Genomic DNA, 72,089 nt, shown 5'->3' with positions numbered 1-72,089 from the left:
TGGTTGAGCACATAATTCACTCCACGGTCAATTTAGAAACTCCTTTGAAGAATCAACATTGGGAAGACGAGCATGAAACCGATGTCACTTCCAACCACGAGGAAGTTTCCCTTGGATATGTGAACCAAGGAGAATCTAATCCAGAAGCCCGTAACACGGAAGCTTTGCCATTTCATTAGATTAGGGGATGATTACCATCATCCTATGCAGGAAATGCGACATCGGGTGCAAGAATTGAAATGCCACCATTTGAAACTAAAACGGCGGTTGGTTGAACACTTGTTATCTAGGCAATCACGCTCCCGGAGTCATCTAGCTAGGGAACATGATGAGCGTAACCCTGGAAACTCTTAACAAGGGCGGGATCTAATTGGTGGGAATCATGTTCACCACAACGTCAAAGGGAAGAAAGGAGGTCACTTCGACGACGTGGCGATTCTCGGAACAGATAGGTGGGCAAGAAAAAAGTCACGATTTGCCCAGTCTAAAAGACGGCAGATTCCACAGAGGAGTCCAAGTCCTAAAAGGCATAGAAAAATCCGAGAATACGTGATAATGTGGCAAACGCCATTTGCTTCTCATGTCCTTCAGGTACGGTTGCCAAAATATTTTGACAAGCCTACCAACTTGAAGTATGATGAAAAGACAGATCCTTAGGAGCACATTGATGCTTTGAGGCAAGAATGAATTTAGAAGGAGTCGGTGACACGATCCGATGTAAAGCCTTCTCAGTGACCTTGTCAGGACCAGCCACGGCGTGGTTTAATACACTACTTTCCGGATCAATCTCCTCCTTTGTCAACATTAAAGTTAAATTCTTAGCTCATTTTAGTAATAGGAGAACTTAGGCTAAGCACCCAATTTCTTTGCTGGGGATGGAGCAAAGGGTAGGGGATAGCATACGAGATTATCTAGACTGCTTTAATAAAGCACTCCTAGAAGTAAGCACGCGAACCCCAACGGTCGTGTGCTTGTGGTTGATTGCTGACTTGTTGGAAGAGACTTCAGAAGGTATTTAACTTTCAAGAATGTGAAGTTAATGGAGAAAATTCATCAGATCTCTTGAATACATGCGAGATGAAGACGTTTCAAAGGTAGTCTTAATGAAAAGAAAAAACCTGGCACCGTCACCTAACAAAGCCGGGAGTTCAGGACAAACCTCATCCCTAAATCCACCAACTTCACGAGTTGGGAAGTTTTCCTCTTACACACCTTTGGTGGCCTCACTTACCGTGGTATATCAACAAGTCTCTCATCGAGGCATACTCCCAAAAGCAAGGCGGATTAGACCTAGAGCCTTGTTAAACAAGTCTCAATATTATGATTACCACAAGTCCTATGGTCACAAGACCGAGGAATGTATTGATTTGAAGGATGCCTTAAAACAAGCGATCCAGGATGGTAAGTGATGAGCGGATAATTTATACGCTTTTTGGCATTGTTTTTAGTATGTTTTTAGTATAATCTAGTTAGTTTTTAGTATATTTTTATTAGTTTTTAGTTAAAATTCACTTTTCTGGACTTTACTATGAGTTTGTGTGTTTTTCTGTGATTTCAGGTATTTTCTGGCTGAAATTGAGGGTCCTGAGCAAAAATCTGATTCAGAGACTGAAAAGGACTGCAGATGCTGTTGGATTCTGACCTCTCTGCACTCGAAGTGGATTTTCTGGAGCTACAGAAGCCCAATTGGCGCGCTCTCAATGGCATTGGAAAGTAGACATCCTGGGCTTTCCAGCAATGTATAATAGTCCATACTTTGCCCGAGATTTGATGGCTCAAACCGGCGTGGCAAATCAGCCTCAGAAATTCCAGCGTTTAACGCTGGAACTGGCATAAAACTTGGAGTTAAATGCCCAAACTGGCATAAAAGCTGGCGTTTAACTCCAGAAAAGGTCTCTACACGAAAATGCTTCATTGCTCAGCCCAAGCACACACTAAGTGGACCCAGAAGTGGATTTTTACGTCATTTACTCATTTCTGTATACCCTAGGTTACTAGTTTACTATTAATAGGATCTTTTGACATTGTATCTGTACCTCATGACACTTTACACGTTTCTTTGTGTACCTTCCACAGCATGAGTCTCTAAACCCCATGGTTGGGGGTGAGGAGCTCTGTTGTGTCTTGATGGATTAATGCAATTACTACTGTTTCTTATTCAATCATGCTTGCTTCCATTCTAAGATATTACTTGTGCTTAAACCGGATGAATGTGATGATCCGTGACACTCATCATATTCTCAACTATGAACGTGTGCCTGACAACCACCTCCGTTCTATCTTAGATTAAGTAGATATCTCTTGGATTCTTTGACCGGAATCTTCGTGGTATAAGCTAGAACTGATGGCGGCATTCAAGAGAATCCGGAAGGTCTAAACCTTGTCTGTGGTATTCTGAGTAGGATTCAATGATTGAATGACTGTGACGAGCTTCAAACTCCTGAAGGCGGGGCGTTAGTGACAGACGCAAAAGAATCACTGGATTCTATTCCGGCCTGATTGAGAACCGACAGATGGATAGCCGTGCCGTGACAGGGTGCGTTGAACATTTCCACTGAGAGGATGGGAGGTAGCCACTGACAACGGTGAAACCCTTGCATACAGCTTGCCATGGAAGGAGCCTCGCGTGCTTGAAGAAGAAGACAGTAGGAAAGCAGAGATTCAGAAGATGGAGCATCTCCAAAACCTCAACCTATTCTCTATCACTGCAAAACAAGTACTTATTTCATGTTCTTTTACTTTTCACAATCAATCCTGATAATTTCTGATATCCTGACTAAGATTTACAAGATAACCATAGCTTGCTTCAAGCCGACAATCTCCGTGGGATCGACCCTTACTCACGTAAGGTATTACTTGGACGACCCAGTGCACTTGCTGGTTAGTTGTGCGGGGTTGCAAAAGTGTGATTGCAATTTCGTGCACCAAGTTTTTGGCGCCGTTGCCGGGGATTGTTCGAGTTTGGACAACTGACGGCTTATCTTGTTGCTTAGATTAGGACTGTTTTATTTTTTTATTGGTTTAGAGTCTTTTAAGTTGAGTCTAGTTTTATATTTTAAGTTTGGTGTCAATTGCATGCTTTTGTTTGTTTTTCTTTTAATTTTCGAATTTGCATGTCTTTAGTCCCTTTTTGATTTGTAAAAAATTCTAAGTTTGGTGTCCTCTTTGTGTTTTTCCCTTAAAATTTTCGAAAAATTAGTGTTTGATTTTCTAAAAATTTTAAGTTTGGTGTCATTTTGTTGTTTTTCTCTTTCCTCATTTCAGAAATCAAATCTTTTTCATAAAATTTTTCAATCATATCTTTCTAATTGCTAATCTCAAAATCTTTTTAATTAACTAATTGATTCAGTTTGATTTGATCTTATTTTCTTTTAATTTTCGAAATTTTCTTCTTTATTTCCTTTTTTTATTTTATTTTTCGGTTAATTCAAAAAAAAAAAAAATAATTTGCTTGTGAATTCATATCATATTCCCTTTCTCCATAATGGACCTAAGTGGAATTGAGCAGTCCAGAAGGACTCTGAGGTCATATGCTAACCCCATTATAGCTGCATATGGGAGTAGCATCTGTACACCTCCCATCAAAGCAAGCAGCTTTGAGCTAAATCCTCAACTCATTATCATAGTGCAGCAAAATTGCCAGTATTCCGGTCTTCCACAGGAAGAGCCTACTGAATTTCTGGCACAGTTCTTACAAATTGCTGATACAGTACATGATAAAGAGGTGGATCAGGATGTCTACAGACTATTACTGTTTCCATTTGCTGTAAAAGATCAAGCTAAGAGGTGGTTGAATAACCAACCTACAGCAAGCATAAAGACATGGAAACAGTTATCAGACAAATTCCTGAATCACTTTTACCCTCCAAAGAGGATGACACAGCTAAGGCTGGACATCCAAGGCTTTAAACAAGAGGATAATGAATCCCTTTATAATGCCTGGGAGAGGTATAGAGGTATGCTAAGAAAATGCCCCTCTGAAATGTTTTCAGAGTGGGTGCAGTTAGACATCTTCTACTATGGGCTTACAGAAAAAGCTCAGATGTCTTTAGACCACTCAGCTGGTGGATCTATACACATGAGGAAGACAATTGAAGAGGCTCAAGAGCTCATAGACACTGTTGCTAGAAACCAATATTTATACTCTAGCAATGAGTTCTCTCAAAAAGGGGAAGTCATGGCAGTAGCCACTGATCCTAATCCCCAAGAACAGATGATTGAGCTTAATCAACAATTGCTCCTGATGACAGAACAGTTAGCAGAATTTAAAGAGATGCTCCATGAAACTAAAGTTGCTAACAAGAACATAGAACTGCAGTTAAATCAAGCAAAACAGCAAATATCTAAACAGATAACAGAGGAATGTCAAGCAGTTCAACTGAGGAGTGGGAAGACACTGAATAACACTGCTCAAAAGAGCAAAAAGCCAAATAAGGAACAAGTGACAGAGGATAACCAAACCACTGTTCAAAATCCCTCTGAGGACAGTAAGAGCCCAGAGAGGAACACTTTTGGCGTTCAAACGCCAGAAAAGGGGGGAAAGCTGGCGTTAAACGCCCATTCCCTGCCCAGTTCTGGCGTTCAAACGCCAGAAAAGGGGGAAAAGTTGGCGTTAAACGCCCATTTTCCACCCATTCCTGGCGTTCAGACGCCAAGGGAGGATCAGACACTTGAGAGTGCTGACAGTAATCCCCCTAACAAGGCTTCTTCAACCACTTCTGTAAGGAATAAACCTGCAGCATCTAAGGTTGAAGAATATAAAGCCAAGATGCCTTATCCTCAGAAACTCCGCCAAGCGGAACAGGATAAGCAATTTGCCCGCTTTGCAGACTATCTAAGGACTCTTGAAATAAAGATTCCGTTTGCAGAGGCACTTGAGCAAATACCTTCTTATGCTAAGTTCATGAAAGAAATCTTAAGTCATAAGAAGGATTGGAGAGAAACTGAAAAGTGTTTCTCACTGAAGAATGCAGTGCAGTCATTCTAAAAAGCTTACCAGAAAAGCTTCAAGATCCAGGAAGCTTTATGATACCATGCACATTAGAAGGTGCTTGTACCAAGACAACCCTATGTGATCTTGGAGCAAGTATCAATCTAATACCTGCATCCACTATCAGAAAGCTTGGGTTGACTGAAGAAGTCAAACCAACCCGGATATGCCTCCAACTTGCTGATGGCTCCATTAAATATCCATCAGGCATAATAGAGGACATGATTGTCAAGGTTGGGCCGTTCGCTTTTCCAACTGACTTTGTGGTGCTGGAAATGGAGGAGCACAAGAGTGCAACTCTCATTCTAGGAAGACCCTTCCTAGCAACTGGACGAACTCTCATTGATGTACAAAAAGGGGAAGTAACCCTGAGAGTCAATGAGGATGAGTTCAAGTTGAATGCTGTAAAAGCTATGCAGCATCCAGACACACCAAATGACTGCATGGGCACTGACATTATTGACTTTCTGGTAGAAGAGATCAATATGATTGAAAGCCTAGAATCAGAGCTTGAGGACATCTTCAAGGATGCTCAACCTGATCAAGAAGAATCAGTGGAAACAAAGGAATTTTCGAAAATTCCTCAGGAGGAGGATAAGCCTCCCAAACCTGAACTCAAACCACTACCACCATCCCTGAAGTATGCATTTCTGGGAGAGGGTGACACTTTTCCAGTGATTATAAGCTCTGCTTTAAATCCACAGGAAGAGGAAGCACTAATTCAAGTGCTAAGGACACACAAGACAACTCTTGGGTGGTCCATAAGTGATCTTAAGGGCATTAGCCCAGCTAGATGCATGCACAAGATCCTGTTGGAGGATAATGCCAAACCAGTGGTTCAACCACAAAGGAGGCTAAATCCAGCCATGAAGGAGGTGGTGCAGAAAGAGGTCACTAAATTACTAGAGGCTGGGATTATTTATTCTATTTCTGATAGCCCCTGGGTGAGCCCTGTCCAAGTTGTCCCCAAAAAAGGAGGCATGACAGTGGTTCATAATGAAAAAAATGAACTGGTTCCTACAAGAACAGTCACAGGGTGGCGTATGTGTATTGACTACAGAAGGCTCAATACAGCCACCAGAAAGGATCATTTTCCTTTACCATTCATAGACCAAATGCTAGAAAGACTAGCTGGTCATGATTATTACTGCTTTTTGGATGGCTATTCAGGCTACAACCAAATTGCAGTGGATCCTCAGGACCAAGAGAAAATAGCATTTACTTGCCCTTCTGGCGTGTTTGCCTACAGGAGGATGCCTTTTGGACTGTGTAATGCACCTGCAACCTTTCAGAGGTGCATGCTCTCTATCTTCTCAGATATGGTAGAGAAATTTCTGGAAGTCTTCATGGATGACTTCTCAGTATATGGAGACTCATTCAGCTCCTGTCTTAATCACCTAGTGATGACAAGTCATCATATACCCATTTTTCAAGCTAATTTCACTTGTTTTGTTAGCATTTATGCACTTTCTTGTATCCTAAGTAAGTGATTTGGAGTGAAAATGCATAACTTCTTTAAATCAAGCAACCACCATGAAATTAATGTTAATCCATGAGGTTTAAGCTAATTTTAATTGAATTTTAATTGATTTATAAGCCTCTTGAATTTAGTGATACTTGGAGTGGTTGTTTTGGTTTATTATAGGTGAAGAAAAGAAAAGAAAAGGAAAAGCGTGGCCTAAGAAGTGTGGCCTAAGGAAAGGAAAGCGTGGCCAAGGAGAGAAGAAGCGTGCCGCATGCTAAAGGGGAGGTAACATTGCCCTCCACAAGAGCAGACTGCCCTCTAGGAGGGCAACATAAGGAAACCAAACAATGAAGGCAACTCTGCCCTGCCCACTACAAGGGCAGAGCACAAAATGGTGCCTTGGGACCAAGAGGAAGAGAACCTTGCCCTGCCCTTGTGGAGGGCAGAATCGGGCTCTCCAAGGAAAGAAATTCAAGGGAAAATGTCACCCATGCATGCTACAAGGTTCGAACAAGGAACCATGAGGAAGCCAAGACTTAAGGATGAGTGCCGTGCCAAGAAACCAAGGAAATTAATGAAATTTGTGCCCAAGCCATGTTTCGAACACGGGGCGTGCAAGGAGAGAACTCTGCCCTGCCCTTGGCGCGGGCAGGGCAGCATTTTGTGTGTGGCGCACCAAGAAGCAAAACTGGCGCACCATGGGACGTTCCTGGCAGCATCTGGCGCACCATGGGACGTTCCTGGCAGCATCTGGCGCACCACGACCCCTCCTGGCAGCACCACAACTTTCTGCCCTGCCCTTGGCGCGGGCAGGGCAGCGTTTTGCATTCCTGGCGCACCACGCTCGTCCCTGGCGCACCAATTCCCATCCCTGGCAGCACCAACACGCGCAACGTTCGTCCCTGGCAGCACCAACTTTTCCTGCCCTGCCCTTGGCGCGGGCAGGGCAGCATCTCACGCATCAGGGCGCGCCAGACTCGCACCACGCCGCACCAACTCGCACCAACTCGCACCAACCGTCCGCACCATGCATCAATTTTCTGCCCTGCCCTCCACAAGGGCAGGGCAGCCTCCTGGGAGTGATTTTCATGGGCCGAAAATCCAAATTAAATTCCCATTTTAATTCATTTCTTCACCAAATCAAAAGCCCATCCAAATCCCAAAATCCAAGAATAGAAAGTGTATATATAGAAGCTAGTTTGATGTAATTAGGGGATCTTTTTTTGAACCTTTTTACCTTCTTTTGAATTTTTACCTTTTGACTTACTTTTGGCTATTCTCTGCACTTTTCTTTGAGCTTTCTTGAGAGACTTGTCCGAGCACCAAGAGGATCAAGGGAGAATTGACTGATCTCCTTCCTCATTCTTACTTGGGCAATTCTAATCTTCTGTTTTTGAGTTTTGGGTGTGTGAAATTGAGGAAATTCTGTCTCAATTCCCATTCAAACTCTCTTCAATTTGTTTTCTGCATAATTCAATTTCAATTCTGTTCTTCTATTGCTTCTTCTTTAAATTTTCAGTCAATTGCTTTGTGAACTTGGATCTAAGAAGGCAAATAGAGATCTAGGCTCTGCTACCTAGTCTCTTGAGACCTGAGACCCAATTTTACTTTCGGTTCTTCTGTGAACCTCTGCTGCATTTTATTTTCTTTCTGTTTGAATGATATTTGCTTCTGATTTAATTTCTGCTCAATCAATTGCTACAATTTACTTCTTCTTTGTTTAGATCTTACAATCCCATTCCTCAATTCCCTTTTATATTCAAGCCATTTATCTTTCTTGCCATTTAAGTTACTGCAATTTAAGTTTCTTGCACTTTAAGTTTCAGTCATTTACTTCTTTGCTCTTTAAGATTCTGCAAATTTACAATTCTGTTCTTCAATTTACTGCACTTCTCCCTTCCCCTTTTACATTTACTGTCATTTACTTCCTGTTAAACACAAATCACTCAACCAAAACTTGATTCGCTTGACTAAATCACCCACTAAACTAAAATTGCTCAATCCTTCAATCCCTGTGGGATCGACCTCACTCACATGAGTTATTATTACTTGATGCGACCCGGTACACTTGCCGGTGAGTTTTGTGTTGGATCGTTTTCCACACATCAAGTTTTTGGCGCCGTTGCTGGGGATTGAAATAGATTGACAATGATTAAGTGAAGTGGAGGTCTAGATTAAGCATTTTTTTTCTTTTCTGTTATTCTAATTCATACTAACACACTAACTGTTTGAGAAATTGCCTCTATTAACTCACTAACAATTTATCTCAAATAACTGCACTTAATTCTCAAGCGTGTTGTTGTTTGGTCATCCTGATTGTTTGCATATCACAGGAAATCAAGTTTCTACAGACAAAAGGTATCATGACATGAAGCCACCACTCATTACACTCATCAAGAACAATTGTTCTTATGACGGAAATCCATCGGAAGATCCTCAGCAGCACATATCCACTTTTCTAAAGACTTGTAATGCAGTCAAAACCGATGGTTCAGATCATGACACTTATAAGATCCTGTTATTCCCTTTCTCATTAAAGGGTGAAGCTGCACAATGGTTTGAAACTTTTCCTCAAGGAAGTATCACTAGTTGGGATGATTTGGTTACCAAATTTCTGGCCAAATTCTCCTCATCTAGACAAATCATCCAGCTGAAAAAGGAGGAACATCTATTCACACAAGGGGACGAAGAACCACTCTTCAAGGCCTGGGAAAGATACAAGAAAGCAACTGATAAAGTGGGCTTCCGAGCTTTCTATGAAGGATTGACCCCAGAAACAAGAAAAGCAGTGGACTACTTTTCAGATGGTCTACTCAAAGCAACAACAAATGCCCAAGGAATTACAGACTTCAATGACAAAGGAGTCAACAACCAACATCCATCTGAGAAACCACAGAATGCAATCCCAGAAAAAGAAGTGGCAAATATTGAAGGGGTGAATGCATTCAAGGACCAAAACAAACAAATGCACCATCAACCACAGCAAAACATGGAGTTGTCTGCTGCAGTGAATGCCAAATTTCCACCATGGAGACCTCATTCTTATCTGAGAATGAGGGAGCCTCAACATCAAGAACACGGAAGTTTCCACCAGGACAATTCCATGACCACAACCAATCAATATCCCCCACCCACTAATACCACCCAAAACCAATACTCACAACACAGACACTCCCAAACCCACCTCAACTGGAGAAGGAGTGAATACCAAAATCACAGACCAAGGGAATTCCATTATAACAACCCGAACTTCATAAACCATCAAAAACACCATTACAGCAATAACAACCACTACATGCCGCCACCACACCCACCCTTCCTACCTTCAACATGTCATAACCAACCAACCTCACAAGACTCTCAGAGAATCACAAACTTGGAGATCCTAATGGAGAGAATGATGAAACATCAAGAGGAAACAACAAGGAACCAAGAGATGTTAATGAGAGGAATTGAGGAGCAGATAGTTCAACTGGCAAAGTACTTTGCAGAAATGGGTGAGAAGAAACCAGATATTTTATTCAAAACCATTGAAGACAAACCAACCAACAACAAAGATGCTACAAAGAAGGAAGGATGGAAAGGGATCATAGAGGACAACAAGAAAATACTGGACAAAGGAAGCACCAGCCAAGAAAAACACAACAAGGAATTCGTTCAAGAAGAAGCAGAGGATAGAACTAAAGAAAAGCAAAAAATCCTCACTGGAAAGTTTTCACTAGGGGATCGAGTGATGATCAATATTCAACCCTTGAAGGTATCCCCACAGTTGTCTGATCACTACACTGTGACTAAGATCCTTCCACAAGAATGTATAGAAGTCATCAAAGAGGAAACCGGAAGGAAGTTCACAGTGAAGACAGACAAGCTAAGGCATTGTGACTTCCGACCTCCATGATAAGCAAAAATGAAGATGTCAAGCTAGTGACAATAAAAGAGCGCTTGTTGGGAGGCAACCCAACCTGAGGTAGTTTCTTTTCATAGCTTTTTCAATAAAAATGTTGAGTAATTGGTGTGGATTGCAAGGAGCTAAGTTTGGTGTTGCACACCAAAACAATTTGAGGGAGAATGAAAATTTCTAAGTTTGGTGTCCCACCAAAAATATCATTTAATACATTCTCACCTCTTGCATGATTCTAGCTCCAAGCAATCAACCACAATATTCAACTGTTGAATTGTTTTCTAGCTTTAATTTCATTAACCTTTAGCAAGGATACATGGTTTCAAATATGGTTGACTTGTTGCATCTGAGGCAGTGGCAAACAATTAAGTTTGGTGTCCCTACACCAAAATCAATCCAAGAACCACACTCAGTTTATACAAACTAACCATATGATTAAGGGCTTGAGAAGCAAGCAACTTTGAGGATTATGCAGGACATGAGTCAACAATTGAAGACATTATGCATCTTAACTCAAAGAGAACATAACAGAAGGAAGAATCAAAGGGCTGCAACTTCAAAGGTTGTATCTGAACTTAATCCTTGCTGCTGTGTATTGTTTTGAACATGGGAACCATTGTATGTCTTGTTAGAGTGTTCATTTAGTTGCAAGTGAAATTGTTTGCTAAAAATGCTAAGTCTGCATAATGCTTGTCATCCATCACTTAGTTTTAAATATTGCTTTGTTTCCCATTTGCTTAAATAAAAGAGTTTGGTTTGAATTGAAAAGTAAAATACCCAATGTTGCATAAGTATGAATGGAAGTTGGTGGTGGTATATGTGTTTGATTAAATGCATAACTCATGAAATAATTGTTGCATAATTTCATTCTCATTCAGTTGTAAGTTAGCTTGCTGTTACAAAGACTCCTATCAATAATGAAAAAGCCCTTGGTAGCAAAAACAGAAAGAAAAGGGAAAGAAAAAGCCAAAATGGCAAGAAAAACAAAGAATAAAGGTTGGACACCAATAGCTTGAACCTTAGGACATATGCCTGTGGTGTTCTTGTACTAAGATCTGCTTGGATGAGTAAATTCTGAGGGGTATTTTGAAACCCGGTCACTTAAATCAACTGATTTGGGATGGCCAATTGAAAATCCACAATAAAGAGCAACTTAGATACAGAACATTTAGTTATCCAAAGAGATGCTGGGCATCAATGATCCTAGGAAGAATTAATGAGCCAAGTGTCTGTGGTGGAGAGATGTTGAGCAAAAAGAAAAGAAAATAAAGCCAAAGGCTATGCTGCAGCATTTGACACCCAACCTATAAAGGAACAATAAGCTTGTTAAGCTTTGTAAGCCAAGAAAAGTTAGCAAGGGAGTGAGTAAAAAGTGAGTCTTATCACAGCAAGTTTAGCAAACCTTTGATGCAAAATGTATATTATGTAACAAGAACAATAACTTGAGTTGTCATTGTCTGCATAAATGCCCCATAGATCAAGTTCTGCTATCTGCATAATAAGGATATATAGTCTTTTCTTATTCATTTCATTTACTCTTAGTTTTGATGCTTGCTTGGGGACAAGCAAGATTTAAGTTTGGTGTTGTGATGACAAGTCATCATATACCCATTTTTCAAGCTAATTTCACTTGTTTTGTTAGCATTTATGCACTTTCTTGTATCCTAAGTAAGTGATTTGGAGTGAAAATGCATAACTTCTTTAAATCAAGCAACCACCATGAAATTAATGTTAATCCATGAGGTTTAAGCTAATTTTAATTGAATTTTAATTGATTTATAAGCCTCTTGAATTTAGTGATACTTGGAGTGGTTGTTTTGGTTTATTATAGGTGAAGAAAAGAAAAGAAAAGGAAAAGCGTGGCCTAAGAAGTGTGGCCTAAGGAAAGGAAAGCGTGGCCAAGGAGAGAAGAAGCGTGCCGCATGCTAAAGGGGAGGTAACATTGCCCTCCACAAGAGCAGACTGCCCTCTAGGAGGGCAACATAAGGAAACCAAACAATGAAGGCAACTCTGCCCTGCCCACTACAAGGGCAGAGCACAAAATGGTGCCTTGGGACCAAGAGGAAGAGAACCTTGCCCTGCCCTTGTGGAGGGCAGAATCGGGCTCTCCAAGGAAAGAAATTCAAGGGAAAATGTCACCCATGCATGCTACAAGGTTCGAACAAGGAACCATGAGGAAGCCAAGACTTAAGGATGAGTGCCGTGCCAAGAAACCAAGGAAATTAATGAAATTTGTGCCCAAGCCATGTTTCGAACACGGGGCGTGCAAGGAGAGAACTCTGCCCTGCCCTTGGCGCGGGCAGGGCAGCATTTTGTGTGTGGCGCACCAAGAAGCAAAACTGGCGCACCATGGGACGTTCCTGGCAGCATCTGGCGCACCATGGGACGTTCCTGGCAGCATCTGGCGCACCACGACCCCTCCTGGCAGCACCACAACTTTCTGCCCTGCCCTTGGCGCGGGCAGGGCAGCGTTTTGCATTCTTGGCGCACCACGCTCGTCCCTGGCGCACCAATTCCCATCCCTGGCAGCACCAACACGCGCAACGTTCGTCCCTGGCAGCATCAACTTTTCCTGCCCTGCCCTTGGCGCGGGCAGGGCAGCATCTCACGCATCAGGGCGCGCCAGACTCGCACCACGCCGCACCAACTCGCACCAACTCGCACCAACCGTCCGCACCATGCATCAATTTTCTGCCCTGCCCTCCACAAGGGCAGGGCAGCCTCCTGGGAGTGATTTTCATGGGCCGAAAATCCAAATTAAATTCCCATTTTAATTCATTTCTTCACCAAATCAAAAGCCCATCCAAATCCCAAAATCCAAGAATAGAAAGTGTATATATAGAAGCTAGTTTGATGTAATTAGGGGATCTTTTTTTGAACCTTTTTACCTTCTTTTGAATTTTTACCTTTTGACTTACTTTTGGCTATTCTCTGCACTTTTCTTTGAGCTTTCTTGAGAGACTTGTCCGAGCACCAAGAGGATCAAGGGAGAATTGACTGATCTCCTTCCTCATTCTTACTTGGGCAATTCTACTCTTCTGTTTTTGAGTTTTGGATGTGTGAAATTGAGGAAATTCTGTCTCAATTCCCATTCAAACTCTCTTCAATTTGTTTTCTGCATAATTCAATTTCAATTCTGTTATTCTATTGCTTCTTCTTTAAATTTTCAGTCAATTGCTTTGTGAACTTGGATCTAAGAAGGCAAATAGAGATCTAGGCTCTGCTACCTAGTCTCTTGAGACCTGAGACCCAATTTTACTTTCGGTTCTTCTGTGAACCTCTGCTGCATTTTATTTTCTTTCTGTTTGAATGATATTTGCTTCTGATTTAATTTCTGCTCAATCAATTGCTGCAATTTACTTCTTCTTTGTTTAGATCTTACAATCCCATTCCTCAATTCCCTTTTATATTCAAGCCATTTATCTTTCTTGCCATTTAAGTTACTGCAATTTAAGTTTCTTGCACTTTAAGTTTCAGTCATTTACTTCTTTGCTCTTTAAGATTCTGCAAATTTACAATTCTGTTCTTCAATTTACTGCACTTCTCCCTTCCCCTTTTACATTTACTGTCATTTACTTCCTGTTAAACACAAATCACTCAACCAAAACTTGATTCGCTTGACTAAATCACCCACTAAACTAAAATTGCTCAATCCTTCAATCCCTGTGGGATCGACCTCACTCATGTGAGTTATTATTACTTGATGCGACCCGGTACACTTGCCGGTGAGTTTTGTGTTGGATCATTTTCCACACATCACCTAGCACTTGTCCTGAAAAGGTGCCAAGAGACTAACCTGGTTTTAAACTGGGAGAAATGTCACTTTATGGTGACTGAAGGAATTGTCCTTGGACACAAAATTTCAAGCAGGGGAATAGAGGTGGATAAGGCAAAGGTAGAGGTAATTGAAAAATTACCATCACCTGCCAATGTTAAGGCAATCAGAAGCTTTCTGGGCCATGCAGGATTCTACAGAAGGTTTATAAAGGATTTTTCGAAAATTGCAAAACCTTTGAGTAACCTGCTAGCTGCTGACACACCATTTGTGTTTGACACGCAGTGTCTGCAGGCATTTGAGACCCTGAAAGCTAAGCTGGTCACAGCACCAGTCATCTCTGCACCAGATTGGACATTGCCATTTGAACTAATGTGTGATGCCAGTGACCATGCCATTGGTGCAGTGTTGGGACAGAGGCATAACAAGCTTCTGCACGTCATTTATTATGCCAGCCGTGTTCTAAATGACGCACAGAAGAATTACACAACCACAGAAAAAGAGTTACTTGCAGTGGTCTATGCCATTGACAAGTTTAGATCCTATCTAGTGGGATCCAAAGTGATTGTGTACACTGACCATGCTGCTCTTAAATACTTACTCATAAAGCAGGATTCAAAACCCAGGCTAATAAGATGGGTGTTGCTTCTGCAAGAGTTTGATATAGAAATAAGAGACAGAAAAGGGACAGAGAACCAGGTAGCTGATCATCTGTCCCGAATAGAACCAGTAGCTGGGGCGTCCCTCCCTTCTACTGAGATCTCTGAGACTTTCCCAGATGAGCAACTCTTTGCCATTCAGGAAGCTCCATGGTTTGCAGATATTGCAAACTATAAAGCTGTGAGGTTCATACCCCAGGAGTACAGCAGAGTGCAAAGAAAGAAATTAATTTCAGATGCCAAGTACTACCTATGGGATGAGCCATATCTCTTTAAGAGATGTGTAGACGGAATGATCCGCAGATGTGTACCCAGAGAAGAAGCACAAAGGATCCTATGGCATTGCCATGGATCACAGTATGGAGGACATTTTGGAAGTGAGCGAACAGCCACTAAAGTCCTCCAATGTGGCTTCTACTGGCCTACTCTATATAAAGATGCCCGAGAGTTTGTGCGTAACTGTGACAGTTGCCAAAGAGCTGGTAACTTGCCTCACGGATATGCCATGCCTCAACAAGGGATATTAGAGATAGAATTGTTTGATGTATGGGGAATTGACTTCATGGGTCCATTCCCACCATCATACTCAAACACCTACATTCTGGTGGCAGTGGACTATGTATCTAAGTGGGTAGAAGCAATTGCTACACCCACTAATGATACCAAGACCGTGCTGAAATTCCTCCAGAAACACATCTTCAGCAGGTTTGGTGTCCCCAGAGTACTAATCAGTGACGGGGGCACTCATTTCTACAATAGACAGCTATACTCTGCTATGGTCAGATATGGAATTAGCCACAAAGTGGCAACTCCGTATCATCCACAGACAAATGGACAAGCTGAAGTCTCTAACAGAGAGCTAAAAAGAATCCTAGAACGGACTGTGATGGCCAGAAGAAAGGATTGGGCAAAGAGCTTGGATGATGCTCTGTGGGCATACAGAACAGCATTCAAGACTCCTATAGGAACCTCTCCATACCAACTGGTGTATGGGAAGGCCTGTCATCTGCCCGTGGAACTGGAACATAAAGCCTACTGGGCAACCAGATTCCTAAACATGGATGCTCAGTTAGCTGGTGAAAAAAGATTGCTCCAGCTAAATGAGCTAGAGGAGTTCAGACTCAATGCCTTTGAAAAAGCAAAAATTTATAAGGAAAAGGCAAAGAAGTGGCATGACAAGAAGTTGTCAACCAGAGTCTTTGAGCCAGGACAGAAAGTTCTGCTCTTCAACTCTAGGCTCAAATTGTTTCCAGGAAAACTCAAATCCCGGTGGAGGGGTCCGTATGTGATTACAGGAGTGTCACCATATGGATATGTTGAGCTTCAGGATATTGATTCTGACAAAAAGTTCATTGTTAATGGACAGAGAATCAAGCATTATCTTGAAGGCAATTTTGAGCAGGAATGCTCAAAACTGAGACTTGAGTGACTCTCAGTAAAGGTCCAGCTAAAGACAGTAAAGAAGCGCTTGCTGGGAGGCAACCCAGTCATTAGGAGGTTGTATGATTTGTTCTTACAGAGGCAAATATCAAAAATGAAGGAATTCACAGATTTACAGAAGGATTCAGCTCAAAAAGCAGAGAAAAAGAGCTTACTAGCGAAAAAACGCCAGTAAGGGGCATTTTGGGCGTTAAACGCCAGAATGGGTACCATTCTGGGCGTTTAACGCCAGAATGGGTACCATTCTGGGCGTTTAACGCCAGGAATGGTGCCATTTGGGCGTTAAACGCCAGAATGGGCACCATTCTGGGCGTTTAACGCCAGGTGTGCAGCATCCTGGGCGTTTAGCAAAACGCCCAGTGATAAAGGAATTCTGGCGTTTAACGCCAGCCAGGGCACCTGGCTGGGCATTAAATGCCCACAATGGGCAATCAATGGGCGTTAAACGCCAGAATGGGTGCCATTCTGGGCGTTTAACGCCAGAAAGATGGGGGGAGCAAGATTTTGTTTTCAAATCAAATTTTTTTCAAACTTTCCTTTTCTTACCCATACTTTTCTACAAAAACACATTTCAATCTCTCATCATTCACTTTCAAATTTTCAAAAATCTAAAATCATTCTTCAAATCTCTCAAATCAATCCCAAATTTTGTTCAAAAACTCACCCTTCTCTCAATTTCTTTCCATATCTTCTCAAATCTCCTTTCAAATTTTTCTTTTTTTTCGAAATCTCTCCTTTCCTCCTTTATAAATACACGTTCAGCCCCCTCATTCCCCCACACCATTCGAATTTGCTCTTCCTCTCTCTCTTCTTTCCTTTCTTTTGCTTGAGGACAAGTAAACCTCTAAGTTTGGTGTGCTTTTCCGTGATCACTAAGTCAAGATTCATCAAGATCATGGCTCCTAAGGGAAAACAAACCAATTTAAGAGGAAAGAAAGAGAATAATCCAAAGAATCTTTGGAATCAAGAGAAGTTCTTAACCAAAGAACATGAAGACCATTATCACAAAATAATGGGTCTGAGGTCAGTGATCCCGGAAGTTAAATTTGATCTGAAAGAAGATGAATATCCGGGGATCCAAGAGCAAATTTGAAACAGAGGATGGGAAGTTCTAACCAATCCTGAGATAAAGGTTGGAAGGAATATGGTTCAGGAATTCTACTCAAATCTGTGGTTAACAGATAAGCAGAGAATGACTGGAACTGCTTACCATACCTACAGAACCATGGTCAGAGGGAAAGTTATGTACTTTCATCTGGACAAAATAAGAGAAATCTTCAAATTACCTCAACTGCAAGATGATCCTGAATCCTTTAATAGGAGAATGGTGAGAGCAGATAAAGGGTTGGATCAAGTTCTAGAGGATATATGCCTCCCTGGAACTAAGTGGATAACCAATTCAAAGGGTGTCCCAAACCAACTCAAGAGGGGAGACCTCAAACCAATTGCAAGAGGTTGGCTAGACTTTATTGGGCGTTCCATATTGCCCACTAGCAACCGTTCTGAGGTCACTATCAAGAGAGCAGTGATGATTCATTGCATTATGCTTGGAAAAGAAGTGGAGGTTCATCATGTGATTGCTTGTGAGATCTACACAATTGCAAATAAGAATTCCACTGAAGCCAAACTAGCTTACCCAAGCTTGATCTCCTTGCTCTGTAAAGAGGCTGGGGTAAAGATGGGAGTAGATGAATTCATACCCATTGAACATCCAATCACCAAGAAGTCAATGGAAGGACAAATGCAAGACAACTCTATCAAAAGGAGGGCGCAGGAGTTCCTCCCTGAATTCCCTGAAATTGGCTACTGGGCCAGTCTAGAAGCATCTATCAACAAGTTACAAGAGACTATGGAGCAACTTAAGGAAGAACAGCAGAATCAGAACTGCATGCTCTGCAAATTGCTGAAGGAACAAGAGAAGCAGGGGCGTGAACTCCAAGAGTTGAAACGCCAAAAGCTCTCATCTCAAGTTGAGGGAGCATCTACTTCTCAAAATCAAGGTTGTTGAGTCCTAACTCTGTGAAAACCTCTATCATTAGGAGCCTATTTAAATTTTTGTTTTCTATTTTTATTTTCTAGTCTCATCTTATATTTATTTTTGAGTCTTGTTTTTAATTCATAATTAATAAAATTTAAAATTCATGTCTTAAAGCTATGAATGTCCTATGAATCCATCACCTCTCTTAAATGAAAAATGCTTTAATCACAAAAGAACAAAAAGTACAGGATTTCGAAATTTATCCTTGAAACTAGTTGAATTAGTTTGATGTGGTGACAATAATTTTTGTTTTCCGAATGAATGCTTGAACAGTGCATATGTCTCTTGAATTTGTTGTTTTGAGAATGTTAAAATTGTTGGCTCTTGAAAGAATAAGGAAAAAGAGAACTGTTATTGAGGATCTGAAAAATCATCAAATTGATTCTTGAAGCAAGAAAAAGTAGTGATTCAAAAAAAAAATTTCGAAAAAAAAAGAGAGAAATAAAGTTGTGATCCAAGGCAAAAAGAGTGTGCTTAAGAACCCTGGACACCTCTAATTGGGGACTCTAGCAAAGTTGGGTCACAATCTGAAAAGGTTCACCCAATTATGTGTCTGTGGCATGTATGTATTCGGTGGTAATACTGGAAGACAGAGTGCTTTGGGCCACAGCCAAGACTCATACATTAGCTATGTTCAAGAATCATTATACTTAACTAGGAGAATCAATAACACTATCTGAGTTCTGAGTTCTTATAGATGCCAATCATTCTGAACTTCAAAGGATAGAGTGAGATGCCAAAACTGTTCGGGGGCAAAAAGCTACTAGTCCCGCTCATCTAATTGGAGCTAAGTTTCCTTGATATTTTGGAGTCTATAGTATATTCTCTTCTTTTATCCTATTTTGATTTTCAGTTGCTTGGGGACAAGCAACAATTTAAGTTTGGTGTTGTGATGAGCGGATAATTTATACGCTTTTTGGCATTGTTTTTAGTATGTTTTTAGTATAATCTAGTTAGTTTTTAGTATATTTTTATTAGTTTTTAGTTAAAATTCACTTTTCTGGACTTTACTATGAGTTTGTGTGTTTTTCTGTGATTTCAGGTATTTTCTGGCTGAAATTGAGGGTCCTGAGCAAAAATCTGATTCAGAGACTGAAAAGGACTGCAGATGCTGTTGGATTCTGACCTCTCTGCACTCGAAGTGGATTTTCTGGAGCTACAGAAGCCCAATTGGCGCGCTCTCAATGGCATTGGAAAGTAGACATCCTGGGCTTTCCAGCAATGTATAATAGTCCATACTTTGCCCGAGATTTGATGGCTCAAACCGGCGTGGCAAATCAGCCTCAGAAATTCCAGCGTTTAACGCTGGAACTGGCATAAAACTTGGAGTTAAATGCCCAAACTGGCATAAAAGCTGGCGTTTAACTCCAGAAAAGGTCTCTACACGAAAATGCTTCATTGCTCAGCCCAAGCACACACTAAGTGGACCCAGAAGTGGATTTTTACGTCATTTACTCATTTCTGTATACCCTAGGTTACTAGTTTACTATTAATAGGATCTTTTGACATTGTATCTGTACCTCATGACACTTTACACGTTTCTTTGTGTACCTTCCACAGCATGAGTCTCTAAACCCCATGGTTGGGGGTGAGGAGCTCTGTTGTGTCTTGATGGATTAATGCAATTACTACTGTTTCTTATTCAATCATGCTTGCTTCCATTCTAAGATATTACTTGTGCTTAAACCGGATGAATGTGATGATCCGTGACACTCATCATATTCTCAACTATGAACGTGTGCCTGACAACCACCTCCGTTCTATCTTAGATTAAGTAGATATCTCTTGGATTCTTTGACCGGAATCTTCGTGGTATAAGCTAGAACTGATGGCGGCATTCAAGAGAATCCGGAAGGTCTAAACCTTGTCTGTGGTATTCTGAGTAGGATTCAATGATTGAATGACTGTGACGAGCTTCAAACTCCTGAAGGCGGGGCGTTAGTGACAGACGCAAAAGAATCACTGGATTCTATTCCGGCCTGATTGAGAACCGACAGATGGATAGCCGTGCCGTGACAGGGTGCGTTGAACATTTCCACTGAGAGGATGGGAGGTAGCCACTGACAACGGTGAAACCCTTGCATACAGCTTGCCATGGAAGGAGCCTCGCGTGCTTGAAGAAGAAGACAGTAGGAAAGCAGAGATTCAGAAGATGGAGCATCTCCAAAACCTCAACCTATTCTCTATCACTGCAAAACAAGTACTTATTTCATGTTCTTTTACTTTTCACAATCAATCCTGATAATTTCTGATATCCTGACTAAGATTTACAAGATAACCATAGCTTGCTTCAAGCCGACAATCTCCGTGGGATCGACCCTTACTCACGTAAGGTATTACTTGGACGACCCAGTGCACTTGCTGGTTAGTTGTGCGGGGTTGCAAAAGTGTGATTGCAATTTCGTGCACCAAGTTTTTGGTGCCATTTGACGAATGGATTTTTGATGGTATAGAATTTCACAAATGAATTCTCGTTGCAAGTATAGTTTCTAAACCAATCAATAATCCTTTCATACAAAAAGTTGTTTGTCACTAGTACAAACCCCTAATTTTATAAACCGAAGTATTCAAACCTCGGGTCGTTCTCCCTAGAAATTACAATAAAGTGTCTTATTATTGGTTGTGATGTGTTTTGGGGTTTTGGATAAGAAGCATGAAAAGTAAATGGCAATGAAAATAAACTAACAACTAACAAAGCTCTTGGCAAGATATGAGAACTAGAAGTTCTATCCTAGTTATCCTTCTCAATTGTGATGAGTATTGTTCATTGCTACCACTTAGTTAACCCTTACTAAAGAAAGGAAAGTCAAGTGGATGAATTGACTTGAGCCACAAGTCCTAGCCAACTCCCAAGGAAAGACTAGCTTTAGTGCACTCCAAACCAATTAGCAATCTCTCCAATTATCAATCAACAAAGGAGTTAGATAACTCAAGTGTCACTAATTACTCTAGCTAGACCAAGAGGAACAAATTCTACACTAAAACTAAAAGAGACATTTCAACAAACACATAAAGTGCAATGGAAGTAAACATTATGAAATGCAAGAATTAAAGGAATCTACAACTACAAAAACAAGAGATCAACAATAGAAAAGTAAAGAAGAACAATTATTGTGAATTACCTCTTATTGAATTGAAAGAAAATGGAAGGAACAATAGTAGATCTACAACAAAGCATAAGAACAACATAAAGGAAATTACAACAAAAGAATGGAAGAAGAATGAATCTAACAACAAGAAATTGAGAAGATAGAAGTAGAAGAAGATGAATCTAAATCTAAATCTAAGAACTAAACCTAATCCTAATCCTAATTCTAGAGAGAAGAGAGAGCTTCTCTCTCTAGAAACTACTTCTAAAACTAATCCTAATGAGTGTGTAATGAATTAATGAGTTGGAATCCCCTTTGCTCTTCAATCCTTGGCTTTAAATAGCATCTTTGGCGCCAAAGTTGGTTGCAATTGGGCCCCACAACCCTTCAGAATTTGTTGGCCACGTTTTCATTAAAAAAATCATAAAACAGCACCGACGCGTACGCGCACAGCACGCGTACGCGTCCATGGGGTGATTCGCAGGTGCGCGCGAGCGCCAAGTGCGCGCGCGTGCCCATGGGCAAGTTCAACTTCTTTGACTTTTCATGATTTCTCCACTTTGCATACTTTCCTCTTCACTCCTTTGATCCATTCCTAGCCTTTTCAATCTGAAATCACTAACAAACATGTCAAGGCATCTAGTGGAATTAAAGGTGAATTGAATTTAGCTAATTTAAGGTCTAGAAAGCATGTTTCACTCTTAAGCACAATTAAGGGAGAAGTTATAAAACCATGCTATTTTATTGAATAAATGTGGGTAAAAGGTTACAAAATCCCCTAAATTAAGCACAAGATAAACCCTCAAAATGGGGTTTGTCACCGTTGCCGGGGATTGTTCGAGTTTGGACAACTGACGGCTTATCTTGTTGCTTAGATTAGGACTGTTTTATTTTTTTGTTGGTTTAGAGTCTTTTAAGTTGAGTCTAGTTTCATATTTTAAGTTTGATGTCAATTACATGCTTTTGTTTGTTTTTCTTTTAATTTTCGAATTTGCATGTCTTTAGTCCCTTTTTGATTTGTAAAAAATTCTAAGTTTGGTGTCCTCTTTGTGTTTTTCCCTTAAAATTTTCGAAAAATTAGTGTTTGATTTTCCAAAGACATACCTAAGGACTTCTTACCCAACAACTTACATCGCTCATTCATATCCATCCAATACATAATTTAGAGAAATAAGGCAATACTTAGTCCTTCCTACCTCAACCTCCATCATCACATATCAGAAACAACCCTCAGCATCATCACCGTCAGCATGAAGGATCTCTCAGTAGTTCAAACACAAGCAAGACAAGCAAATAAAACACAAGTATATTCAAGTAACGCAATTAGCACATAGGCATTTAACATGCACAACTAAGCAAGCCATGACAAGTAGCAAAGTCAAACAAGTCAAACAAATCCAAATGATGCATGTTTTTCCTATGACCGATGAGTCTCATTTGTTGGTTATACAGCCAAACCCAACATGTCCGGTAGCGAACCCTAGACAGGAACACCATAACACGAAACAAGTGGGAGCAAACTGCAACCCTTGCATTTTACCCGCGTAACCCAGAGTAAGGGGGACAACCTCAGCCCTTGCCTCTTACCCAGGCAATGTTACAATTTTCAACCCAGAGCAAGTGTCACAAAATCAATCCTTGCATTTTACCCGGTGTCTCGAACCTTTACTCGGAGCAAGTGGACTACGCTACTGCATCTTACCTAGTGTCTCAAACCTTTCTCTGGAGCAAGTGGACAATGCACTACATCTTACCAGGTGTGTCAAACCTTTACCTGGAGCAAGTGGATAATGAAAATGTATCTTACTCAGTAGTATTTCTTAATCAGATTTAATATCATTTTCAAATCTATTCTCAATACCATTCTACTTCATTCATAAATCATAATTAAAATCAATCCTCATCATTCGTCATCATCATGACCACCAACCTCATCATCTTCACTCAAATTCAATCATCATCATATTCCTTAAAATAACTCTCTTTCTCTCTACTCTTATGTTTAATTCCATTAAAACTTCAAGCTCACTCTCCTATTCTCAAACCCTTGAATTTATAATTAATTTACTTTTTAAAATTTTTAGCTAGTTAATTAAATCTTTTTTCATTGTTATTAAAAATCAAATGAGTTAAAATCACGAATTAACAAAATCATAAGAATTCGATTTTCTTTAAAAGTATTCAAGACATATCTCTTTTGATAAAGTTAATCAAACCAAACTCATTTTTAAAATCATAACCAACATACAATCTTCAAATTCTTAGAAAAATTTTGGCAGAACCTTCCCTAAAAATCAAAATTTACCACTCTTCACGGGTTCTCTCAATTCAACCTCAACCTAACAAAATCAGCATTTCAAATCAACATTTTTAAATTCGTCATTCAAAATCAATTATTATCAATTTCAATCTAGAAATCAAAATCAACATATTCAATTATTTTCACCAGATTCAGAAATCAACCAATCACAACAAAAAATCGTTTACATCACAGATATTCATTTATTTGCTTTAATTCATTAAATTCATCAGGTATTCAATCCCAAAATATTTTAATTTTAAAATAATTCTCTACCTTAATTAGCTGCACTTTGCATAATTAAACGCAATAAATTCTTTTTTGTCCGTCACTTCTTTATTCTCTTAAATTCTCTTCTTATTTTTATATTTTTAACCTTTTTTTATTCCTTGTCTAGTAGTCATCTTCTTTTCACCAAAAGATAAATTTTAAATTCTTCATGTTTTTTTATATAGCTCTCCATGACTCTATGTATCTTCCAATTTTATTATTTCTCTTTTTGATATTTTCAATTACAAATTTTAATTCAAATAATTATAATTTAGGTATCAATCTAATGTTTTATTCTCTTCATGATTTTATATATTTTATTTTATTCTCAATTTATTCATTCTTATTACTTATATTTTTATCTTTATTCTATTACATGTACTTATATTGTATATAAAATTTTAAAATGAGTTGATTAATTTACTAATTTAAAATATATTTTTTGTTTTCAGAAATAATAAATTTTTTTTAATTATAATATATAATTAAACAAATGATTAAAATCTTTTATCTAATATTATATTAAAATTAAATTAAAAAATATATAACAAATTTAATTATTTTGAAAAGAAAGAAAGAAAGAATTGTAAATTAAGTTTTTATTAGTTTATATAAACGTACTTTTTATATACAGATTTAATTTTTTTTAATATTTATATATAATTTTAGTTTCAAATTATAAATACTAGTGTATTATTAAGCGTTAATGTGCTAATTGATTTAGTCTTTTATTATTAAATGTGTATAAAAAATTAGTTAGGATAATAAATTATCTATAATTTGATTAAAATGTTTTAAGTTCAAGTTTTAGAAATAAAAAATATTTTTATAAATTATATATAATTAATAGTATTTTAAGAATGAAAATATTCACTAACTTTTTTTAATTTTTATATCTTCATATAATTAATAATGTTTAACAAAATTTATTTTAGTATATATATTTTTGCTCCCATTTCTAAAATTTTATGGGTCCGTCACTGCTTTTTTCCCTTGTCCGGCAATAGCGGCAGCTGCATCCACAACTTTGTTACTTCCACAAAAACAGCAACAACCTTTATTTCAACAATGCAATTCCTGGAACTCGATCTTAGAACGTTAACATCGCGAAATTCTCAATAACAGATAACCATAATGCTAGCAGTGATAATTTTAGAAGAGGGTTAACTTACCGCAGCAAAAGAACGAAGCAGTAGAATTTAAACTGACTCGGCAACAGCTCTGATAACGGCCAGAAGCTCCGATAGTTCAGCCACAACCTTAATTTCGACATGAAATCATCGAAACTCAACCCACACTCGGGAAGAACGACAGAACAAAAATGCAGTAGCTCCGACGGTAACCACTGGTGGCAAGAACTGCAACGAGAAGCTCGACAACGGTGGCTGGCCTCAGCAGCGGCGGCAGAAATCAAAATGGGACACAACTCTAGCAGCTAAGGAATCCCAACGGTGACGACAGCAGCTTCTAATGGCGACAAGGGCTCTGGTGGCGATGCAAGTGGCTTCCTTCCTTTCCTATCGCGTCGTCTCGCTCTCCTCAGGCAGCAGTGGCTTGAACGACAACGGCGATGGCGGCTCAGCGTCGTTTCCCTCTCGAGTGCCTTCTTCTTTTGCGACGGCGATGGTGACGTGGACCTCACGATGATAATGATGACAGAACGGGACACAATAGAACGATGACGATGAAAGCTTCTCCCTCCTTGCATTTAGTCTCTCACGCATGTCTCCCTCTCCCCTTCGCAACAGTGATAGCGACGTCGGCACCCATCCCCGTCAGCGTCATTCTCTTCCTTCCCCTCTCCTCTTTTGCCCATTTTTGATTCCCCCTTTCTTTTCTTTTTCTCTGCGGTAGAGGGTATGTGTTTAGGGTGAGGGAAGGTTATGGTTAGGGTTAGGGTTTTAATTTTTGGAGAAAAGGGTAGTATAGGTATTTCCAATAGAATTGGGGGTATGGTAATTGAAAACTAAATATAATACAATTTACTTATCTTTAAAAAATACTATTTATTTGTTAACTTGCAAATTATTTTCAATTGAGTATTCTAATTTAAAATTAGAGATAAATAAATTAATTTGTCTTCAATTCATAAAATCAAACTAAAATCCCAATTATTCATATTTAAATAGTCGAAACCTCATTATTTTCAAATTTATAAAATTTTAAATTGTAAATGAAAAAAATACTCAATAATTATAAAATTAGATAAGACCTTAATTTATGTCAAACTCAATTTATCAAAACCTGATTCAATCACCCTTAATAAAATAATTTTTGAAAATCGAGCTTTAACCTATTAAAATATATCAAAACTAGGACTTAATCTAACTTCAAAAAGTTAGGGACTTACACAATATACTCAGCAATGTACCACAGAAGTACACCATGATCAACAAGGAACTTCTTTACCTCTTGAAGTCGAAACTTTAGAATTTCTTGAGAGATAACGTAGATTTATTTGCTTGGAAATCTTCTGATATGCCTGGAATAGACACAATGTTCATGTCCCATTAGTTAGCTGTTAACCCTAAGTTTAAGTCGGTTGCTCAGCAACGTTGTAAGATGTCGCCTGATTGAGCTGTCGAGGTTAAAAAGCAAGTCCATGGATTACTGAATGTTGGGTTTATTCGATAATTAACTTACTCAACATGGTTGTCCAATGTAAAAGTGGCAAATGTGTGTGGATTACATGGATCTAAATAAAGCTTGTCCAAAATACTGTTTTTCTTTACCTAACATTGACAATATGATTGATTCGTACTCAGAATATCGGATATTAAGTTTTTTAGATGCCTATAATGGTTATAACTAGATTCCGATGCATAAAGCTGACGAAGATAAAAAACTTTTATCACCCCTGAGCGGATTTACTGCTACACTGTAACGCCCTTTGGTCTAAAAAATATAGGGGCAACTTATCAAATGTTAATGGCAAAAGCTTTCAAGCAGAAGATTGGGAAGAATATGGAGGTTTACATCAATGATATGTTGATAAAGACAAAGGATGATTCCGATCTGATTGCTGACTTGTAGGAAGTTTTTAACTACTTCTGACTTCACTGGATGAGGTTAAACCCAACAAAGTGTGCATTTGGAGTTTGGAGAGGTAAATTTTTAGGATTTATGGTTACTCAAAGGGGAATTGAAGCTAATCTCGAGAAATGCCAAGCAGTTATAAACATGTCGAGTCCTTAGAATTTTAGAGAGGTTCAAAGGCTCACAGGTCGGTTGGCCACATTATCAAGATTCCTAGGGGCTTCTGTAGTAAAGGCCAAACCATTTTTTAAATTGATGAGGAATGATGTGGAATTTGCATGAACAGAGGAATGTGAAGCAACTTTTCAATATTTTAAGAACTTGCTCTCATTTCCTCCCATCTTAGTAAAGCCGGAACATGGGCAACCCTTGTTTTTGTACCTATCCGTGACCGAAAAGACTCTGGCTTTGGCTTTGGTTTTAGAGGATAAGGATAAGTATCAACGTCCTGTGTATTTTGTTAGTAAAGTTCTTCAAGGGCCCGAACTACGATATCCAAAGATGGAAAAACTTGCATTTGCTCTACTCGCATCGGCTCGTCGGTTGCACCAATACTTCCAAAGTTATTTAGTAATAGTACGAACTGACCAACTAATCAAGAAAGTTTTACAAAAACCTGACTTGGCAAGTTGAATGGTGAGTTGGTCCATATAGCTATTTCAGTTCGATGTACTTTATGAACCACGATCCGCCATTAAGGCTCAAGCGATGATAGATTTTTTGGCTGAAATGATACACCTAAATTCCAACATACCGATATAGGAGTTTCATGTGGACGGAGCCTCTAATTTCAGGTATGGAGGGGCTGGTCTCATCCTAACCAATGGTGAAGACATGGTGATTGAGGCCTCTATCAAATTTGATTTCTCCATCTTGAATAATCAGGCTGAGTATGAGAATTTGCTTATAGGATTAGTGTTAGCTCGGGATGTCAGAGCTACAGAAGTGACCATTTTCAATGATTTACAGTTGGTGACATCCCAAGTTAATGGAGAATACTAGGCATGTGATCCATTATTGCAATGGTACTTGAAACAAGTACATCAAGAGACACAAATTTTTTATTCCTTTTCAATTAAACATACCTAGGAAACATAACACACGATATGATGTATTGTCCAAACTAGCAAGTACTAAGTCCAGAATAGAAAATCATAGTCTGATATAAGAGGTACTTATAGAATCTACTGTAACAAAGCCCGACATCACGATTTCTTATTCGTCTGGTCTTAGTATTTGGATGGATCCAATATACACATATCTAGAACACGGGATCTTGCCCAGTGATCCTAAAGAAGCAAGGACGTTACGATTTAAAGTAGCCAAGTATACCATGATAAATGGTAGGTGTATAAAAAGGGTGTGTCCTAACCATTGTTGAAATGTTTAAGTAACCAACAAATAATATATGTGTTACAGGAAGTTCATGAGATATGATGTGGATATCATTTGGGAGGAAAGTCATTAGCTCAAAAGGTCATTTGAACAGGATACTACTGTCTCACTCTCTTCAAAGATGCCATGGAATATGTGAAGAAATGTGACAAATGTCATCTACACAGCAACCTCTACCAAGCACTTCCTCACGAGCTTGTGTCCATCATCCCGACAAAACCATTTGTTAAGTAGGGCTTAGATTTATTGGGGCCCTTCCCATAGGGACTGGGTTAGGTAAAATATCTTATAATTGTTATAGATTATTTTACCAAATAAATTGAAGCCATGCCCTTGTCTAATATCAATTCTGCTCAATACCAGAAGTTCGTTTGGAGAGAAATCATTGCAAAGTTTGGGATTTCTGAAATTGTAGTCACAGATAATGGGACTCAGTTCACGGATTTGAAATTTTGGAAACTATTGTCTGGTTTGGAAATTCGACAAATATTTGCCTCGGTTGAACACCCACAAGCAAATGGACAAGCCGAAGCTGCTAATAAAGTGATTTTAAATAGGTTAAAAAAGAGATTGGATGAGCATTTGGGTTCCTGGGCAGACGAGGTATGGTCAGTTTTGTGGTCATATCGAACTATAGTCCAATCTACCACCAAAAAATACCTTTCAAACTCACTTATGGTGAAGAAGCAGTAATCCTAGTAGAACTCGGGGAGCCGAGTCCAAAAATGCTTCTAGGAATCGCGAGAACTCATAAAAGCATGAACCTGATTGATGAAATAAAAAATATGACTAACTTAGCTGAGCAGGCTCTGAAGCAAAGGGTGGCCAAGAGGTACAATACCAAGGTCCAATCTAGAAGTTTCGAACCTAGGGATCTAGTGTTAAAATAGGCTGATGCCGGGACTCCAAGAATGCAAGGTAAGCTAGCTCCAACTTGGAAAGGGCCTTTCAAAGTAAAAAGAAGTATTGGGAAAAAAGGATAATACAAGTTAGAAACATTGGATGATTCTGAGGTCCCGAGAAGTTGGAATACAACTCATATAAAGAGGTATTACTCTTAAAAAATTGTATTACGCTAAGAAATTTTTATTAGTAGAATAAAGTCACTATTTTCCTAGGCACTTAGGTTTTTTTAATGAGGCTTCTCTTGTATTTGGTAAAGTGAGATTTCCTTGCGAATCTATGCTATGAATAACTATGGGTTTCTTCTATAAAACCTTATATTATGTTTAAGTAATTATATTAGAATTTCAGAATATCTTCTTGACAATTGAATTTGAGTTGAAATTAAAGCTCGAAAGAATAACGATTTGAATACTAGACAAAAACCAATGTTGCAAAAATATTAAGCGACAAAAACGTTAAGTTAATCTCGAAGACGACGGGAACACATAAAGTTAAATCCTGATAACAACAGGAAGAGTACTACCAAAAGTACCAAAGTTCCTAAGTGACAAGTTCTAAACACTTGCACAAATATTATAAAAATTACAAGATAGAAATTGATGAGCGAATAATTTATACGCTTTTTGGCATTGTTTTTAGGTAGTTTTTAGTAGATTCTAGCTACTTTTCAGTATGTTTTTATTAGTTTTTAGGCAAAATTCATATTTCTGGACTTTACTATGAGTTTGTGTATTTTTCTGTGATTTCAGGTATTTTCTGGCTAAAATTGAGGGAGCTGAGCAAAAATCTGATTCAGGTTGAAAAAAAGGACTACTGATGCTGTTGGATTCTGACCTCTCTGTACTCGAAATGAATTTTTTGGTGCTGCAAGAGTTCAATTGGCACGCTCTCAATTAGGTTGGAAAGTAGACATCCAGGAATTTCCAGCAATATATAATAGTCCATACTTTGCTCGAAGATAAATGATGTAAACTGGCGTTTAACGCCAGTTCCATGTTCCATTCTGGCGTTAAATGCCAGAAACAGGTTACCAGTTGGAGTTAAACACCCAAAACAGGTTACAACCTATTGTTTAACTCCAAAAACAGCCCAGGCACATGAAAAGCTCAAGTCTCAGCCCCAGCACACACCAAGTGGGCCCCAGAAGTGGATTTCTGCACTATCTATCTTAGTTTACTCATTTTCTGTAAACTTAGGTGGCTAGTTTAGTATTTAAACAACTTTTAGAGACTTATTTTGGACCTCATGACATTTTTAGATCTGAACTTTGTACTCTTTGACGGCATAAGTCTCTAAAATCCATTGTTGGGGGTGAGGAGCTCTGCTGTGTCTCGATGAATTAATGCAATTACTTCTGTTTTCCATTCAAACACGCTTGTTTCTATCTAAGATATTCATTCGCGCTTTAATATGATGAATGTGATGATCCGTGACACTCATCACCATTCTCAACCTATGAACGCGTGCCTGACAACCACCTCCGTTCTACATTAGATTGAATGAGTATCTCTTGGATTCCTTAATCAGAGTCTTCGTGGTATAAGCTAGAATCTATTGGCAGCATTCTTGAGAATCCAATAAGTCTAAACCTTGTCTGTGGTATTCCGAGTAGGATTCAGGGATTGAATGACTGTGACGAGATTCAAACTCACAAGGGTTGGGCGTAGTGACAGACGCAAAAGGATCAATGGATCCTATTCCAGCATGAGTGAGAACTGACAGATGATTAGTCGTGCGGTGACAGCGCACCTGGACCATTTTCACTAAGAGGACGGATGGTAGCCATTGACAACGGTGATCCACCAACACACAGCTTGCCATAGGAGGAACCTTGCGTGCGTGAAAAAGAAGACAGGGAGAAAGCAGAAATTTAGAAGACAAAGCATCTCCAAAACTCCAACAAATTCTCCAGTACTGCGTAACAAATACTCATTTCATGCTCTTTCACTTTTTACAACTGAAACTAAAGAACCCTATTGGTATCCTGACTAAGAATAATAAGATAACCATAGCTTGCTTCAAGCCGGCAATCTCCGTGGGATCGACCCTTACTCACGTAAGGTATTACTCGGATGACCAGTGCACTTGCTGGTTAGTTATGCGGAATTACATAGTGTGAGTGTAATTTTCGTGCACCAAGTTTTTGGTGCCGTTGCCGGTGATTGTTTGAGTTTGAACAACTGACGGTGAATCTTGTTGCTTAGATTAGGAAAATTTTGTCTTTTGGTTCAGAGTCTTTTATTTTCTTTTCAAAAATATTATTTTTTTAATTTTTAGTTTTTCTGTGAGTTTAGCGTCATGTTTTAAGTTTGGTGTCAATTGCATGCTTTTCTTTGTCTTTCAATTTTTGAATTGCATGTTCTTTGTTCTTCCTTGATCTTCAAATTGTTCTTATCAATTTTTCTTGTTTGATCTTTGGTTTGTCTTGTTTTGTGTTTTTTTTTTGTTTTTTCTTGTACATTTTCAAATTTTTAGTTTTCAAAAAAATTTTATTTATTAAATACCTTATTAAAACACGTTAAATTTATAGCTCAGTTGGCTAAAGCGTGGGTTTGTGTTCTTGGCAATTGGGTATCTTCCTATTAAATTTTTTTTCAAAAATAATTTTTCTTTGATTAAATCTTGTGCTAAACTTTAAGTTTGGTGTTCTCTTGTTAAATTTCTTTAATTTTCGAAAATTTTATTTTGATTTTCTAAAAAATTTAAGTTTGGTGTTCTTTCTTTTGTTCTTGTTGTTCTTGTGAGTCTTCAAGGTGTTCTTGAGTCTTCTTTGTGTTTTGATCTTAAAATTTTTAAGTTTGGTGTGCCTTGGTGTTTTTCCTCCAAAATTTTCGAAAACAAGGAGCATTGGATTTAAAAATTTTAAGTCTTGTGCCTTTTGTGTATTTTTCTCTTTCATAATAAAATTCAAAAAAAAATCTTTTCTAACTTTTTTTAAGCAAATATTTCGAAAATTTTCATAAAAATTCAGATTTCAATTTCAAAATTTTATCTTATCATATCTTAGTTGTTAAGATTTTAAAATCATATCTTTTTCAAAAATATCCTAACCACTTTCTATCTCCTCACTTTTTTGAAAATCTTCATAAAATATTTTCAAATTTTTTTATTTTTATTTTAGTTTTTATTTTATTTTGTTTTATTATTTCGAAAATTTTTTTTATATAATAAAATAAATAAAATAAATCCACGTCATGTCCCTTTTTCCATCATGGACTTAAGTGGAAATGAACAGTCCAGAAGGACTCTGGGGTCATATGCTAACCCCACTACTGCTTCATATGGGAGTAGTATCTGTATACCCTCCATCGGAGTCAGTAGTTTTGAGTTGAATCCTCAGCTCATTATCATGGTGCAGCAAAGTTGCCAGTATTCTGATCTTCCACAGGAAGAACCTACTGAGTTTCTGGCACAATTCTTACAAATTGCTGACACAGTACATGATAAGGAAGTAGATCAAGATGTCTACAGATTGTTACTGTTTTCATTTACTGTAAAAGATAAAAGTAAGAAGTGGTTAAATAACCAACCTAAGGCTAGCATAAGGACATGGAAACAGCTGTCAGAAAAATTTCTGAATTAATATTTCTCACCAAAACGGATGACACAGCTAAGGCTGAACATCCAAGGCTTCAAACAAGGAGATAATGAATCTCTTTATGATGCCTAGGAGAGATACAAAGAGATGCTAAGAAAATGCCCCTCTGAAATATTTTTAGAGTGGGTGCAGTTAGACATATTCTATTATGGGCTTACAGAGAAAGCTCAGATGTCTTTGAACCACTCAGCTGGTGGATCTATACACATGAGAAAGATGATTGAAGAAGCTCAAGAGCTCATTGATACAGTTTCCAGAAATCAGCATCTGTACCTAAGTAGTGAATCTTCCATGAAAGATGAGGCTAAAACAGTAACTGCTGAACTCAGTCCTGCAGAACAAGTTACTGAATTCAATAAGCAATTAGATTTTCTAACAAAACATCTAGCCGAATTCAAGGAGATACTATAAGACACAAGAATGGCTAATATGAATATGGAAGTGCAGTTGAAGCAAACAGAACAGCAGTTATCAAAACAAATAACAGAAGAATACTAAGCAGTTTAATTAAGAAATGGGAAAACATAAAATACCTCACTTCAAGGCAGCAGGAAGCCAAGAAATGAACAAATTGCTACCCAAAATCCCTCTAAGGACAGTAAGAGTCCAGAGAAGAATAATTCTGGCGCTCAAACACCAGAAAAGGGTGAAGAGCTGGCGTTAAACACCCAACCCATGCTCAGTTCTGGCGTTCAAATGCCACAAACAGGCAAGGAGTTGGCGTCAAACGCCCAAAGGAAGCTCAGTTCTGGCGTTCAAACGCTAGAAACAGGCAAGGAGTTGGCATCCAACGCAAATCCAGCTTCCAACCCTGGCATTCAAACGCCAGTGAGGGATCAGACACATACAAGTGCTTATAGCAACCCCTCTAAAAAGGCTTCTCCAACCACATCTGTAGGAAATAAACCTGCAGCAATTAAGGTTGAGGAATACAAAGCCAAAATGCCTTATCCTCAGAAACTCCGCCAAGCGGAACAGGATAAACAATTTGCCCGCTTTGCAGACTATCTCAGGACTCTTGAAATAAAGATTCCGTTTGCAGAGGCACTTGAGCAAATACCCTCTTATGCTAAGTTCATGAAAGAGATATTAAGTCATAAGAAGGATTGGAGAGAAACTGAAAAAGTTTACCTCACTGAAGAATGCAGTGAAGTCATTCTGAAAAGCTTACCAGAGAAGCTTAAGGATCCTGGAAGCTTTATGATACCATGAACATTAGAGGCCACTTGTACCAAGACAGCTCTATGTGATCTTGGGGCAAGTATCAACCTAGTACCTGCATCCACTATCAGAAAGCTTGGATTGGCAGAAGAAGTCAAACCAACCAAGATCTGTCTTCAACTTGCTGATGACTTCATTAAATACCCATTAGGCATGATTGAGGATATGATTGTCACAGTTGGGCAATTTGCATTCCCTACTGATTTTGTAGTGCTGGAGATGGAGGAGCATAAGAGTGCAACTCTCATCCTAGAAAGACCTTTCCTAGCAATTGGACAAACCCTCATTGATGTCGAAAAAGGGGAAGTGACCCTGAGAGTCAATGAGGATGAGTTCAAACTGAATGCTGTTGAAGCAATGAAGCATCCAGACACATCAAATGACTGCATGAGCGTTGATGTTATTGACTCCCTGGTAGAGGAGATCAATATGGCTGAGAGTCTCGAGTTAGAGCTAGAGAATATCTTTAAAGATGTTCAGCCTAATCTGGAGGAATCAGAGAGAATAATAGAACCTCTAAAAACCCCTCAGGAAGAGGAGAAACCTCATAAATCCGAGCTCAAACCATTGCCACCATCCCTGAAATATGCATTTTTGGGAGAAGGTGACACTTTTCTTGTAATCATAAGCTCTGCCTTAGAGCCACAGGAAGAGGAAGCACTAATTCAAGTGCTAAGGACACTCAAGACAACTCTTGGGTGGTCCATCAGTGATCTTAAGGACATTAGCCCAGCCAGATGCATACACAAGATCCTATTGGAGGATGACGCTAAGCCAGTGGTTCAACCACAGAGGCGGCTGAATCCAGTCATGAAGGAGGTGGTGCAGAAGAAGGTCACTAAATTACTAGAGGCTGAAATTATTTATCCTATTCTGATAGCCCCTGGGTGAGTCATGTCCATGTCGTCCCTAAGAAGGATGGCATGACAGTGGTTCATAATAAAAAAAATGAACTAGTTCCTACAAGAACAGTTACAGGGTGGCGTATGTGTATTGATTACAGAAGGCTCAATACAGCCACCAGAAAGGATCATTTTCCTTTACCATTCATAGACCAGATGCTAAAAAGACTAGCAGGTCATGATTACTACTACTTTCTGGATGGATATTCAGGATATAATCAAATTGTAGTAGATCTCCAGGATCAAGAGAAAACAGCATTCACATGTCCATCTGGAGTATTTGCATACAAAAGGATGCCATTTGGGCTGTGCAATGCACCTGCAACCTTTCAAAGGTGCATGCTCTCTATTTTCTCTAATATGGTGGAAAATTTCTGGAAGTCTTCATGGATGACTTTTTAGTATTTGGAGACTCATCCAGCTCCTGTCTTGACCATCTAGCACTTGTTCTAAAGAGGTGCCAAGAGACTAACCTGGTTTTAAACTGGGAGAAATGTCATTTTATGGTGACTGAAGGAATTGTCTTTGGGCACAAAATTTTGAACAAAGGAATAGAGGTGGATCAAGCTAAGGTAGAGGTAATTGAAAAATTACCACCACCTGTCAATGTTAAGGCAATCAGAAGCTTTCTGGGGCATGCAGGATTCTATAGGAGGTTTATAAAAGATTTTTCAAAAATTGCAAAACCTCTTAGTAATCTGCTAGCTGCTGACACGCCATTTATCTTTGATAAGGAGTGTCTGCAGGTGTTTGAGACTCTGAAAGCTAAGCTGGTCACAGCACCAGTCATCTCTGCACCAGACTGGACATTACCATTTGAACTAATGTGTGATGCCAGTGACCATGCCATTGGTGCAGTGTTGGGACAAAGGCATAACAAGCTTTTGTACGTCATTTATTATGCCAGTCGTGTTTTAAATGACGCACAGAAGAACTACACAACCACAGAAAAAGAGTTACTTGCAGTGGTTTACACCATTGACGATTTTAGATCTTATTTAGTAGGATCAAAAGTGATTGTGTACACTGACCATGCTGCTCTTAAATATCTACTCATAAAGCAGGATTCAAAACCCAGACTCATAAGATGGGTGTTGCTTCTGCAAGAGTTTGATATAAAAATAAAAGACAGAAAAGGGACAGAGAACCAAGTAGCAGATCACCTGTCCCGAATAGAACCAGTAGAAGGGGTGTCCCTCCCTCTTACTGAGATCTCTGAAACCTTTCCAGATGAGCAACTCTTTGCCATCCAGGAAGTACCATGGTTTGCAGACATTGCAAACTACAAGGTTGTGAGATTCATACCCAAAGAGTATAGTAGGCAGCAATCAAAGAAATGGATGTAAAGTACTATCTGTGGGATGAACCATATATCTTCAAGAGATGTGCAGACGGAATAATCCGTAGATGTGTGCCTAAAGAAGAAGCACAGAAGATCCTCTGGCATTGCCATGGATCACAATATGGAGGACATTTTGGAAGTGAGCGAACAGCCACAAGAGTCCTCCAATGTGGCTTCTACTTGCCTACTCTCTATAAAGACTCCCGAGAGTTTGTACGTAATTGTGACAGTTGCCAAAGATCTGGCAATCTGCCTCACGATTATGCCATGCCTCAACAAGGGATCTTGGAGATTGAGTTGTTTGATGTATGGGGTATTGACTTCATGGGGCCTTTCCCACCATCATACTCAAACACTTATATTCTGGTGGCAGTGGATTATGTATCCAAATGGGTGGATGCTATTGCAACACCCACTAATGATACTAAGACAGTGCTGAAATTCCTCCAGAAATATATCTTTAGCAGATTTGGTGTCCCTAGAGTACTAATCAGTGATGGGGGCGCTCATTTCTGCAATAAACAGCTTTACTCTGCTATGGTTCGATATAGAGTCAGCCACAGGGTGGCAACTCCATATCATCCATAGATAAATGGGCAAGTTGAAGTCTCTAATAGAGAACTTAAAAGAATCCTGGAACAGACTGTGATTAACCGTAGAAGGGATTAGGCAAGAAGCTTGGATGATGCTCTGTGGGCATACAGAACAGCATTCAAGACTCCTATAGGGACCTCTCCATACCAGCTTGTGTATGGAAAAGCCTGTCACTTACCAGTGGAACTGGAACACAAGGCCTACTGGGCAACCAGATTCCTAAACCTTGATGCCAAGTTAGCTGGAGAAAAACGATTGCTCCAGTTAAATGAGCTAGAGGAATTCAGACTCAATGCTTTTGAAAATGTAAAAATTTACAAAGAGAAATCAAAAAGATGGCATGATAAGAAGCTGTCATCCAGAGTCTTTGAGCCAGGGCAGAAAGTTCTGCTATTTAACTCTAGGCTCAGATTATTCCCCGGAAAGTTGAAATCCCGGTGGAGAGGACCATATGTGATTACAGGTGTGTCACCATATGGATATGTAGAGCTTCATGATAGTGACTCTAACAAAAAGTTCATTGTTAATGGGCAAAGAGTCAAGTATTATCTTGAAGTCAATGTTGAGCAAGAATGCTCAAGACTGAGACTGGATTAAAGCTCAGTAATAGTTCAGCTAAAGACGATAAAGAAGCGCTTATTGGGAGGCAACCCAATTTTATCTATCTATGTTAAAATTCCATTGTTATTTTGTGTTTTCTTTAGGTTCGTTGATGATCATGTGAAGTCACAGAAACAACTGCAAAAATTAAAGCAAAATAAAAAACAACATTAAAAATAGCGCACCCTGGAGGAAGAGCTGTATGGCGTTTAAACGCCAGAAACAAGCATCTGTCTGGTGTTTAACGCCAGAAATAAGCACCAAGCTGGCGTTTAACGCCAGAAACAAGCATCAGGCTGGCATTAAATGCCAGAAACAGACTACATTTGGGCGTTTAATGCTAGAAACAAGCTGCAGTCTGGCGTTAAATGCCAGGATTGCATACAGAAGGCATTTTAAAGGCCTAAAAGGTGCAGGAATGAGAAATCCTTGACACCTCAAGATCTGTGGACCCCACAAGATCACCTCAGGATCTGTGGACCCCACAGGATCCCCACCTACCCCACTTCTCTCTTCTTTATTCTCACACAACACTACCCTATCTTCTCTCCCTTGGTCGAAACCCACACCTCTCTCCATCTTCTCCATATCTTCTTCTTCTATTCTTTCTTCTTTTGCTCGAGGGCAAGCAACATTCTAAGTTTGGTGTGGTAAAAGCATAGCTTTTTATTTTTTCATAACCATTTATGGCACCTAAGGCCGGAGAAAGCTCTAGAAAGAGGAAATAGAAGACAAAAGCTTCCACCTCCGAGTCATGGGAGATGGAGAGATTCATCTCGAGGGTCCATAGCTTAGTAGTAGAACATTTGACTGCACATCAAGAGAGCCCACTCATGGACCTCAATAAGAGCACGAGGAATTCCCTAATCAAGAAATCCCTGAGATACCTCAGGGGATATATTTTCTTCCACACAATTATTGGAAGCAACGAAGGATAGGAGCACCAAAATCACTAGGGATCAAGCAACAGAGGAAAGAAAGAGACATAGAGGAGCTCAAGAGCTCCTTTGGTTCTTCAAGAGAAAGACGCTACCCTCACTAAGGTGGACTCATTCCTTAATCTCCTTGCTCTTATTTTTCTGTTTTTCGGTTTTTTGAGCTTCATGTTTGTCTATGTTTGTGTCTTTATTACATGATCATTAGTGTCTAGCGTCTATGTCTTAAGGCTATGAATAATTCCATGAATCCTTCACCTTTCTTAAATGAAAAATATTTTTAATACAAAAGAACAAGAAGCACATGAGTTTCGAATTCATCCTTGAAATTAGTTTAATTATATTGATGTGGTGAAAATACTTTTTGTTTTCTGAATGAATGGTTAAACAGTGCATATTTTTTATCTTGTTGTTTATGAATGTTAAAATTGTTGGCTCTTGAAAGAATGATGAACAAGAGAAATGTTATTGATAATCTGAAAAATCATAAAATTAATTCTTGAAACAAGAAAAAGCAGTGAATAACAAAAGCTTGCGAAAAAAAATGGCAAAACAAATATAAAAGAAAAAGAAAAAGCAAGCAGAAAAAGCCAATAGCCCTTAAAACCAAAAGGCAAGGGTAAAAAAAAAGGATCCAAGGCTTTGAGCATCAATGGATAGGAGGGCCCAAGGAAATAAATCCAGGCCTAAGCGGCTAAATCAAGCTGTCCCTAACCATGTGCTTGTGGCATGCAGGTCCAAGTGAAAAACTTGAGACTAAGTGGTTAAAGTCGTGATCCAAAGCAAAAGAGTGTGCTTAAAAACTCTGGACACCTCTAATTGGAGACTTTAGCAAAGCTAAGTAATAATCTGAAAAAGGTTCACCCAGTTATGTGTCTGTAGCATTTATGTATCCGGTGGTAATACTAGAAAACAAAGTGCTTAGGGCCACGGCCAAGACTCATAAAGTAGTTGTGTTCAAGAATCAACATACTAAACTATGAGAATCAATAACACTATCTAAATTTTGAGTTCTTATAGATGCCAATCATTCTAAACTTCAAAGGATAAAGTGAGATGCCAAAACTGTTCAAAAGCAAAAAGTTACTAGTCTCGCTCATCTAATTAGAACTAAGCTTCATTGGTATTTTGGAATTTATAGTATATTCTCTTCTTTTTATCCTATTTGATTTTTAGTTGCTTGGGGACAAGCAACAATTTAAGTTTGGTGTTGTGATGAGCGGATAATTTATACGCTTTTTGGCATTGTTTTTAGGTAGTTTTTAGTAGGTTCTAGCTACTTTTCAGTATGTTTTTATTATTTTTTAGGCAAAATTCATATTTCAGGACTTTACTATGAGTTTATGTGTTTTTCTGTGATTTCAGATTTTTTCTGGCTGATATTGAGGGAGCTGAGCGAAAATCTGATTCAGGCTGAAAAAAAGGACTGCTGATGCTGTTGGATTCTGACCTCTCTGCACTTAGAATGGATTTTTTGGAGATACAGGAGTCCAATTGGCGCGCTCTCAATTGAGTTGGAAAGTAGACATCCAGGGCTTTCTATCAATATATAATAGTCCATACTTTGCTCGAAGATAAATAACGTAAACTGGCGTTTAATGCCAGTTCCATGTTCCATGTTACCAGTTGGAGTTAAACGCCCAAAACAGGTTACAACCTGTTGTTTGACTCTAGAAATAGCCCAGGCACGTGAAAATTTCAAGTCTCAGCCCCAGCACACACCAAGTGGATTTGTGCACTATCTATCTTAGTTTACTCATTTTCTGTAAACCTAGGTTACTAGTTTAGTATTTAAACAATTTTTAGAGACTTATTTTAGATCTCGTGACATTTTTAGATCTAAACTTTATACTCTTTGACGGCATAAGTCTCTAAACTCCATTGTTGGGGATGAGGAGTTCTGCTGTGTCTCGATGAATTAATGCAATTACTTCTGTTTTTCATTCAAACACGCTTATTTCTATCTAAGATATTCATTCGCACTTCAATATGATGAATGTGATGATCCATGACACTCATCACCATTCTCAACCTATGAACACGTGTCTGACAACCACCTCTGTTCTACATTAGATTGAATGAGTATCTCTTGGATTCCTTAATCAGAGTCTTCGTGGTATAGGCTAGAATCCATTGGCAGCATTCTAGAGAATCTGAAAAGTCTAAACCTTTTCTGTGGTATTCCGAGTAGGATTCAGGGATTGAATGACTGTGACGAGCTTCAAACTCACAAGGGTTGGGCATAGTGACAGACGCAAAAGGATCAATGAATCCTATTCCAGCATGAGTGAGAACCGACAGATGATTAACCGTGCGGTGACAGCGCACATGGACCATTTTCAATGAGAGGACGGATGGTAGCCATTGACAACGGTGATTCAGCAACACACAGCTTGCCATAAGAGGAACCTTGCGTGCGTGAAAAAGAAGATAGGGAGAAAGCAAAAATTTAGAAGACAAAGCATCTCCAAAACTCCAACACATTCTCCATTACTGCGTAACAAATACTCATTTCATGCTCTTTCACTTTTTACAACTAAAACTAAAGAATCCTATTGGTATCCTGACTAAGAATAATAAGATAACCATAGCTTGCTTCAAGCCGGCAATCTCCGTGGGATCGATCCTTACTCACGTAAGGTATTACTTGGACGACCCAGTGCACTTGCTGGTTAGTTGTGCGGAATTACATAGTATGAGTGTAATTTTCGTGCACCAGAAACAACCTTTCCATCCACTACCTTCTTGAAGGCATCGACTTCAGAGACGTCCAAGTTGGGAACCCTCAATTTAATTTGATAAAGTATGTTGTATTCAACATCAAAAATTTCATCCATAGCTGTTTGCTTCACCTTTTTTACCGAAAGCTCGAGCTCCTCAATCCTTCTTATCAACTCAAAAACCTGCTTATTCAACTTTTCTTCCCTTAAATCGGAAGCAACCTTCACCTCTTTAAGGACTTTGACCTCATTTTCAAGGGAGGTTTCCTTTTCTTGAAAAATGGTAACCAAGGTATTCAACTTCTGGATCTGGGCGTTGGCATTAGCTATTACCTTATCCTTTAATAGGAAGTCTGAGCGGAGGCTTGAGATTTCTACCTCGGCATCACGAACATAAGTAGCCGAGCGGAGGAGCATTCTCTGAACTCAAGGAATGTGTCTTCCAAAGGCATCTTGGCAAGCACCACCTTTGTGTCTTCATCCATGAAATGATGATCCACGAAGTTGGGAGCTCGAAAACCTTTATCTAGCACATGCCTAAAGGAGATAGGGACTCAAAAAACATCATCACTTTGTCCAACACTTTTTAATTTTTTTCTAGTTGGAGAGTTGGCAGGGGAATCTTCTTCCAGGATCTGGACCTTAGGATCTTGCCCTTTTCCACTTTCCTCAATCCCCAAGATTGTGGCAGGCGACTGATAGTGATGGAGGAGGAGACTCTGTCACCACTTACATTGATAGAAGGTTGGGCAGACAACCTTCTCTTCATCTCGGCAATGGCAACAAGTCCCCTAGCCATATTAACTAAAACATGAGCAATATAAACTCATGAGATCAAGAAACTAAAAAATGTACAAAATCATGAGTACAAAAAAAACAAAGCTTACTGATAATAGTCCAAACAACTTGCTCATTTATTAATATATGCCTTAAAACAAGGGGACGCTCATTCCACAATATCATTAGTAAATTAATGCTCAGAAGTTTAGAATTATTAACGTCACCGACTCGGATTTTTGGGGAGGAAACATTATAATTCCAATAAAAATTAAAATTTCCCACCTTCCAGGGTCATGAAAAAGGGGTTGTACCCTCTATCCCTTCAATCTTGAAGAATTTTTTCTTATACCCATGGTATGACTCTTTAAACAAAGTAAAAATTTTTCTATTTGGGACACTGATGCGTGAGCATCTTTCCTATCTTTTTCTAGTGAATTTGCATCTAATTTGTTGAATTTAATAAAGAATTAATTATCTTTTAGCCAATATGGATACTACTTTGAGTCTTTTGCAATTTTGTTTATTTTAGGTAGCATTCGACTGGATTTGATGGAGTTTTTGCAGCACAAGAATCAAAGGAGATGGCAGCAAGGAGTGACGCGCACGCGTGCCTGACGCATGCACGTGATTTAGAGGTATCCATGGTGACGCATGCACGTGACTGACGTGTACGCGTGAATTGATGATTTGCTCAGCGACGCGTTCGTATGACCGACGCGTCCGCGTGACTCGCGAACAAGACCATCGACGCGAACGCGTGACATGCGCCACGTGTAGAAAATGCAGAAACCGCTGGGGGTGATTTCTAGGCCCTATTTTAGCACCCAAGTTAAGCGCGGATCCAGTGAAGCCAAGTGGTCCCCACGTTACAAGACACGGAGTAGTTAGTTAATTCTTATTTAAATTCAAATTTGATTTTAAAATAGGAAAAGATATTATCTTAATTTTAGATATTAGATTTTAAATTAATTAGGATTAGTTATAAAAAGGGGAGACTTCTCTTCTATTGGAGAGGTTCCATTAAGGGGGGTTCCGTTGGGACATTCCATTAGGGGGATTCCATTAGGAAATTCTATACAATTTTACATTCCGTATTCCATGAGCAACTAAACCTCCATTGTTAAGGTTAGGAGCTCTGTCTATTTGTATGGATTGATTTTATTGCTTTTCCTATTTTAATTCATGTATGGATTTATACTTTAAGAATTGTTTTTCGCTCTTGATTTTATGAATTTGGGTAGAACGAAAGTATGACCCTCTTTCTATTTGAGTTCTTGTAAAACTTGGAAAAGCTCTTTACTTGAACAACAGCTTGAAAACATATTCTCCTAAATTTTAATTATCTGGATTTAACAGGATACGTGACATATAATCCTTTTAATTTTGGGTAATTAGAGTTTTTGTGGCATATAAACTGGAATTTGATCAATCACCCTCTAATTGGAATTAATTGACCAAGGAATTGGCAGTTAATGAATTTTAGAGGAGACTAGAAAGGTCTAAGAAATTAGGATCTAGTCACATATAGTTTGCCATAAATTAAATCCTACATAATTAAAATTGTTAGTAAGAAAAGTTAAATCCAGAAAAATAGATAACTCTGAAGCCTTAATTGCCTTCTCAATATTTTATTCCCAACTTATTTATTTGTCTATCCTTTTGATATTCTGAATTCGAACTTGAACCTTTTGAACATCCAAACACTCTTTTCTGCTTGCCTAACTAAGCCAATCAATCAATTATTGTTGCTTGATCCATCAATCCTCGTGGGATCGACCCTTACTCACGTAAGGTATTACTTGGTACGATCCGGTGCACTTGTCGGTTAGTTTGTGGGTTATAAAATACCGCACCGGATACCTCGGAAGGAGATGAACCCACGACCTTGCAATTTGAGGGGAATAGTCAAAGTAAAAAAATAAAAAATAAAATAAGACTCTAAGATAGGGCTTGATATCTAAAAACAAATACAAAAGCTCGAAAACCACGAATAATGGCCCAACTATTTGGATGGAGTTGGGAAGGAGCATACCTAGAGTGAGTTAGCACGCTCACTTGGAAGTCAGAAAAAGACAACCAAACCCTAATTCGCAAGAACAAGGTCTCGTACATCCATAACCAGTTCGGGATAGTATCGGCATGCTCGTTGATATGGCATAACCGGTCCCTAGACCTAGGGACGGAAAAATTTATAGGTTTCTCAAGTAGGAGTTAAATATAATCCTAGCCTTCCTCAAATTGTCAAGCTCCTCTTGGGTTATGTTGGAAGGGGTAGCCTTAACCTCCTCGAAAATCCAAGAATAGATATCCACCTCAAGTTTGCTATTCATTCGCGAAAGAAAGGCAGGTCGGGGTCTCGGCTAGCTGGCAACACCACTGCGTCCACAGTTCACGATGACATTTTTTCTCGCCATCACAGAGAAACCTACAGGGACACCACCACTACGTTACCACCACTATGTTACCAAGGGCTAGAAAATTCTAATGCTTACTTAGATAATGCAAATTCATCACAATTTTGGAAAATGCAGAAGAATGTGAAAAATGGGGGCAAAACAACAATTGTCACACTGTTTAGGAAAACTTAAATTAGTAGTGCCCCTACTACATCGATCTTAATCAAAGGTAGCGAATGCAGGAAAATGCAAGGAAGTTTTGAACAAATAGTACCAGGAATAACAAAATACACAAAGTAATAAAAGACTTGAGGAAAATTCACCAACAAAATAATAGAGAACAAAAATTTCATTAACCTTATCAAATTAATGCGACGGATAGTGCAATGAAAGAAGGAGACCAAACAACGCCGGAAAGAACAAATAGTTTCCTTTGGTGTGACGGAGAGTGCGACGAAGAAGAACAGAACAGGAGGAGGCTTACAAAGAAAAAGAAAAAATGCTCTCGTTTGGAAGATGATTAGGATGGTGAAATATTTTTTGTTGAAAAGGAAAGTGAAAGATTATTTAAATCTTAAGTTAATGTTGTATTTATTGCTGGAGAGAGAAATTGAAAGCGGGCTGATAGTTCGTAAAATGAAAAAAACTATAACCACGTCAAAGAAGACTAAAAGAAAATTTAGTTTCCTTAATAAACCCCTTAAAGTGCGTTTGTTTCATGTGCATGTCCATAAAAGACATACACATGGGTACACATGTACAATATTTGGTTGTTAAGACACTAATTTTTTAAAAATATGAGAATACACAAATATACATAAAATACATGTATTTGATATCCTTTAAAAAAGATGAGACACTGAGACACACTATACGAGACACAAACTTTTACTCTTTTACCCCTAATTATTTTTTAAAATACCATTCTTATCCCTTAATCTTAACCCCTTTTTTCATATTCTCCTTCCTCATTCTTCTTCTCAAAAGCTCCCCCCTCTTCCTCTTCTCTCCTTCTTTCTCCCTATTTCCTTTGTCACTTTCTTTTCTCTCTGTCATCGCCACTGCCGTTGTCACCGCACCCTTCTCTTTTCATCTTTCTTTCTCCACTATTTGTTTAGATACAGATCCGTCGTTGCCGTTGTGCTCCACCCCGGTGAACTCATGCGGTTCTAACGTGTCCAGAGACCAGAGAAGAATCCGTTTACACAGAGAAGATTTTCTTGCTCCCTTGGTCCAGATCTGTCACACCTCCTCCTTATTTTGTTCAGATCCCCTGCTGCCTTCGCTTTCTTCTCGCCGCTACCTCTCTTTCTTTTCCTCTTCACGGCTCACACCACCGTTTCTCTCCCTCTTCCTCTTCAGTCCGTTACTACTGCTCTCTCTGATTTTACTTTCTGTCAATTCTTCTTTCTTCCTACCTCTTTCTTCATTTTTCTATTTTTTTCCAAAAAAAGGTTCATTTTTTTATTATTCATCTCTGTATATTTTAATATTATTGAATTTGTTGGTGAAAGTATTAAAATTTTTTGATATCTAAATAATTTTTTTTTATTATACGAATGATAGTGGATAAGAAAAATAGATGGTGATAGAATAAAATTCACTGTGGTAATTATGACAAAGGTAGAAAATAAAGGTATTATGGACATTTTAATATTTTGTGTGTCTTGCATATTTGTTTTGCAAAACACAAAATATATATACATGTATTTTGTGTTGTATCTTAATATATATCTCAATGTCTATGTCTATGTCTAAGATATAACCAAACGCAGCCTTAAGGCTCCAATTCAAGGGAAAACCTGACTTCATAAACTCTAATATCCTCGATGAAAGCACCAAGGTCCAGGGACCTGAGTTGGGTATACTATTCAGACAAATAGTCACGTGAGGAAATAGCCATCAAATGAGAATCTGATGTTAAAGGATGGCGTTCGATTCTAACACAAACGAAAATGCCATTAAGTCGAGAAATCACCATATCGCGACATTAAGACTACAACATAAAGGCAATAAATCCCATGTAATGGCAGCCCTAAAGGGAAGGAATAAAAGGGAAGGGCACTCAACAGGTAAATCTCGAATCACATATACTACTCAAATACTTAACTAACTTTAGTATCGGAGTGTCTTGCAGGTTGCCCTCCCGGCCTAGTTCTGCACGTGCTGAAGCTAGGTTTTTTTATATCTAACTCCCCTAGTTCGTGAACTTTCTCCTGGTACAAACATCTAGATTATTAAAAACATATTTGTTTGATTTATGAGTATAATTAAATCTAGACAAAAAATGTGAAGTAAATTGATTTGTCCATTTTCCAAAAAAATAAAATAAATGTTTTAGTTATAAAGGCATGGGCCTTGCATGTCTAGGTTTGACAAGTTGTCTAAACATGGTGAAGTTGAATAAGTTATATATATATATATACCTAAGAACACAAGCGTAGCTGTATTATTTAAATTGCACAAGAAAATTAGGTCTCACCTTAAACCAACTTTGAACTAACGTATTAAGATCTATGTATTGTATATTGAATGAACACATTTACGCTTCCATACTAAACGGTAGCGTATAAACACATTCTCTTGAAGCATGAAGGATTCCTAAAGGCTTCACTAATATGTTAAAAGACCCGATGGGAGCGGAAAGAGTTTTTTAGAGATGTAATAGCAAAGGTTTTATTTGAATTAATGGAATAAATTAAACAATCACTATGATCTTAAAATTCTCTCCAATGTACAACCAGAACCTAGAAGTCGAGTAAAATATGAAGATGACCAGAATACAAATTGAATCAACCACATGAATTAAATGTCAATATAAAAAAATGCTGGCTTATGTTTCTATCCAACGGTAGTCATATTCTCCTTCCAGTTATCGGGTTTAACAGTGCTGCTCTTGCGTCGGGCCAAGAAGCCGAAGCCGAAGCCAAATCCAAAACTCTTCTTTGAATCATCACCCGAGTCTATCAATCCAACAAGCCTAGCAACAAGTGTTGCACTTTCCCTTGCGTGGTTCAACTCTGTGTTGGTCCATAGCAGATATGCCAATTGTATGCTTCTGTGCTTAGTATTCAAATCGATACCCCACCTCTGGTATAGTTGCAGTCTTTCCTTATAGGAAAATTTCTTGTGCACTTGCTTGCTTAGCATCTTCCTCTCACGATTTAGAGCCTTCAAGCTATCAAACAAAAATATATGATCACATGTCTTACACTATATGGGCAATCACAGTTAAAATTGTTTATTAATATGAATTGGTCATCCTTGCAGATGGAAGGGTGAATTGCATGTTAAAAATATACTTAATAAACATAGATTTTACCTTGAATTAGGTGTGACATCTAGACCTTGTCCTGTAATGTCAGCTCCAGTAGAAAATGTGTGCTGAAGAAAGGACAAACGTCGGAGCTCAACATCCAAGTACACAGTATCCGCAAGTTCACCCTTGATGAGAAGAAAAAAATAGGATCTGTGTACAAGTGGTACATTACATGCATGCCAAAGTTCCACTATATCTTTCTGCTGTCTCTCAAATCTGGAAGGTGTCATAGCTCCCGCACATTCATAGAAACCCATACCTTTTATTTTGCTTAGACGTTTATTGACTACATATGATTTTCCATGTACCTATAACATTTAAAATAAAATATACAAGTATAAAATCTTCATGCAGAATGCTTGTTGTTAGAGGATAAAACTTGAGGGAGTTTTTGTTGAAAGAATACTGAATAAGATTTTCTACTCTCCATGTGCAGATGTCTTGGACATGTAAACAGAACTACATCCAAGTAATAAAATTGTTATTTTTAACAAAATATTTTTTAGTAAAAATTTTATATATATAATTTTCATTCTTAAATATGCAATATACAAATTATTTATAATCATATTCTAACTTATTAAAAAGCCATGTATGTTGTTTATAGTCCTGTCTAAAACATGAATGCATTTTGAACACATGGAATAATCTCTATATGCTTGTCAATTGGATCTCAAAATCTATTTCTGTGCTTACCAATTGATCGTTAGAGTTCTTCTTTGATAGCTTTGACCTAGACTTCTCATTCATTCTTACAGCGAAATTGAGAACACTTGCAGTATCCTCCCCGTCAGAATCAACATCGGATTCTACTGGAACTGGAGCATTGGTCTCACCAATTTGAGAATATTTTCTAGATGATTTTCGTGTAGTAACTTGCATTGGCGATTTATATGGCTCCTCAGGGAGGTAATCCAAGCAATCAGAATATTCCTGTTCAACCCTAGTTGGTGTCTGTTGCAGTCCGGCAAATCGAGAAGGTGATGCAAATTCCTGGTCAAACTTACCTAACCAAGAAGGTGATGAGTATGACATAACCTTTTGCTGCAACCTTTTGGCATGATGAAGTGATGCAGGTTCCCAATCCACCTTGATTATTTGAGCAGCTGGAGACATTGGAGTAGCATAAGCAGCCAACATGGGCTTGCAAGAAATATATGGGGACTCATTTGGGTACTCTGAAAGGTCCTCAACATGGCAAGGTTCGTTGGTCTTTTCAGTGTTCTGAACTGTTTGCTTCAGAAAATCTTGACTATTAAGTTCAGCAACATGATCCAATCCTTTATGGTCATTCCTCGATGATGATTTAGTAACTACATGTGTGACCTGTATCATGGGGGTATTTCCTCCACTTTGTTTCAAAGCATGAAGGGATGTATCAACACATTGAACTTCTCTGATACTATCTTCAGAACCGGCTTCCCTAGATATCTCCTCCCAACCATGACATGGATCAGGCCCAGCAAATGTGGGAGGACTGCCATCCAAAAGAAAGTCATCTTCCATATTCTCTTGATGCTGTAAAAGTTTTGCAGTTAAATTAGACACACTGGATGTTCTTCTGCGATGACGAGGAGTCTCAACTTGAGTATTTGTCTGGAGCAAATTTTCAACACGAGATTGAAAGAGATCACGTTGTTCAGTTAACTCCTTGATCTTCTGTTCCATCTGCATATTTTCAAATCAAGAAGAACGAAGTAAATAAAAATTAATGAGATCAAATTATGTACTCTATGATATTTATCTTTTATAGTTTGTATATTTCTTAAAAGGATACAAAGAGTTTGAAATATCATAGTGAGGATACACATTATTGAATCTTCCCTTACTTGTTCAATCAGAAGCTCTCTCTCCTTTAGTATCGCAGAATTTGAACTGAAGCCCTTCAACTCATTCTCCATTCTAGCCAACTCTTTCTGTAGTTGCTGTACCAAGACCTTATCGGACATGACCACATTGACCTTAGCATTAGTAGTCACCTGCTTGGCAGTAGCAGCAAAGAGTAGGGTATTTTTTGATTGCTCAACCTGGCTTCGCGCCGGACTAATGGTGCAAATGATTGCTGTTCTTGCATTGCCGCCTAAAGAATTTTGTAGAATACGAGTAAGCTTAGAGTCTCTGTAAGGTATGTGTCCATTTCTTTCCTTGCTGCAATGAACAATAGTGGCTTAGAATTTAGACAATCTATTTGAAAATGAAGGTAGAGAAATAATGTTTAATCACCTCTTTCTTTTTCTTCTGATTTTTTTTTAAATAGAACTTTTACTTCAGATTAGGTTGGCAAGTGGGTAGGAAGAAGCAATAAAGATCTATTAAGTCAATGAATATACATGCTAAACAACAAGAGAGAATAGATTATCAATTAGGATACAGTACATCAACATCAAACACTTTGGCTTTTTAGAATACTTTAACGTACCAATTACACTCTTCAGATAGTAGAACACGCACTCAACATTTTCAATAGATTATCATAATATTCTTCTACTACTTCAGAGCAATCAAACTTAAAGCATAATACAGAGCAACTGGATGCAAAAATTTTGAATTTTAGAATACCTTAGTTTTCGAATTACAGTTCCAAGGGTCAGCAAACTTCGATTTATGTGGCTACCTTCTCTCAATCTTGTGCCTGCTGATAATGCTTGAGAAGCACGCTCACTCCCGGCCAGATCAACGAAATTCTGTAGAAAGAAACTAATTTTTATTTTCTATTAACACGCGTGCACGCACACACATGTATAGGACAAAACGAGTAAAAATCGTACCACACTGGCTATAAGTGTACCAGAACGTGTAGTGCCTACATAATCAGTAGGGTTACTTTCAACTGTCTGTAATTTCATCATTTTGGGTAAGGTTAGAAATAAAATAAGAGTATTTTGGTAAAAAATATTAACTAGTTTTATAATAAAGTGGATACCAATCGAAGAATTTGATGAGATCTGGAGCTAGTCTCATTCATGGCTGTTTCTTCCGTTGTCCTATGAGCTGCAAGATATTTGCAGATGTGCGTTGAAATCTTTGAAAAGCATCAAAAGCGGTAAGAGTGTAAAACTAAATAGATACCAAGTCACCAATACCTGCGCATGTTGAAAGGAGTTCCTGCAAGTGGCTCCTCTCTGTGAGAGTCTCCTCTGTAAGTCTTTCAACAATAGTCCCTTTCTGTTTGAGGCACATAGATTCTCAATTGGTCAAAAGAACTAAAGCCAAGAACGCTTGCACGTCCAAAAAATAAATAGTAAATTTACCTCTGGATCATCAAGCAATCTAAGTGGAGGAGAATTTGCAATAAGAAGGTCTTTAACTGCTTCATTATATATTTCCATCGCAGAGAACTTCATAATGTAGTCTCTCCCATGTTGCTAGGACACAACAATAAAATGTCATGTTTTGGTAGCATCATCATAAAATCATCAATTTGAGACCGAAATAACTAGAATTTCTTTATACCTTCTCTATGTAGTCATATATATCATCTATTGCATATTCAGTAATTCCTTTCATGGTGTAAGTCTTCCCACTACTTGTTTGTCCGTATGCAAAAACGCTACCTAAAATTACATTCAAACTAGATTTAGACAATGGATATATACTTTTCTTTTTTGGTGACTCAATGGATATATAATTTATAAAACATATAAATTAATTTAAAAGTTAATAATTTTAAAATTAACAAATTTATACATAAATTAAACTATAAATAAAACTAAGAAAATATTTGATTGAAATTTATTCATTTGATTTCATATAATAAAAATAGAATAAAATCCACCATCCAAGACATTAAATTAAGAAGGGTTGCTACTCACAATTGATGCCACTAACAACTGAAAGGACAATTTCCTTGATTCCCTGCTCATAAACTTGCTGTGTGGAGCTCTTCTCCCCATATACCCTGTCTGTTTCAAATAAATAATTCAATCTTTACATGTCATAATCAGAATTCAAGAGAAAATTCTTAAGATTATGACTCGTATCAATTAATTGTTCGATATTGGATCATAGGCAATGATATAACATATAATGTATTTCGTACCAAAAGTGTAGCCATCTGTTGGACCATTCTTATATCTGATGGTGTTTCCAGAAATGCACTCCCATTCAGACGCATCGCGCCTCCACCTTTCTCTATCATTCAAAGGCCTTACTCGAATCGAAACAAAAATCTTCTCCTCCTCGCAGTTTGAGGTAGGTGTCTCGGACCCCGGCTCTCTCATCTTTGCCATTTGAAAGATGCCAACACCAACGCCACCACGCGTTGTGTCGAATCGCACTCAACACACTAACACAACACCCAGAACGATAACCTTGCACATGCACTTGCAACTGTAGCAGCAACAACAACCTGATTCATTACGTTTTTTCAGCGTTACGTTATCTGCTTCACTGCTCATAATTCATTCTTCTTTGCAGCTGAAATTTGCGTCTCACCCCTATGTAAAACAAACACATGAAAAATCAAATCAAATATGCTGAAGCATGCATTGAAAAGGAAGGATTATGATATTTATATCTGTATCTATGGTCATTAATTATTCAAAAATGGATGATTGGAGGGAAAAAAGTATTAGGTGATACGTACCGTTTCTCCAACCTCTCACGGCGGTGAGTGGCCGGAGATAGAGACAACGGAGTGGAGATTTTGGTGTTTATGGCAAAACGGTTTGTATTCCTATTCCCTCTTTTCTTCCTCAACTCTCGGATCCCGCTTCAACGCGCCAAATAAAACCTTTTGTCCGTTAACAACAGAATATTTGATTTGATTCACAATTTTGTCCCTCCCTCACCCTGTTATTGACCTTATTACCCTGGTTTTCCTTGACCTTATGTTGCGTTGCAAATTAAAATTTGTGGGGCTCTGCTGCGATAAGTGCGCTCAAGTCAAGAACTATTTTTCCTTATTTTCCTCGCTCTTGTTTTTTGGTTTCACAAAAGCACTATTTCCTCTATTTTCTTCGATGCAGCGCAACTTGAAATTTTTACTTTTGGATGCTTTACATGCATATCAATGTCTAAATAAGGATAAAAGAAAGTAAACCCAATTGATAACTAAAATTCAAACATATTCTAGCTGACAGTCTGACACATCGTTGATCGTACGACAAGCTATTAATTACGCCCTCGCCAATTTAAAATTAAAAATAGTAGTTATTTGCATAAATACCAATGGCATTATTACCTTCCATAATTTTGTAATACATACTTGTTATAATATAATATCTTATGATTTGCTACGTTTATTAAATATACGATTTTAGTATATTCCAATAATCATATAATAAATTTTCCATCAACGTATACGATACCGATACAAATATCTACGTCTGTAATAATCTACAATCTTAAATAGTAACAAGTGTAATATACTAATATTAAATTATATTGAGATATATTTTCGAAATTCAAATGTGTAACTTATGGAGATTTAAAATATTAATATGCTAAATTATTAACTATTCTTAAACGGTAATCAATAATGCCACCAACTTTGAAAAAAAAATTCACTAATGCCACAAAAATAGTAATTATTTATAAGTATTTTTTTCTGAATTTAAGAATTATCTAAATAAAATTGTAGAAAATAAGTTAGAGATATGATATTGTCATTATCTTCCTATTCCAAATTTTTAATATCTTAAATTCGTCATCTCCAATGATGGGAGTGTAACTGCAAGAATTTCGACGTTCAAGTTGACATGGATTATAATAATTATAGATCGCAAGAAGAACTAAAATAGAGATCATACTGGAGAGTGCACATATTTAGATCGAATAGTGCATATATTATGAGATTATGATATTACAAACTTCTCTTACATGAGTTGTTCTTTTTATGAACTACTTTTATGATAAGGATGTTTGATGTCTTATTGTGATTTCCCTTCGTATGGTGTTCTTAGACCTATGTACAATTAATGTTGTAACAGTCTCTTTTAATAGTAGAATAATAGTTATAATGTAACAATTAACCTCATAAAATTGAGTTATTTGGTATTAGAAGGAGTTATGAGAAGTTAAGATTCTCTTTGTAACATATTATTTGAAATTCGAAAGAATACTTAATCATCAAATTGATTTTTTAGAACTTCTTATACTCTTGAACCCAGATTTTAGTATTGGACTTATAGAAATTTTCCTGAACAGGCTCCCAAACTTCTTATGTCTTTCTTTCAAGAAAGATTTGCTAGAGTTTCAAATCTCAATCCAAGAGTCTCATTCTTTAAGGTGGAACTTTTTTATTTTGCTTATTTTTTTATAAAGTTCGAATCCTGACCGTAACTTCTATTAATAGTAAGTTACCACCTCAATTTATGAGTTTAAAAGTTAAATTTTTTTTAATTAAAATATATTTTTTTAATCAAAGTTTGCATATTGTGATTCTAGAATCAAGAGTTGATATTTTCATTCCTTGAATGTCAATTTTTTTTATTTTTTAATTTTTTAATTTCATGGATTCCTATTGTGAGTTCTTTCAATTTGTAGCTTGTAAGCTCAAGCATTCAAATTTTTAAAATTCCAATAAAGGCATATCAAAATAAATTTAAGTGGTTAGAATCAATAATTATTAAATTTATTATGCTTAAAATAGTAACTCAATCATAAAAATGTTGAGTTTAAAATGAGAAAATTATGTATCTTAAAATAATTGCATAATAATTTTTTTCATTTAAGTACAATCTACCTAAATAAAACTTTTTTCGATTTAAAATGATTATTAGGACAATTGAATGATGAATTTTTCTAATTTAGATTAGTTGACTCATATTTTTTTAATAAACAATTGTTGAAAGATTATTTTTTTATTTCTACTACAAACTTTCTTGTTATTTGTTTAAATAATAATATGCTCTAAAATATTCTATAAAAATTTAAATAAATAAATCATAATTTTACGTGTCTAAATATAAATGTGGTTTGCCTTCAAGGAGTTTAATTAATTAGGATTTTAAACATTTTTCTTCTTTAGTAGAGAACAAATTTCCATCTTCCGGCTTTATCAACTTTAATTTCTGAATGTCAAGTAGTGTTTCTTGTGATAAATTTAAAAAAAAAATTTCTTTTCTTAATTTTTTACTTCACAACTTTTAATTTATTACTAAGCCTCTAAATCATTGACTATTTAATTGGTCAAGTAATTATAAGCCTTTAAAACGTATAATGATATGATCACAAATTGAAATTTCTAAACATTTTTACCTTTTTTGTAAATTTTTTGTATTATGTTCTTTAATATTTGTTTTTTATATCCATATATTTTTTGCTTTTTTTATATATTTAAGTATATTATTCATCTTGTAAGCATGTGTTGTTCTAGATTCATTTACAAAGAGATATGATAATATGATATAAATTTTCATATAATTGAAATTATTTTAAAAAATTCATCCATTTTCTTGTTTTTGAAATTTTTATTTTTTAATAAAAGATAAAAAAAACTCAGCAATTTGGCGGTTTGGAATTTATGATTTTCAAATTTTAGAGTAGAACTCAAAATGAAGAGGATGTGACAAGCAACATGTCTCCACAGATGGCGTCATTGTTCAAAAATATTTTTGTTCTTCCGATTTTAAGAGTTACCTGAACCAAATTTAAAAAGTAGGTTCGAGACACGATGTCACAACCATCCTCCTATACTCAAGTTATTAGATCATACATGAGTGCACATATTTAAAATAGTGCATATATTATGAGGTTATGATGTTACAAGCTTCTCTTATTTAAGTTGCTCTTTTCATGAGCTACTTTCGTCATAAGATGCATATGTTTGATGTCTTATTGTAGTCTCCCTTCATATGATACTCTTAGGTCTATATAAGTCAATATTGTAACATTCTCCTTTAATAGTAGAATAATAGTTACAATATAATGTAATAATTAACCTCATAAATTTAAGTTATTAGATATTAGAATGAGTTATGAAAAATAAATATCCTTTTTGTAACATATTTTTGAAATATAAGAAAATACTTAATCATCAAATTGATTTCTTAAAACTTTTTATACTCTTGAATCTGGTTCTTAGTATTGAATTTATAAAAATATTTTAGAATAATAATAAATCTCACGGTATAAATAGTATAGATTGTAAAGAGATGTACTTATTTTATATTTTGAAAAATTTAAAATTCAAACATAAAAAACTTAAAATATTTAAATAAATAATTTTAAAAACTGAGATATTATTAAATTACTAATTTATTTTAGTAATTAAATTTAACCAAATTGATTCAATAATTTAAAAATTGTTAATAAAAAATTTAATCAGAAAAAGAAGAAAAGGAAAAAGACATAATAAAAACAAAAATGTAGTTAAACTTGGTTATAAAAATCACTTGTTCATTTGGTATTTAAAAAAACCATAAACATTCCAGCTATAAAATTTGAAAAGTATAACATACTTTATAGTTAAACTCATGACACATATATACTTATAAGTTATAATGCATTGTAAATGACTAAATGAAATAAATCGATAAGTTACATAAAAGTTCATAATTAAAATAAAAATATAAAAAATATTCGGTCTCATTACATATCTATAAGTTTTTTAGTAATTAAATTAGCTTAAATTCAATAAAAATTATCTAATTTCATTAGTGATAGTGTGTTAGATATGCTTTAACTTCCTACTAACGTGAATATTCTGTATTCCGTGCTCTTTAATATAAATAGTTAAATACATTTTAATCTTCGTGTTCTTCTATTTTTTGTGTGTTTTTTTTCTTATCACTATTCTTTTATTGCTACTAATGTTGCTATATTTTTTTCTTTTTCTCCTCTTTTTCTAGGTAGTTTTGCAGCATTGTATATTTTTTTATTCTTTATTTAATTTTTTTATTTTTATTCTTATTAAGAGGATAAAATAAGAAAAATTATGAGAAAGTGAAACAAGAAGTAAAATATGAATAAGAAAAGAAGATGATGATAATGATGAAGAGGAAAAGTTTTGAGTTATGCAAAATTTATTAGAAAATAGCATCGAAACTTTTTAATCGTGACATAAGAAGTTTTTAAATTTTGATACCAAAATTTCATAATCGTGACATAGGTTCTTGTTAAGAGGGTGAAAAAAGAATTACGAGAAGAAGAAGAAGAACAGTAAGTGACACATGAATATGAAATGCGTTATAACAATTTGGTTGAATTTAGTTAGAAATTTTGTTTGGTTGTAGAGATTTTTCAAAAGATATCATCATCCCACGTTTTTTAAATACAAATATTTATATTTATAAAAAAATAAAAAATTGATTTTTATCATCATCATCATTGTCATTAGTCGCCCACCTTAAAAAAATACGATGATATTATTGTTGTTATTGCTGTGGTTGTTGTTGAAGAGTTTAGAAAATAATAATTTTGATTAATGCTAACAAACATTTTCTTGGGTTGAAAAATTCATATTTAGTTTAATCTGTGTATTAGTTATGCAAGTCTAATATCAGTTTATTTTGAACAACAAATATAGTATATCAAAATGCATATCAGAAAAATATTATAGTTCAAGCCAAGCTCAAAAAGTTGAAAAAATTAAGTATCAGACCATCAACCCAAAAAAAAGATTATCAAAATTTGGTGTAAAAAATACAGCTAAATTTTTTGACAATTTTTTTTATCTTTTTATTGTTTTTCTACGTTATCTTTCCTTACGCTTCGTCTCAGCTACCTTTCAATGAGAAGGGGAGCCTCTCGACCCCATGATCCCATAGAAAAATTGAAAGAAAAAGAGGATAGTAGGTTTGGAAAGAAGATTAAGAAAATCGAAAAAACATGAAAGTTCTCATAAGATGTAGGCCTTCAACTAAGGCATGAAGAATGGATGGTGCATAATGAAATTATCATGGATACGGATATTAATGAAGTGATTGTGAGAAAAGGCTGAGAATTAGGAGTAGGGTGGCATGGAATGTGGGAAGAAGTCATTTACAAGTATAGTAAAGACAAACAAGAATGATCAAGCAGCCATGGAGGTGGAGCGACCTAGAGAGAAAAATTTCCTTCTTAAATGAAGGAAGAGGAGAGTGAGAATGATGAAGAGATTGTGATAAGAAAACTACTCTTTGTGCTCTACAACTTTGTCATAGAAAAAAGTATTAAAAGAGATTATAAAAGAGTGGTGGAGTTTCTTATTGTAAAGCTCATGGGAAGAAAAAATTTTCTAATGCCAATGAAAAAAAGACTGACAAATTTATGGGGTAAAATGAAAAGAATTAAAGTTATTGATTTGGGTTGTGAGTTCTTTCTCGTAAGGTTCTTTAGCTCGAAAGATTTGGGCTTTTCTCTTACAGAAAATTCTTGAAAAATCTTAGAATATTATCTCTCGGTGAGACTTTAAAAATCTAATTTTGACCTAACTATTGCAACCATTGATAATGTAGCTACCTCGGTTAAACTTTCAAGACTTGCTATTGAGTATTAAAATAAGATCATTCCAAAAAAAATTAGTAACATCATTAGAAGAACACTAAAGATAGATTCTAGCATAGTAGAGATCTTAAGAGGTAAATTTACAAGATTTTGTATAAAAATGAATTTGACTAAATTTCTGGTATCTCAATATTAGATTAATAGAGTAAACCACTCCATAGTGTATGAAGGGCTACAACAGGTCTGTTTCTCTTGTGAAAGAGTGGGACATGAGAAAGAGAGCTGTCTTGAAAATGAGAGGACTCAAATTTAGAACTATAAAAAAAATGATGCTACTACAGGGCCACAACGAGAGATAGAAGAAAAAAAATTTTCTATCCAGCAAAATACTGATAAAGGCAAAAGAGGTCATGAAAGAAAAAAAAAAGAAAATATGGAATATGGATATTGGTCCAATGGCAAACACTTGGACGAAAAGAGGTGAAAATAGGTTAAGATACAAGTAATTATGCTAATGGAGGAGGCAAAGGACACGTTAGTAGGACGAATTCTAGATTTGTTGTATTACAGAGCAAGAATTTTTATAGAATAACCTAAGGAGAAAATTACAAAATGACAAAAAAGGGAGAGACGTCAATCAAACCTACCCATAAAGATAACAGTTCTCGACCTTTTACCGACAAAAAATGTGTCTTAATTCTCTGTTTCTCGCACAGTCCAAAACAAAGACCAAATTAGTAACCAGCCTAAATCCTTGTCTAAAAGTCCTACCCCATAACTTCACTTCCTATCTCAATACCTTCTAACGTCTTTAACCCCTCCCAAATTGTTGTGTTTGATCCACCCCAACCTGTAGCCCCACTTTGATAAAAATTGGCTAACAGAAATTCTAATAGTCCATCCCTTTCACATGACGTTCAAGAAACTCTCTTTGAATTCTCTGTTCTCAATAAACACCTTGGTTATGGTCCACTATATTTTGACTTGTTAGACTCCAATATCATTTCTGAAGTTATGAAAGATTTTAAAGAAAAAGAAAAAAAGTTGTTGAAGTTCAAATGGAAGAGACTCTTATCATGGGAGAGATACAGTGTAACTAGCAATGTCAGCTAGTATTTTGGTAGAATATAATTTTTATTTTGTCTTTGTTTTAATGATTGTTCTAGCTTGAAATATCTACGGGATTGCAAATCAGGCATCAATTCACACCTTAAAAGAGACTTGTAGACAAAAAAATCATACTACTACTATGTAGTTTGAACCCAAATGTAGAGGTGATAAGGCTAATGAAGTGGTTAGATTGCTGAGATTTAGGCATTGCTACAGAGAAGAAGCTACTAATTACAGTGGAGGTATATAGATTTTACGAAACAATGATTCCTTAAATATAAGAATCAATTTGTCCATATGACTATCTCAATGAATAATGAGAGAACTTGAGAGCTTTTAGCTACCTATTCTTGTCCCAGGAGAGGTCAAGGAGAAATCTTTGGGAGAAGCTTAAACATATAGCTAGTAATATAAGTATCATGTGAATTTTAGTTGGTGACTTTAATAGAATTGCAAATGAATAAGAAAAAGAAAGGAGGAGTCTCGACAGATTTCTATGTGTGTAAACGATTCTAAAAGATAAATGAATGTAAGTTGATGGACCTTGGATATGTAGGAACTCACTTTACTTAGATGGAAGCTCAAAGGAATGGTATTGATAGAGTTTTCAAGAGATTAGATCGCGCTCCAGCCAACTCAAATTAGAGAAGAGAATTTAGAGATGCTAGAGTGGAGGTGATATCAAGGGTAATTATGATCATCACCCTCTGCTAGTCAATCTTAATCTAGAGAGAATAGATATGGGTAAAAAGTTATTCAGACATGAAATCATGTGAAAAACACACCCTAAGTTTTATACTTTTCTCGATTCAACTTGGAGAAGAAACCAACATCTCCCTATACCTTTGAGTTCATTGACAAGAAGTTTGAAATATTAGCATAACAAATAAGTGTTTGAAAATTTGTTCAGGAAGAATAAGAGACTTTTAAACAAAATTGCTGGTATTAAAAATGCTCAAAACTATGGTTGAAACCCATTTTTAGAGGATAGTGCGTGAAATTAGAACTCGCACAACTGAAATAGCAAGTGCACCGGGTCGTTCAAGTAATACCTCAGGTGAGTGAGGGTCAATCCCACGAGGATTGTCAGATTGAGTAAGCAATGGTTATCTTACAGGACTTAGTCAGGCGAATAGAAAAGATGGTTGTTGTTATAATTGCATAAAATGAAATAATAAATAAAGATATACCAAACTAGTGTAGAAACAATGATAAAGAATCAGTTAAGGCCTTGGAGATGCTTATCCTTCTGGATTAATACTTCTTATTGACTACTTTAACAATGAGTGATTTATTCAATGGCAAGGCTATAAGGGATTAAAGCCGAGACTAGTGGTCATTAATCTTCTCTAATCCAAATCAAATGTAGGTGCTAATGGTCATCCAATCTGAATGAGGGTGAAGCGCACGCAATTCAATCTCTGGTGATCCTACTCAAAATGACATAGACAAGGTCAGATCTTCCGGATCGGAGAATGATGCTCTTAATTCTAGCCTTAACGCCACAGAGACCTCAATTACCCATGACTAACTAGATTTTATCTCACTTATCCCAATTAGCCCAGATACTCTCTTGGAACCTGTAATATATTCTCAAGCTGCAGCTCAGTACGGCCCGGCTAAGGATCCGCAAGAGCCCATGTAGAATAAGGAGTCATACTCTCGTTCTAGCCCAGATTCATAAAGATGAAGAAAGAAAACACATCATAGAATGGAATCAAACATGTATTATAGTAGAAAAACAATAATATTAATCCATAGGGATGAGCAGAGCTCCTATCCTTAACTCAGGAGATTTAGTTGCTCATAATTTACAGAGAAAAACTATGATGAGTTCGAATATGGTGGAGAAGATCCTAAACATGGGTGATCTCCTCATATATATAATAATCTAATAATTAAAAAGTACAAAAATGAGATAACTAGGCTAAAGGTGTGAAAATCCACTTCTGGGCCCACTTGGTGAATGTTTGGGCTGAGCTTGGCATCCAACTTGAGGAATGGGCATTGAACGCCCATTAGAGGGCTATCCATGCTGCCTTGTGCTCCCTTGGTGGCGTTGAACGCCAGAAAGGGGGTAAGTTGGGCGTTCAACGCCCGTTTTGGGCTGTCCTCTTCAAAGAAAAATATGGACCATTATATATTACTGGAAATCTCTGAAAGTTATCTTTCCAACACCATTGATAACGCGTCAATTGAATCTTTGTAGCTCAAGATATGCTCATTGGAATGCAAGGAGGTCAGGATTTGACAGCATTTGTTGTCCTTTTTTTCCTCTAAATCAGACTTTTCCAAAACTTGCCAATTTCACTCAAAAATCATCTAAATCATAATAAAAATCCAAAAACTCAAAGTAGCATCCAAAAGGTAAATTTTCACTAAAACATACTAAAACATAATAAAACTTAATAAAATATACCTAAGAACACTAAGAAAATAGTACCAAAAATGGTATAAAATATCCAATTATCAAAATACCAAATTTAAACTGTTGCTTGTCTTCAAGCAACTAAAAACAAGATAGGCCTAATGGAAGAGAAAAATACAATAGGTCTCAGAGTTATCAATGAAGCTCAGTTCTAAATATTAAATGAGAGTATTAGCTCTTTACTTCTGAACAGTTTTGACATCTCATTTTTCTTTGAAGCTCAGAAATATTGGCATCTCTTGGAACTAGAATCCGGATGATATTATTGATTTTCTTATTTTAGCTATTCTTGATTCTTGAATACAGCTTTTGTATATTAATGTGTTCTAAATTTGAACCCACCATCACATTGTTAAGGATTCTTTTATTTGGTACGTCAATTCTCTATAAGTTTTTCGAGACCCCGCTATAAGTTCTACCCATATTCGTTCTGATCACCAACTCATATTAGATACAGTTCTGTTTTATTGGAATTGTTAGAATAAATAAACCAAACCCAAGTAAATGAATTTGACTTGACTGCAATTTTAGAGAGACGCGAGAGCGAAAGCCTATGGGGTTGCTTCTGTAACTAGATAACTAGCACTGAAAACCGTCTTTACATTGGATGCGCACACGCATTGTGTTAACTGTATTCTGAGTTCTTGATACTAATTCAATTATATATCCTTTAGATACAAAAAAAGAATCGAAAAATCGTCTTATCGTCTTATATCTACTTTCAGATTCGACAAAATTTGGATATCCAATATAGATGAAAGAAAGTAAATAAAATGGGTGGAAACATTTTTCAATAGCGGAATATATTTCTAATAAATTCTACAGTTCCGACATAATTATAAAAAAATACCCTGTCTCTTTTTTTGTGGGGATCAATGACAAAAAGATAGGATTAGTTAGTTCTATTTCTCGATAGGGGCAAGGGAAGGGGTATAACTCAGCGGTAGGGATGGAAACAGGCCAGGCCAGGCCAGGCTTTGCTCTTAACAGGCCTGGCCTGTCATACAGTTGATTGGCCTGAGCCTGGCCTGCAGCCTGTTATAGGCTCTTTATAAAGTACTAGGCTTGGCCTGTTATTCAGCCTGGCCTGGCCTGAAGCCTGTTAAAAGGCCTGATAATTTTTTTTTACAAAATAAAAATATTATTTAAAAAAATTATTTTTTAATAAAAATTGTTATATATAATATGTCATATATTTAATATTTATAAAAAATTTTAAACGTCTAACATATTTAAAATATACAAAAATATTTATAATAAAATATAATAAATTTAAAATATCTCATAATTTTATTAATAATAAATAATTATTTATATATTTAATTATATTTTAACAGGCTCAGGCAGGCCTGACAGACCTATAAGGCTAATTAGTAAGCCTGGGACTGGTCTATTAATGTATTAAGGCTTTTAAAAGAGTCTGGGCCTGTACCTATTTTATAACAGGCCAGGCCAGGCCAAACACAGGCCAGGCTGTAGGCCCCTGGCAGGCCGCCTGGCCTTTTTCCACCCCTACTTAGCGGTAGAGTGTCACCTTGACGTGGTGGAAGTCATCAGTTCGAGCCTGATTATCCTTTTGCCCCCATCCCATTCTTCGAGAATCAAAAAGATCCTTTTCAATCAAGTTTGAATGTGTTCGTTTGGAATCAGGACTCTTCTACTGTATTTTACTTTATGTTTATGCAATAAATTAAGTATCTTTGTCTTCGGCTCAGTCCTTTTTTGAAGATTGAGCCGAGTTTAATTGCAATTATCTAGAACGAGCAATGTTCAATTTTCGGTTCACACAATTGAGTTTTTTTTTTTGTAAATTCATCTGTAACTCTTCTATTCTTCCAGGCTTACCCTGAAGATCAACTAAGCCCTTTCGGGGACTTGCTTAAGAATAAGAAGAATAAGAAAGAGGAATCTTATGTAAATACCATGGAATAAGGTTTGGTCCTCCAATTGAAGTAAAATCTTTCGGATAAATCAATGCAATTTAGGAGGATTCGATGAAAGGACATCAATTCAAATCCTGGATTTTCGAATTGAGAGAGATCAAGAATTCTCGCTATTTCTTAGATTCATGGACTGGAAAAATAGAAGAGTTACAGATGAATTTACAAAAAAAAACTCAATTGTGTGAACTGAAAACTGAACATTGCTATTACAAAAATTGCAAACCCTTATGGACATCCTAATATTCTTGCAGAAGTCTTTCTTTGATTATTATATTAAAATTTTTCTGATTAGAATATAAGAATTTTTATATTCTTAATTATATTATATATTATTATATATTATATGCCAATATAAATTTTCTCGAAAGATGTTTCGAGTTATTAATTTATCAGTTAGAATTGATTTCAGTAAAAAAGATTTGGTTTTGGAAATTCTATAAGAGATAATTTTGGAGTAATGAAGATCATCAAATAATGCAAAAAAAATTCTTTGTTCTTTTTGTTTGGGTATATAGTAATGCAAATTACAATGTTGAAGTATTTGATTATCATATCTTGAAGGTTTATGTTATTTTTGTAAAAATTTTAATGAACATGGAGCAGTTTATTTTTTATCTGAAACTTAATCATGTGATACTTTGATGAGATGGTTTAAAACAAACCAAACCATGGAGCAATTTTCTAAACTATTAGGAGTCCAAGAACAATAGCAGAAAGTTGGAGATGCTACTGCTCTTGAAGTCAGAGTTATTTCTCTTAGAAATGGTCCCGCTCTTGAAGTTGGTTTTTTTTATAATTTAAAGAAATTTAGTAGAAGCTATATATTTATAACAACAATGGTTTTTTTCAAAGGCTATAGCCTTTTCTTTTTTTTTATTTTCTAAACATAAAATGTTGTTCAGAGGTGTAAAACAACATCACACTTAAAATAAGCATAATCGTTGTTGTCTATTGACATCTTATATAATTTAGTAGCTTTGACTTTTATAAATTTTTTTGTTACTTCAAATTTAGATTTACTTTTGGTTTTTCTAAGGAACAACTTTCCTGACAAAGCTCAAAGTGTGAAATTTGCTGCAAGGTGCTTTGGTTGAAGTTGCTCCTGCCAAAGCGGTATGAATGATTCATCTGCTTAATCGCTATTTTTTACTTTTTTTGTTTATATTAGATCATTTTTGTCTCTTCTTTGAATGTTCAGTTTAATTCTTGGATGGCACTCTTTAAAATTTAACTAAGTTTATATGTATTTAACTATTTTTGTTCTTCCTTTTCCTTCCATAACTAACTTTTATATATTTGTTTTTGAGTTTCCTTTAAAAATGAGTTTCCTACTATATATAAATATTGAAAACTCAAGGGCACATAGATAATGCTAACTGTTAAAGTTATGTATTACATGCATTATTTTGTGAATATGCAGCAATAATAATAATAATAGTTCATAAATTATCAGCTTTAATTTTCTTTTTCTTCTGCTATATATGCTTGATGAATGTAGCTTTTCAATTTTTATTTTATATTGTGATTTCTATTAACTCAGCATATATCACTGTTGCAGTTTTATATTATGTTCGTTAGCAGTTTTTAATTATTGAACTATGCTCTTTACTATTTTCTGTAAGTCATAACTTGAAAATTATATAGATTTCCTTTTCGTTATTTTGTAAAATAAACATTTTTTAGTTAACTAATTTAAAAATAGGTCACTACATCTAAAACAAACATTTTTTACATTTTTAGTTAACTAATTGATTGTTAGTATTTTATTAGAGAAGAGATCATGAACTTGAATTCTATGGTGATTTCATTAGGGACAAGATTTATGTGCCCTTGATGTCATGACTCACTTCATATAGGGATAAGATTTAGGACATATTTATTTGAACTTCAAAAAGTGATATTGGATAGTTTTTAACTCAAGTTATTATGTATTTATATTCAATTTCAGGCTGCAGGATTTACAATGTAAATGTCAGAAGTAAATCCCTCTCTTGTTAAGGAGGCACTACAGGAACTCACGAGCACGATAACCAATCTAAAAATCAAACAAGAAGATTTGAAGATGAAAGTAAAACGCAGTATAAAATAATAGAACATGATGTTTTTCGAGCAAATCATTCGTTCTAAGAGAGAGTTTATGCAAACCTGAGTGTTAAAGTTGAAAACAAGAAAACTTAAATGATAAAGTGTGAATTGTGCAAAAATCTAAACGTGATCAAATTAGTATTGCACAAAATATTTTAACATTTAAAAATATTTTGTTTTTACTATGTGTTTCTTTTTCTTATAGTACTTGCTTGAGGTTGTGAGAAATGTAGTATCCCTATTTTTAGCATAAATTCAGTACCTCAGTGGATGAAAATTTCAAAAAATTTCTTAGTTTTAGTTTATAATTAGCATTTTAAAAAGTTGTGAAAGGAGTTGCAATAACTTTTAAGTTGATCGAATACTAAGTTTCATTTAGAAATAGAGTTGAAGCAACTAAATAAAATATTTTAGTATGATTAGCTTAGCAAATCTTAAACATAATTTAATATTTCTAAAGCATATGTATTTATTATTTTTTGTAGTCATACCATAATAGAAAATTGTCACAAAAACGGTGTGCATGTGAGAACATAATTACAACTTTTATTAGCATATATGTGAAAAAACAAATTTGTTGGTCTATATGGGATGAAGAAACAATTTTTACCATAAGAAAAAAAAGTTTGTATCCTAAGAACTTGAGAACATAAATTGATAAATATAATTTTTCTGCGTTTTGTCTGTTTCAAAATGCAGTTCGGATTAAAAAACAATGACTATTAGATCAATACGGTAATTATAAGATAAAGAAAAAGATTAATACATATATAAACTTCCATATTCATGCATTATGTATTTAAATTTGCCATGAGGTTAGTTGTTTTTTTGAAAGGAAAAACCTTTTCTGTGTCTATGTAAGAGGATGTGGCTGTTTTTAGAAGCGGAGATGGTTGAAGAAGTAAAAATTTTTTTATTTCATTTTTATGGTTATCAGTGGCTAAGAGAAGGGGGGTTGAATCTTAGCCCTTTTTTCTTTTAGTAACACTTGCTGGCCTTTGAAACAACTTCAGGAGACTTTTTGCTTTTTGTCTCGTACCTAGCCACGAGACGTTTACTTTTTATCTCGTAACCAGGCAAGAGATATTTTTCAGTTTTATCTTCTATGCAGTAGAAACAGAAATGGAGTAGAAGAGAAAGAGAGAATCACACCACGAAGTATCCTGGTTCAACTGCCAAGTGCAATGCAGCCTACATCCAGTCTCCATCACAACAGTGATGGAATTTCACTATAATCATCTTGATTACAAACACCAATTCTCCCTAGGAACTACCCTTCCTATCCGGGACAAGTCCAGAGTCTAACCCCAATCTTGAACTTGACTTGGTCACCTACCAAGCTTTCAACTGCTAAGTGTTAACCCAACTTGTAAGGAGATTCCCACAGAATCATGAAATATAACACAGATGTACAAAGGACTTCTAAGGACATCTATGGCTTTTTTTTTTAATTTTGTATACTCTGTCTTTTTTCGCTCTATGGTTTTTTCTTACAAACCTCACTGTTTTCCTTTTTTCATGAGACTCAAGACAGACAAAACTAAACAGAAAAATACAAAATGAAGAACATTGAAGGAGAAGAACTTCTATTAGCTTGGGTAGCTATGAGAACTCTGTACTTTCACTCTTTTCTCCTTGCTTCAAGCCCTGGCTGTTCTCCCTTATTTATAGAAGGGGAAGCCTCCAAGGTTGAAACTCTTGAACCGAGCTAATCTTCTTCTTCTTCAAGCAAAGACCGGTTCAGCCAGAGAGAGAGGAGAGGAAACCGAATGTAAAACCCAACATGCAGTTACCTCTGTGTCTTCCCTTCTCACAAATCCTCATCAATCCGGGCCTTCCATCTTAACTTGCACTTCAAGAAGGATTCCTAGCCCTTGATGAGTCCTTGATGCTTGACAGCTCCTCCTGCTCTAATCTTCTACCTCTTCCTCCACGTAGCTACAGTAGCTACCTCCTGTGGTGGTTGATCAAAAGTATAGACGAGTCATGCTTCCAAGAGATTTTCTTTCTCTGACCGAGTTGGATCTTCTCCATTTTCGGTTATGGAGAGCTTGAGACTTCCTCACCACTTTTTACCAAAAGTGGAAAAGATCTCAACCACACCCTACTGTGGATATCCTTTTTGTTAATGCCATCATTACAATGACTTCATGCTTACAACAAGCTTCTTCTTCTTTCTTCTGATAACTTGCTTTTGCTTCCATTTTTCCTGTGAAGTGACAACCGAACAGAGAAGAGAGAGATTGCAAAAAAGATTTCAAAGGAAATTAAGAAAGGAAATAAAATGAATTAAGTTTCCAAAACCCATACTAGTAGCGTGTAATACATTTAAGGCTATCAAATCAATTTTCATTTTCTCTTTCCTATTTCCAATGTCTGCATTAAGTGTATTTAATCAAAATTTGAAATCCATCAAATGATAAAAGTGGATATCCATTGCAAACATGCATTCTTTGCTTTCTCTTTTTTTCAAAATCGGACCAAACTAGTTGGTCTTGCACCAAGATTTTATTTTTGGGCTTGCTTACCAAAATTCTGACCCAATAGACAAAATATTGCTTCAGCCATTATAACTAAGATTTTTGTACCAAGGCTGAATTTTATTTGCCGACCATTTTGGGCTTTTCTTTTTCTTCATGGCCAAACTAAAAACTACACAACAAAATTATTAATTAGCAAGTGTAATTTGAAGAACAAATTAATAATTTGTAATTAATTATTTTAATAATATTTGATTATCATCAAATTAATTTGGAATTTTTCAATTTCATCACTTTTGTTAAAAATTAAATACACAATCCAATGGTATATTCCTTAACTTGCAAACTGATATTTGAATATGTATATAAAAATTTATTTATATTTTTGATATAAAAAAATGATCCAACACATATAAACAAGATAACATAATTGATATATATACATTAAATCATAAATATATTAATCTTTTTATAAATAAATTATATATAAATACAATAAAATAGATTATATATACGACCCAAACGTGCGTAGTCCCAACTTTACACTAATAATAATAATAATAATAATAATAATAATAATAATAATAATAATAATAATAATAATAATAATAATGAGTTTATGTGTTATTATTTAATGAGTTTTTAAAATAAATATACCATACTATCAAAAATGTTTAATAACAAAAAATAATTAATTAAATTTTTTTTATTTAATATTCATTAATTCATTAATTCTTATAAATGTAATTATTAATAAATGCTAAATAAAAAAAATTCTATTTTTTTTTTGTTTTCTTAGTATTACCGCCGTACTATATATATACACGACGTGAGAACTATACGGTGTTTGTCATTAAGCCCTTTTTAATGGCTTAACAATTTTCTTCTGCACCAATGAAATGTTTGATTTGGAGCAAATGCAAGAAACATGATACATCGTCATTAATTTGGTGTGAACAAGAGGGAAACCTCAACTTAAACACTGACGTTGAAATCAACTGGTATTTCACAATTATAAGATAATGATAAATTGGATATTGATAATGTACTAATAATATTGAACTTTATAAGGGTCACGCAAAAGCTACATATATATCTTTATTTATAAATGACTCAGACTATGTAACACACAAAATTAACATTCAAACCAAAATCATGAACTCATCACTTTTGATAATGTTAAGAAAGATAGTGGTGGTTGTGATGGTAGCAACATCTGCAATGTCTTCTACACCATGGATGCCATGCCCATCGTCGTCACTACCTTGTAATGCTCGGCCAGTAAAGGACAACATGAACCAAGGTGAAGATGAATTTTATGTGGAACAAGACTATAACATTTGGGACCCTGCTCCAGTTTACAGTGGAGGAGGTAAATCCGCTCCGGTTCCTCATCCAGGAGAGAAACCATGATCATGATGAGAGTCATGCTTTTTTAAGTTTCCAACCATCGTCACTAGCTACCTTAATTGGTAATGTATGTTTTTATTAGTTTCCAAGCACGCTGCTGTTTTAGCATTTGATGTACATGAACTAGCACGCACTTTTATCATCTTTAGTTTGACTTTGATAATAATATTAGTCATTTTAAAGAAGTCTACTTTGTTTGTTCATTTCATGAACAAAATTGAAAATATCATTATCAATTTATCATTATTCTGATGAATCAATATAATTAGTGAGTATACATGAGATCAGAAGTTCTTAATGTTTACTTGCTCTTTTTTCATTAATTTTCTCACTCAGAGACTTTGGGGGATGGTTCAATTGCTGGCACAGAGTTTGGTGCTGTTATTTGGGACAGAGGCACATAAACTTGAATTGGAACTCTAAACAAGACAAAAAGAAAAAGTTAAGAAATCCCCTTAAAATTAATTATTAGAAGGTTGAAATTTAGTTGTAAAACTCACATTGAAAGCGGTTCAGATTGCGAATGTGTATCCATTCGAACAACCATTATCTTCTGTTGAGCTGAGTCACTGGCTGATTCTTCTATTAGACTCAACCTGAAATCCACCCAAATAAAATCAAAATATACCTAAAGCATTGAAAAGAAATACAGGCTTTGTTTTTTGAGAACTTACGTAGTTACAGATTTTTCTTTTTTTTCCTACCTTTTTTTTCTTGAATAAAACATTAAAGGGCTTTTTTTTCTAAAAAAAATATATACAAAATTAGAAGCAGATCGTAAAAAAAGAATTAAGCAACCGGTATTGGAAACAGAAATTACATGCTATCTGGGGGTTTATTTATACTGTTTTGATCCGTTTGTCCTTGAAACAAAGGATTATTCTTGCTTCCTAAGTTCACCTCCGGCAATCTAAGCATAGAATAAAGATCATTCAGTAAAAATACTATACAGTTAACAAATCAGGATATCAAGATTTTATCAAATAAAGGTTCTTACGTTTCGGATGAGTCATAGTGACCTTCTGTCGATCGCAACCGAGCTCCCTTCTTCCTGGAAAACCAAAAACAATTATCAGCAACCAAAACACCTTAAAATCGGCAATATACACCCAAATATAACAAACCCTTGTGCAGTAGCTTTTTCATTGGTTTTCTTTTTTTTTTAATTCTCTTAAGAATTCTTATAATAATTCCGTTCCAAGTTCAGATATAACAATACATACAAAAGAACCTGTTAACAAATATAATTTTGATGATAAACGGTAAGATAGCTTTACAAAGTATCTTACCTATCATAGTATTGAATTTGTTCTTCAGAAGATGAATCTTCAACAATGTGCTTTCTCTTTTTGGATTGCGTCCTGGAAATAAAAAAAATATGAATCAGAAAAAAACAACAAAATTGATGATAAAATACTATCGAAAGCAGTACACACTTTTTGGGTGTAGTCTGAATTTTTTTTGTTTTTTGTTTTTTTATTGGTGATGATTCTTCACTTCTGAAAGTTAATGAGAAACACTCTGTTAATAAAATTGAATTATTCAAATAATAAACAGAAAAGAAAACGATACAATGATAATTTTAGAATCTTACTCATCATCGGATTCACTTTCACTTTCTGTAGTGGAATCCTACAAAATCTGCTTCCTTTTTCTGAATACGATTCTAGAGGGCAAACAATTGTTAGAAAAAATACCCTAAAAATGAGAAAATACACCCAAAAATATTACTTACTTTTTAGATATCATGCTGGGTTGTTTTCTTCTTTTTGTTGTTTCCTCTGAGTCTTGTTCAAACTCAGACTCAGAGAAAAAATCAAGTTCACTCTCCGAGGAATCACTCTTGGATGAACTTGGCTTTTTCTTTTTTTTTCTTTTTCTTTCATTTCCTGCAACTTCTTTTTCACTTCTGCCTTTTTGACAATGCCCTGAAACATTTAAAACCAATTACACATCAATTCAGATGAGATACACCCAAATAATCTTCATATACACCTAAATATTAGATAAGTATACAAAAATTAGAGATGAGTATTCTGTTCATTTACCATATGACCATCAATCTCTGCTCCGATCCTTGCAACCAGCAGCTCTCTATTCTAGTGGCTAACCCAAGGAGGTCCAAGGATTGCTTCTGCCTTTTTTGTTTGCGTGTTTTGTTAGATGAAAATAGATTATCATCAAGGCATAGAGGTATCCGTCAATCGATTTTTTCTTTTTTCAAACGATAATTGCTTATGCCTTTTGGTGCACGAATTTGTAATCCGCACAACTAACCAGCAAGTGCACTGGGTCGTCCAAGTAATACCTTACGTGAGTAAGGGTCGATCCCACGGAGATTATTCGTTTGAAGCAATCAATGTTTATTTTATTAATCTTAGTCAGGAAGCCAATAAGATTATTTGGATTTAATTGTAAGAAGTCAAAGTATTTAAAATTATTAGAAAAATAAGAGAGAATCAAATCGTTACTTGGTGTGCAATAATGAGAAATATGTTGGAGTTTTGGAGATGCGTTGTCCTTTGAATTTCTACTTTTCCTTGAAGTCCTCTTCCCACACGCAAGGTTCCTTCCATGGCAAGCTCTATGTAGGGT

At 36.3% G+C, this 72,089-nt stretch overlaps 2 protein-coding genes across 2 annotated transcripts; one reads left to right on the top strand and one right to left on the bottom strand.

Annotated features, from left to right (window-relative positions):
• Positions 1–28,684: 28,684 nt before the first annotated feature.
• Positions 28,685–29,050, top strand: LOC140174889 (uncharacterized). The gene has a single exon (XM_072201635.1). The coding sequence runs from the start codon at positions 28,685–28,687 to the stop codon at positions 29,048–29,050; it is 366 nt and encodes a 121-aa protein (XP_072057736.1).
• A 17,950-nt stretch (positions 29,051–47,000) lies between these two features.
• LOC112705614 (kinesin-like protein KIN-7J) lies at positions 47,001–52,430 on the bottom strand. The gene is made up of 13 exons (XM_025756487.3): positions 52,256–52,430; positions 51,710–52,106; positions 51,483–51,572; positions 51,124–51,224; positions 50,922–51,035; positions 50,754–50,835; positions 50,594–50,661; positions 50,439–50,504; positions 50,230–50,354; positions 49,500–49,818; positions 48,367–49,338; positions 47,674–47,978; positions 47,001–47,529 (listed from the first exon to the last, which is right to left on the bottom strand). Exons 2-13 carry the CDS (start codon positions 51,897–51,899, stop codon positions 47,193–47,195), a joined length of 2,769 nt encoding a protein of 922 aa, XP_025612272.1. The 5' UTR covers positions 51,900–52,106; positions 52,256–52,430; the 3' UTR covers positions 47,001–47,192.
• Between the last annotated feature and the right edge of the window lie 19,659 nt (positions 52,431–72,089).

This window comes from Arachis hypogaea, chromosome 8, assembly GCF_003086295.3.
Source record: "Arachis hypogaea cultivar Tifrunner chromosome 8, arahy.Tifrunner.gnm2.J5K5, whole genome shotgun sequence".
In the NCBI taxonomy this organism is placed as follows: Eukaryota; Viridiplantae; Streptophyta; class Magnoliopsida; order Fabales; family Fabaceae; genus Arachis; species Arachis hypogaea.
This window is presented reverse-complemented; position numbering and strand designations above follow the sequence as displayed.

Coding starts and splice junctions, on each gene's coding strand:
- LOC140174889 (XM_072201635.1), top strand. CDS start 28,685: ATGCCCTTGTCTAATATCAATTCTGCTCAATACCAGAAGTTCGTTTGG.
- LOC112705614 (XM_025756487.3), bottom strand. CDS start 51,899: ATGGCAAAGATGAGAGAGCCGGGGTCCGAGACACCTACCTCAAACTGC. Junction 51,573..51,709: donor AACAGATGGCTACACTTTTG/GTACGAAATACA, acceptor TATTTGAAACAG/ACAGGGTATATGGGGAGAAG. Junction 49,819..50,229: donor ACTGTAATTCGAAAACTAAG/GTATTCTAAAAT, acceptor TGTTCATTGCAG/CAAGGAAAGAAATGGACACA.